Source organism: Antechinus flavipes, chromosome 5, assembly GCF_016432865.1.
Source record: "Antechinus flavipes isolate AdamAnt ecotype Samford, QLD, Australia chromosome 5, AdamAnt_v2, whole genome shotgun sequence".
Taxonomy (NCBI): Eukaryota; Metazoa; Chordata; class Mammalia; order Dasyuromorphia; family Dasyuridae; genus Antechinus; species Antechinus flavipes.
Window position 1 is genome coordinate 13,728,305 of NC_067402.1, and position 72,089 is coordinate 13,800,393.

Sequence of the window (72,089 nt, forward strand, 5' to 3'; positions counted from 1 at the left end):
CTGAAACTTCCTCTTTCAACTTTTCTTATATAAGAAGAGTATTCCATCACAACCATAGACCATTACATGTTAAGCAATTCCCCAGTTGATTGGGGATTTTTTCAGTTTTCATGACTCTGCAAAGGGACCTGCTATAAATACTTTTTGTACATACATATACTGTTCCTCTTTCTTTTTCTCTCTTTGGCATATGGATTTAGTAGTATTGTTTCTGGGTCAATGAATATGGATGAACCAGTAACTTTGGAGGCAGAGTTTTACATTGTTTTCCAGAATGGTTGAACCAGTCCACAGCTCTCTTATTTTTAAATGAGCAACTGAATTAAGTATATTCTATGATCACTAAGACTTCTTTCTTGGTTTGATGAATCCATAAATTTACTTCTCACAGAATCATAGAATGGGTCAAATGGAACACAGTGGAAAAAAAATTAGCAAAGAAAATCTATCCATTGGTGACTTGCTGACTTTTGAGTTACTTGATTGAGCACAATATTCAGAATGAAATTTGTAGGTAACTAATTAAGTGATAAGTGACTAGATTCTATTTTAATATGAAAACTCCCAAACCCTTGCTCCAGCAGGCAGCTAGGAAAGACTTTTAATCTTATATAAGAAGGGGAGAGAAAAGCAGCCCTTTTTTTGCCCCTTAGGAAGTTTTCATATAATTTTGTAAATTATATTTTAGACTAGATAAGTAAGTATTTGGTTGAGAAAGACAAATAAACAGAGTGCAAATCCAATTTTTTTTGTATATCCTCAATTATGATTTTGGAAAGTCAGCAAATATGTATCACTAGTGAAATATGACACAGATGTATAGACTTTTCATTTATTGTTCTGTGACAACATCCTTGCTTGGGCTTTCTTCCCAGAGTTCAGAGGATCATCACTGTGTACTTCACTTAGGTTGTCAGAGGTATATTTTCATGGAATCAAAGAATTTCTATATATTCACTACTTCTTGTTTTAGCCCTTGATTTAGTACAAATAATTTGTTACATTACAAAGATCTCTTCCATCTCTCTCTGTATCTGTGTGTGTGTGTTTCTCTCTCTCTCTCTCTCTCTCTCTCTCTCTTTTTCTGTTTCTCTCTCTCTTTTTTTCTGTTTCTCTCTCTCTCTCTTCTCTCTCTCTCTCTCTCTCTCTCTCTCTCTCTCTCTGTGTGTGTGTGTGTGTGTGTGTGTGTGTGTGTGTGTGTATGTGAGATCTCCTTCTCTCTCTATGTCTTTCTCTCTGTCTATATGTGTGGGTGTCTTCATCTCTCTCTGTCTCTCTCTTTTTCTCTCCCTCTTTCCTTATCCCTCAACATCAAAGAAAACTGCATCATAGCTCCACATAAATTTTCATTGTGAACAACAATATTCCAAAGGAAAAAATAACCTCGTAGCTGGCATTTTCTTTAAAATGTTTGCAATTGAGAACAAAGAAAGATGCTTGACAACCGTGCTTCCCTGTGGATTTGATTTATTTTCTTTAAAATAGAATATATGAACTTAGGACAGGTAGAGATTCAAAGAAAAGAGGGTGAGTTGTAAGACTTTTTCTACATTTTACTTAATTAAAAATTATATATATTAAATGAAAAGAAAGAATCTAGAGTTTATTGGAGTTCACTGTACATAAATTTGACCTGGATTTTTATCTTTTCTATTTCAAGTTTTCAGAAAAATCAGAGTACCCATATTTGAAGAAAATTTGAAGAACATTTCGTTACCATACTGCAAAAACAGGTCAACTGATTCCAGAATTAGTTCACTGCACAGGTTGGGCATTTTTAGGGACCTAAAATTACTTTATAGTAAAATCTTATTAATTTTCCTACCATTTTCTTGGAATTCATCATAATCCAGACATAATCAATATAATTTATTGAATAAAAAGTTTACAATTTTTCTTCAACAAATTTTTCCTTAGTAAAAAATGATTGAGTGAAAAAGAATAGTTCTTTCAAACTAAACATCCAAGAGATTAGGGATCTATGTACCATTTCTACAATAACTGGCTGTAGTAATTAATTCTTTCCATGTCATGTATTTATTCAGCCATTAAATCAAGTTTTTATTTGTTGATATTTCTCAAATTTTCATTTTTAAAAGTTATTTTATTGCACACACAAAATTGGTCACTGTAAATTAATCAACTATACTTTGCTTTAAAATTTAAAAAAATTAAAAATATGTAGTCCCTAATGAAACTTTTCATTTTTAGAGGAGCCTCTACATCTCACACTCTCCACCCCAGTCTTTGTGTGTGTGTGTGTGTGTGTGTGTGTGTGTGTGTGTGTGTGTGAACAAATGAAAGTGTCCATTATGAAGGCATCTGGTCATGATAGTTCCAGGAAAACATAGAGGTCTATGTAATTTTCTCTAGCCCCTAGAGATAGAAACATTGTGGTCTAAAATTTCTAATCATAACATAAAATACTCGGAGTTCCAATTCCACAGACAGAGAAAAACACACACCTTATTTCTTTAAAAATTTAGAAAAATATTCAGAAAGGAATCTTGGTTTTTTTGGTTTTATTTTTTGTTTTGCTTTGTTTTCTTCAATAAAATTTCATTATCTAATTCTGTCTGATCAACTATCAACTTTGTAAGAGTTTACTGCAACAACAATAGGGTAGACTCTGTAGTCATAATAAGCTATTTTTAAGTACAGGGAAACTTGACCTGGTACTCTCTCTAGGACACGTTCTCACTGAAGAGAGTAAATCTATTTTAATACTGATCAAACTCAATCCTTTCATTCTTCACTGAAAAAAGAAAGTAAGCTTGCCTGAAACTTCTGGTACTTGGGGACTGGTCACAGAGCTCAGTGAGAATGACTTCTCGCTTGATAAATATTTTTTCTTTCACAGGGGGAAACATATGACTTTGATATGTGGCACCCATGGAGTCTATGTTTCTTATTTCATGGTCTGCAAAGCCTGGTAATTTGCATTGTCTTCAACTTGGTAGAAATTAATGCACTTGCACTTGGGGGAGGGGGCAGATGCTTCAAAAGTGTTCGATTTAATCCACAGATTCTGCATAGATATGGATATAGCAGTACAAATTTTCCATAAGTAATTTCAGAACCATTGGGTAGATGTTAAAAGGCTTCAGGCATATACCCATGATGGAGACATAATGGGCACTGGGGCTGAGTGGCAGTCCATGAAGACTAGAATTCTCTTGCTGACAGGTGGAACCAAAGGGCTATTAAGAAAGGAATGGTTCATTCAACACATATTTGAATGACTACCGAGGTGCTGTCCTAGGCATAGTGGGGGAATACAGAGCTATAAACATCTGACACAAATTCATGTACTAGTATTTGTTAGGGGAGATGAGCCACATAGAAGGAAAATTATAATCCAAGGAAGAATGCAACTGTCCTCTGTGTAAAACTCAAAGGCAACAACAATAACTCCGAGCATTTGTTTGGTGCTTTGAGCTTCACAAAGTCCTCTCTTCACAAAAACCCAGTGAGGTAGTGTAAGTGCTGTTATCTCCATTTCAGAGATGAAGAAACTAAGCATTCGAGAGGTTAAATGACTTATCCATTGTCATTCAGTTAAGAAATATCAGACCTGAATTTTAAAGCCAAATCTTTCCTCATTCCGAACCACATTTCCATTTCCACAATACCTCAATCTCTATAATCCAAAAATTCATCTAAATATTTTTGAACTCTAACTTTATGAGGAATATCACTGTTAAAGTATTTCCAAATTATCTTTAAAAAAAAAATTCTTATTTGTTCAACTTGGGTTGTCATGTTTCCTAAGTTTAAGTTTTAAGTTCTAATACTAATGACCCATAAACTAGCACTACATTTTACTGGTTTCTAAAAGACATTTTTTTTGGGTCCAGACTCAAAGCATGCTTGTTCTCTAAATCTGCCATTCCATGATTGAGTGAACAAGTTCATACTCATTCCATATGTTTTCTTCAGGATTTTATAAACTTTAATCAGACCTCCTCTTGAAATTCTTTTAGTCTAGCCTCATGCAGATGTTTTAATTATCCTTCTCTGGACCTTCTTTACTTTGCAGTTGGTATTTTTTTTTTAATCTGCATGCAGTATTCCAGGTGTGGATGAACCAAAGCTTTTATATAAGACAAAGGTATATTTGTTTCAATCCAACTGCTCTGGGCGCTGAGGGCTAGCGGGACCAATACTCTGGGCTACTATTTGTAGGAAATAGCATACAGAGATGGTGAGACCGTTTTCCTAGAGAGGTGCTGTTCACTCAGGGAAGCATCCCTACAGGGCCATTTGGATGATTTTCCTTCTAGATGCAAGCCCATGTCCTTTTTTTTCATGGAGAAGTTCCTTTGCTGCTTTCTTGTTCTTTCTAGAAACAGAGTCATGCCAAATTATAGTTGTCCAAATGGAATTTCAGTTTTCTCTCTTAAAGAAGGCAGTATTTCAATGGATTCTTCAGTTCCCCAGTATGGGATTTTCTGGTGTATTTTGGCACCTTCCAATGATATGTAATTGACTCCATCCATTTAAACAGAAAACTTTAAGGGGCTTTAGAAAATTGTGTCTTTCCATAGTACTATATTAATAACATTTAAACATTGTCAATAGAGAGGGAGTGTACCTTAGTGAATAGAGAGTAGTAATCTTGGAGTCAGGAAGACTCAGTTTCAAATTCTCTCTTGGGACTTTTAAACAGGGCTTTTTCTGGGCAAGCTAATTGACTTCTCAAAATCTTTAAAATGACAACAATATTATTTGGAGTACCTGTTTCCCAGCTTGTTGGAAGTTTCCAATAACATAGTGTATGTAAAATGCTTTACAAACTTGAAAGCACTATCTGCACTTCAGTTATCATCATCATTATCATCATCATAACATCTTACTCAACTTACAGATGTCCATGTGGAGGTTGCTTCCAAACTTGCTTCAGTCGGCTGATCTTCATTTAAAATGGAAAGAATTCTCTCGTATCGGTTCAGACATTTTGTTTTTGAATGTTGTCTGGAGAAAATTCTGATAAAGCAAAGAATAAAATTCCTCTTGGGATAAGTTGGATTTTGCTATGATCAGAGCAGTTAGACAGGTATAGTCATTAGAGTTGGGCCTTCAAAGAATTGCACTTGTCCAATTAAGCTCGAGTCTTTTGCTTAACATCTCTGTAGTTTTAGTGAGGGCAGCCTGTGTCAGCAAGATTGTGTATGAATGAAATCTCAGGGGGCAGAGGTACATCCACAGATTTAGGAGGAATATACATGTAGTACAGGTTCTAAACCAGTTGCATGGCCATATGGTCCCCATGGACTGCTTTTATTTCTCTTTAAAAAAAAAAAAAAGTTGTGCCTTTTGTTTTTACATTGACTAAAATTTCCCCTGTGTCCCCCTCATTTTCTCTTCCTAGAATGTTTTTTGTCCCTTATAACGATTTTTAAAAGAAAAAAGAAGGAGGAAGAAGGGAATGTACATTGAAAAACAATCTGAAACCATATGCAACATTTTTCAATCATAGACCTCCCATGGGCTATTTTTTTTTTTTTTTAGTACATCTCATCAGCAGGATTGAACTTAATTTCCAAAGTGTGTTAATTAACCCTCAAACTGAATAGATATTATAGTCAAAGCAGAAGAAGCTCAGCTTTTCCAAAGAGCTTGTGAAAATTGAATGAGGTTTTGAGTTCCTTTATAATAGAAAATTTCCCTTGGGAATCTCTCACACAATGTACACCAAATATCCTTCTACTCTCACCCTTTGACTTCTCCAGTGTTTTAGAATGGGCACAGTTTTTAAAGTGTGAATTTAATCACTGCTGTTTAGAGAGTATTTCAGCTTCATCCCCTACTCCCATCCCCACTGGAAGCTTCTAGTAATTTATTTCAAAGACTTTATTCATAAATGGAATCCATTGACTTGAATGTTGTTTTCCAGTTAAACTATTAAAGCATGGAGTGAAATGTTGTGTCTATTTGGAAATAAGAAGCCTGAGGCAATTTTAGTTTCAGATCAACCCTGTTGCACTAGTTTGAGAACCATTACATAAAGCAGGTTTGCCATCAGGAGTATCGAGAGTCATATATCTAACAAATGTCTAGAAGTGAGTTGGATTTCAACTGTGAAGGGAGCCCTTCTGAAATGACAAGCTATGTCAATCCAGTGAGCTGGTTCAAATGTGTATATGCTGCTACTACTTTGAATCTAGTTACAATTTCAGGGCTCTCTTTAACAGAGAAGATACACATTGGAAATTTGTAAAATATAAATTAATTGCTTATGACCTTTTGGGTTGAATTTGTTGAAAATCACGTAAAAACAAGATACTTTTAGTGTTACATAGAAAGAAAATGATTCCTAAGGACTTAAGGAGGCTGCAAGGTACAAGTGGTCTGATTTAGGATTAGAATCTTGGGTCTGAAGTCTCCTTATCCCACTTCCTAGCTTCTCTTCTCAAAATACCCATTCCTCATTTGTAAAAGGTAGATGAATGAGGGCAGGGATGCTTAGCTCAACCCCCTGTTTTTCCCTATTCATGAACCTCTTTGGCAATTTGAAACCTTAAGGATTCCTTCTCGGTATGTTTTTAAATGTGTGGAATAAAATATGCCCAATTACATGTGAAACGAGTCGAGACTATTTTGAAAATTATCTAAGAAAGATTTTTTTTCATTCATGGATTTCAGGTAAAGAATCCTTGGACTAATGTGAGTATTGATCCTGAATCCTATGATCCTCCAAGTAATTAATTCTTTCCAATGTAGTTCTATAGATTTAGAGATTATAGGAGATTGGACTCAATCTGTATAGACCTCAGTATGTAGCCTCTGAAAGAATAAACCAATAATATATACAGGCATGGACTGTACTGAGGTTCCTTCTGCATGTATAAGGTGAGAGAACCACTGGTGTATTTGAGTTTGGGGGCAGAGTCCCTTCTCAGTGCCTCATTGTAGCATGAAAATAATCCTGGGTTCTTGAAAGCTATAGAGTTTAGGCTTTGGCAGGTCTCTACCAAGCTGGGAATATTTTGAGTTTTCTCCCAGAAGACAAAGTTGACCAAAGACTGATGCATTTCTCATAGATCACAACTCATGAAAATGTCCTGTGCTAAAAGTGTGAGCTCATATCGTGCACTGGGATAACTTCATCAATAGTCACAGAATTTTAAAAGTATTTAAATATCAAATAATGTCATTCATAGATAAAGGTCCTTATAAAAAATAATTCTTCCATAATATCAGATGCCATACATTTCAGGACTAAAATAGAAATATTTAGAAGTGTTTTGCTGATAAAATTTAAAAGAAAATCCACAGTAAACAAGTCACTTAAACATGTGGCTTCAAACTGCCAAAATCATTCAGATTTCTTTTAAAGTGTATTTTAAAATTTCAATTTATAAGCAGCTATTATTTCTGTTCCTCTTCTCAATTGATTAAAAAAAAATAAAGCTCTTAACACATAGAGATGCATAAGTGCAACAAAACAAATTTCCAGATTATTCATGTCTGAAACATGCTTCTTTCCCAATTTGAAAATCATCTCTTTGTCATCAATTTCGCCTTTCATTCTTTTGAACTCAAGGTTTGTTTTTGTACCGATCAGAGTTCTACAGCCTTTCAAAGTGATTTTTTTCTACAATCTTGTCGTTTAAACTGGTGTCCTGGTTCTGCTCATTTCAGCCTGTATCAATTCATAGAAACTTTCCCAGTTTCCTTTGAAAGTGTATAATTTCTTATGATAAGACAGTATTACATTACACTCATAAACCACAGTTTAGCCATTCCCCAATAGAAGAATACACCCTTAGTTTCCAATTTTGGCTGCCATGGATATATTGTCATATATCCAGGTTCTTTTCCTTTCTCTATTTATTTGGGGGTCTAAGCTTTGGTGGGGGCCAAACTGCTTTCCAGAATGGTTGCATCATTTGCAGCTCCACCAACAGTGTACTAGTGTCCTCTTTAGTTGTAGTTCCAGATTTATACCATAAGCTTATTTTTTTTTCACTACTCTCCCCCTAAAATGCCCTTACCAATAGATAGCTTAAAAAAATCAAAAGGAAACAGAAAAATCAGGAAATTTAGTTCCGCCCACAAACAGGAAATAGACAATGAAAATCTAAACTAGTTGTATAATCTATTAGGCTGAGTGAAATGATAATTTATAATGCTTCTCTCCACGTTTTCTTGGATATATACTCTGGGTCAGAGGTATATGTGGAAACATTTTACAAAGGTATGAAAATGTTCGATTTTATCCAAATAGAAACTTGTTTTAGTTTAATGAAGGAGAAGTCTGACGGAAAATTATCCGCCATTCAGTTTAAAGCACCAGATGGGCAACGCAGCCCGGTACTGTGGGAAGTCCCTGAAGTCAAGAGAGTCTATGCTTAAATCCCAATTCTGACACCGCTTGGGTGAGGCTGATCGAGGAACACACATTTATTAAGTACTTAGTGGATGTAGGGCCCTGGGGAGGAAGTTCTTAAGGTTATGTTCTATTGGGGGGCAGAACAAAACCAGTGCCCAAGCTGAACGAGGTACAAAGAGGGTGAGGGAGGCGATCTCCGCGGGCCGAGGGGCTGTCCGCCGGGAGCACAGCGCTCACCACTGCCCTGAGTCGGGGACACCTGGATTCGAATCCTGCCTCATCACTTAGCGGCTCCGCGCCTGGGCAATGGGCCAGGCGCCTTCTCCTTGGCGCTCTCATCCCTGGTCCCTTCCACCTCCACATCCCTGACCGCAGGCTCCCCACGTGTCCCAGCCTGACTCCCCACGGCCAATCCTCTGCAGGCTTGGACCCACCTTAAAAGCGCATGCCACGTGGTTCCCCGTCAGTCAGGAATTCTGAGGGGGAAGGTTTCTCTGGGGGTTGGAATGAGAGCTTTTCCGAAATGTACATGACCACATTATTAATTTCAACGGTATGAAATCATTGCTATTCCTCAATGTCTTCCCTCCAAAGGACGGCTTTCTGACCTTAATTATATCGAAGCAATTTTCCTCTAGTGTGTTTTCTTATGTTTGCTTCTGCCTCAAGGGCTTCCCACATTTATTACATGTGAAAGGTCTCCTTGAGGATGGAGTCCCTTCCCTTCCCAGGAAGTTCTCCCACGCGGACTCCCCGGGCCGGGGCCTGTCTCTCCCAGGAGTTTCCTGGGCCCTCCAGGACCTGGTCCCCAACAGGTGATTCTTGAAGGAATCCAGGAATTCTGACAGCAGGATGTTTGCAGGAGAGCATAGGGAGGACAAAGACAAACTGGGGTGCAACCACAGGGTGTGTGTAGGAAACCGCACTGGTGATGGGACCACAGGCCACATAGAGCGAGACAACCTATGAACAGAGGAAAGAAATGGGCTGTACCTAAAAAAGCAAAGTTCTCAATTCCAGCTGCCAGTCCCTGAGCCAACCAGTCTTTTATTGGGGCTGGGGGAGAACAGATGGGATGCCTGAGAAGTCCTAACTACGGTGACTCCTGCTAAGAGGTAAGAAATGGAGAGAAACAATCGCTGGAGAGCGAGGGAGGAGCCAAGGTGGGGCTGCCCTTGGTGCCCGCTGCTGATGGTCACTAGGCAGTTGGTGAAGCAGGACTGGAACTCTGGGAGCAAGGGCAGGGACTGATGGCTAAATCTCCACCTGCCCATGGAAGCCGAGGAGAACTCAGTGTGAAAATCAGGGAGGAAAAGGGCCCAGGACAGAGCTCTGGGAGCTAATCCCAGCTCCTCCATGACTCTGCTTCAGGGCAACTTCCACTTATATAAAGTTAGGCTCCTATGACTTCAGAAGAATCCGCCCCCACTGGTTTGGTTGGCTAAGAAAGCCAAAGCTTCAAAATACATTTGTCTTAAAAAAAAACAAAAAACAAAACTTTTCAGGTATGAAGATCACATAGGTCATTCTTAAGACCAATAATGTACCTTTGAAGAAAATTGGGGGAGGGAGGGGAGAAGCTAAAGTCACCTTAATAAAAGCACAAATTAGTATAAATAATTTATAAATATTAATAGCAATCCTGTAGTTTGCTATTAATTAGTATACTGGAATAGCACTAGAGAATAAAGGAAATTAAGAATTTTTCCTCAATTTTGTCTAAAGTAACAAAACTTTTTCAGTTGATTAGTACATAAGATTTAACACTTATGTAATTTTCCCAAATATTTAGAAAGGACAGATATTTCCAAATTTCTTTGGTATTCACTGATAGTATGGTATCAAGTCCAGAAGCCTCAAATAAAACAAAAACTGGAGGTTAAGGAAATTTCCATCTCCTAAAAAAATTCCACAATTAAATAAAACTATATAATACATATACTATTTGACCTACTATTGTACTAACCTTGGGATTCTTAAAGACTCTTGAGCTCCTTACTATTCAACATTTGACAAGTGAGTAAACCCAATATTCTAAAACCTTTTCACACCCCTCCCCCATGCAAAAATACCAAAACATCCGACTCCAATGATTACATAATTCTTTACAACTTTCTTGTGCCTGTTGTCTAGACAAGTTAAAAATGCTCATGCTTATCTGAACATCGTGGTAAGGCTGTTCACTTGTCAGTAAAATGTAAATTTTTTGAGAAGGGCCTGTTTTTTTTATATCCCAAGCATTCAGTCTAGTACACAGTATGCAGTAAGTAAATATTTAATGAGTGAACATCAGGGAGAATGCAACTGTTAAGTCCCTGAGATTCCCCCAAAAGAACTAATTTCCTCTTAACAAGTTTAAAATTTCTTACTCCAGGCACTTTTAAAATAATCTGACTTGTATATCTCTGCCTGAACTGCCCATCATATTTGAACATCTATTGGTAAAATAAAATGGTTAGCTTGGAAAGAATATTGCAATGTTTTAATTTCAAAAGCCTTTGGAAGGGATGACTTTCCTGCAGCTGCCCATCCCCAATTTTAAAGAAGAGGAAATAACAGGTCCATAGATCATGTGATGAGATCAAGGTCACAAAAGACAGCTCCAGGTAGAAGTGCTTAGCCACAGAACAAGAAGCAGAATATTTTCAGAGTAGAAAAAAGGTCAAAAGTTAACATTAGCTACAGTAGTAAATTCAGACTAAATGGAACATAATGAAGGGAGGGAAAGAGAATGAGATCTCTGCAATGCAGCCTTTTACTTCCAAAATTGTTCATTTGTGTATGAATAAAAAAGACAGCAGCATTTCAATGGAATTAACTTTTATTTGAAATGAGAGCAGACTTATGGTAAATTCCCCCCACACATATCACTTCAAAGGATTGTAAACTATATAACCTGCTTAACCCATTATCCCAATACCAAAATTTCTATGAACAGCAAATTATATAACTAAATTGCTATATTCAATAAATAAGGGTTGTCCTTCACTGATTAAGGGAACATTTAAACTGAATAAGGTTTTATTTTTTTTAAAAAAAGAAAAAAAACATAAAAACCACACTTTAATTAAATTTGCAAGGTTTAACAGATGTATTTCAAATGCAATATGTTGTGCAGGAGTCCACAAGCTTTTCATCTCTAAAACATAGACCTAATTTTTAGGGTTTAATTTTTATTTCCTTTCAAAAGAAATGATCAAGAATCATTTTTCTTCTACAACTTCAAACTTTCTACACTCAACTAATTTGACTGTTCCATGCCACCCCACATTTAAATTTGTCATTACTGAACAGTTTTAGATAGGTTACTATTTTTCTTAAAATAAACAAGCAAACAGTTAACCAAAAACAAACAAACAAAACAACACCCCCAAAACACCAAGTTATTTGTCAATGAAAATTTCTGTTATAATGTTGTGTACAATTCACACAGAACAAGCTTTTCAAAAACAACAATTTCTTTCCTCATTTGATTAAGATAGAATTTTTTTTTTGTAAAAACAAAAAAAAAAAAAGCATTTACAAAATGTATTAACACTGGGGTTTCTTTTAAGTTTTGTTTAAGATGTTTGACTACTCAAAACTACAACAATTACATCTTTCAGAGTATAATAAAGGGGTGAAAACAGCAATATATCAACTTAAAAAGTGTAGATTCTAAATAAACCAAAGATTTTTTTTAAGGGTTCTTGAGAGGTGGGGAAGATTAAAAGGTTGGAGAAATCCAGAAGAATTTTAAAAATCCAAGTCTTCAATAGCAACCGTTCAATTCGTCAATAGCGTCCTACAAAACAAAGAGAAAATATATTAAAGAACTGAAATTTTACCTTGACTTGGATAACATTCTGAACAGTGACAGTAACACGATGCAAAATTTTATTAACTTCTATTTTTTTTACATGTTAAGGACATTCAATAACAAGAATGACAAATACTGAACTTATATATGAGCTGCACATACTTGGGCTATAGGAACGGGATCTTGATCGTGATCTGTATCGACTGTAGTATGGAGAAGGTGATCTTCTTCTGTAAAAAAATCAAATGATCACTTAATGTATTTCCAAGCTTACAATAAATTATCACAAATCCATCCAAGCAGGAAGATAATTTTTCTCCCAAATCACTTTCCCAAAACACTGTTGCAAATTCAAAGTGGAACCAGAATATCAATTCATAAGAGATTCTAAAACAGTGGTTCTCAAAGTATGGTCTAGAGAATCCTGGGGATCTCTGAAACCCTTTTAGAGGGTCTACAAATTCAAAAAGAGTTTTTATTTCCAATATGATAAATGTCTATAAATATAATCCAGATAAACAAAAACGCTTTGGAGAGATCCTCAATAATTTTAAATAAAATAAAGATACTGAAAACAAAAGTTTGAAAACCACTGCTCTAAAACTTCAGCTCAGCTAAGAGTAGTATCTTGTTCACTTCTAGACTACACAAAATTTTCTATTGTCCTGATATATTTTAGGGGATTATCTATTAAAATGACTGAAATGCATTTGTAAATGCATTACAAAGTTAAATATTATTCATGAAAAGTCTTACCATGACATGTTATGGGAAAATTTGGTAAAACTTTTCAATTGAGTAAATGAAAGCTCTTCAGTATGAGAAAAAATCCAGTGTGAAACAAAATGGCATGGTATTTACTCAAAAGAGTACAGCAAGTGAATGACCAGTTAAGGCACATGAAGTCAAAAGTTAACTATTAAGCATTTAACTTTCAAAGAGTCAGTTAATATGGATTAAGTTAACAGGCATCAAATAGCAACTAAGTAATGTGCTCTTACATTTTCATATGTTGGTCTAACCTTGAAACAGTGACAAGACTAAAAGTTAAATACATGAATGTCAAAATATTGGTGACATTCAGCTCAAAAGTAAACTTTATTGTTGTTTGTCCTGAATCTTGACAGTGTTTCCCTCTGTGTAGCAAAGGCTCCCAAATGTGAAAAATTTGTTTAAAGGTTTAATTGTATGAAAATTTTATTAAGAAAAATCCATCCATCTATTAAATTTCCCCCTCTAAAGTAAGGCTCTTCCAGAGCCTGTGTTGGGCTTCTCCATTTAAACTCAAATCACCTTTCTACTTTTGGGGAGGAATAGTGTTCAGAAAAGCATTTAGCGGGTTTCTTCAACAACCCCTAAGACAAACTATTTTTGAGGGGAAAAAAAAAAAGAATCATGATTTCACTGTTATGTGCCAACTAAATATAAGAGGGCACATAGCTTAGAAAACTCCACAAGTATTTATAGAAAGCTTCTTGAAAAAAACTTCATTCTTAAATGTTAAAAATTTCCCCTTCAAACGTGTAGTATTCAACAAGCCTAAAAAACCCCACACATATATATTAAGTTACTCAACACAAACAAAAACTGTTACCTGTACCGGTAATCATATTCTTCATATCTGTCATATCCTCGATCATATCCTCGATCATAGTAAGAGTCACGACGTCTCCCTCCTCCTCCGCCACCTCCACCTCCTCCGCCACCTCCACCTCCTCCACTGCTATAAGGAGATAAAAACAAAGTTCATCCTCATGAATGTTTGCTTTCTCAGTCATTTCTGAGCACTGAAATGCTGGCTTGAAGAAGAAAAATCCAAAGTATATTAAAGTCTCACTTCTCCCTCCCTCTGGGGATTTTTTCAATGTTCTTTCTACCATTCTTGCTAACTGTTCAAGGATCCCAGACAACTTTTCTACACCAAATAAATGTTAATTGAATTTCTTAATTTCAAAATGCTTTCCCAGCAAGAACCAAGATAGGAACCTCCCTATACCTAAAGCCTTACAGCAACCACACCATCCCCAGGTCTTCCTTTCTCCCTGAGAGGATTCAGATCTGCACATACACAGGTGAATCTGAGGGGTTGGGGAGGAGTGGCAGTCAGGTTGTGGCTCACATTTAGGATTCCAGGTGCTTTCTGATCAGCACTTTGCCTACTACAACACTTCCTCTTTACTACCTGTTGTACATTAAAAAAAACTTGAAAACGAGTGACTTCTCCAATTCCCACCAAGTCATTCGCCCCACTCTATCCTCCTTCTCCTGCCCTGGAAGGGGAGAGGGGGGTGTCCACTTACTGCGTGGGCCTGCCCATGTAGATGCCCGGAGTGGGCGTATGCGCTCTCTTGGTGATAGAGTAATCCACGCGGATCCTCCTCCCGTCCAGCTCCATCCCGTTCGCCCTCTCCATGGCCTGCGGGACAACAAAGCTGGAGCTGGGGGCCACCTCGGGCTCAGCTCTTGGGACGACGGTGGGGGAAGGGGAAGAAAGGGAGGACCCCTTGGGTTACCCTGGTCAGGTGGGCCTGGCCAATATTCGGGCCTTGGACTGATCGGAAGCAGGGTTTGGTTCAACCTGGGCTCAAGGTCACTAAGACATTTATTTTAACCACGTAAAATCTAATTTTAAACACAACTGCCCCAGGACCCTCACCCACAAGAGTCGGAGTGAGCAGACCCCCGTCAATCACCTGCAACCCAGCCAATCGCCTCTGTTGGCGCGCTGACGGCCTCCCTCCTCTCCAGTCCACTGCCCCCTAGTGGCAATAAAAAGATCAAGGGCGGGGTTCCAGGAGGTGGTTGCCAGCTCCTAGGATCGGGGTCAGGGGTCGTGGCGGCTCCCCTGTTTCCACATTTATTACACACACCCCGCCAGATCACCGCACACGACCCGTGGTCCAAAGATCCGGGGCCGCCAGCGGCGGCGAACCACGCACGGCCAAGACATAACCTTTTGGCGCACCCTTAACTACGAACCATTTAAGAGTGATTTGTAACAAAATAAAGCACTTTAAAGGAGAACTCCGAGCTCCGGTTAGCCATGCTAGACTACGCCAGGCCCCAAGAGGCGACTAAACAATGTGGTGTATGTGTGTGTGTGTGTGTGTGGGGGGGAAGATGCTCTTCCCGCCGCCGCCATGTTAGGGGGCTCCAGCAGCCCAGCCCATCCTCCCTTGCTAGTTCCGCACATGGCGGCTGCCAGGACAAATTTTCTTTCCCGTGACAAGAGCGACACCTGGCTCCCGGGCCGCTCATAGCCGTGGAACAAGGCGGCCCTAGGTTGGGAAGAATGCCCACTAGTGGCTCCTAAGTGGTATTGCAAAGTGTCCAAAAAAAAAAAAAAAAAAACACAGCATGGCGACTAAGGTCGCCGCCATGATGACGCTCATGGCGCCTGGTTACGCACGGTCTTACGCACGCTTACGTACCTCCTAAACAGAGAAACGTAAGGAAGCACGCAATTGTGCGCATGGTGGCGCGTGGCGGGTACGTGCCCGTCTGCACGTAGCAAGTGCGTCAGCCACTGAACGCATGGCAGCAAAGAAACAACAAGGCGGCGCCTCTAGCAGCCGCCATGACACTGCAAACTCAGGGTGCCGGTCTATGCGTGTGGCACATTAACAGTAACTTCTCAAAGTCGTCCTTCACTGATCAAATAAGTGCATTTATAAATGTCATTTTATAAAAGCTGATGCAGAGGCGCGACCACTGCACTAGAATCGGATGGGGGCGGTCCCGGGGCTCTGCCTCAGCGCTGCCCCCTGATGGATGGACTTCCGGGCGGGACCCCGGCCTTGGGCCCTAGTTGGGATGTCAGGGCGGGGGAAGATGTGAACCCGTAAACACCTGTTATCTGTGTCTCGGGTCTTCAGTTTGCCAATTCAGAAGGACTGAAATCGCCACAATTAACCAATATATTAGTACACAGGGTTTATAGAAATATTATGTAAAACACAATCCTTTTTGTAAAAGTTGAGCAAAGAGTTTTCTGTGAGTTAAGCTTTGTTTAATAACTGTGCCACACTAAGTAAAACCCTGTAACAAATTTAAATTTTTTTTTTTTAAAAAGTGATTGTTTCATTAATTTATTAATTTTTTCTCCACATTAGCCTTGGCCATTTTGATTATATATTTTAAAAACCACTTACCATAAAACACAGAACTGTCATAAATATTTGCTTGTTAACAAGTCACTGATTTTTATCCAAACCATACTGACCAAAATTATGTCCCATCATTATCAGCCTACTCCCCATCCCACTGATTCTTTGTAAAAATGTTTCCCAATTTATTTTTTATATAAATTACAAAAAAAAAAAAAAATCCCCTTGCCTCATTCTCTTTAGGAAATAATCACAATTTTTCTGAAGCAATACAAATCAAAGATTTGTCAGTTGCACTCAATTTTAAATATACCAATGTAATTTAAACGAAATTTAGTTTTTTGGGGGTGGAAGAAGAGAGAAAGACAATCACTCACTTCAAGCAAGCATTATTTTGTCTTTCCATTGTAATGAAAACCTCAAGTATCCAAAATCAGAAAACAAAAATAGGACAAGGGGATAGGGCACCAGTGAGCAGCCAAAATGTACCTCAAGGTCCACTAAGTGTAACTTGTATGTAGCAACTACACTGCTATTAAGTGATGTTAAGTAACACCAAAGATATTTCAAACAAGCCTGGTAACACCCTTATTTACTTTCAGGGGTCAGCACTTCTTCAATGATAATTTGGAAAAAGAAATATCAGGAGTATATGCCATACTCCACTCTCAAATAAACAAACACTCAAGTTGACTGTCCCTTTTTCTATGAACTACAATAATAGGCTTCCTTGTTAACACAAATTTCATTGCAGCATTTATATTAATACTTGGTTCATTAAAATGGAATTGGACCTATAAAATATTTGCACATTTTAAAAAGTACTAGCCTAATAACAATATTATTAATACTTTGCAAACTCAAGACACACATACAAGTCATTACAATATTAAAGTCAACTAACTGCCCATTGAAAATAATGTTCTTATGGTACCGTCAAACAAACATTGTTTTTGTCTACTAATTTTTTTCATTTAAATTACCAATGAGAGGCTAGTTGTAAACCAAAAGAGAAAAATAGTATCATGATTTACTGGAAGTACTATATAAACATATCTCCTTCATTCACTGATAAATATTTAGCAACTATTTTAAATAACAAAATTAGAACTGATATTAAGCCAAAGTAATAGAGAAAAGGGATCCATATAGAATGCAAAGTTAACATAAAGGAGAAAAGAAAAATGTGTTACAAAATACTCAAAATGGAATTTATACCTGAAGATTATGTTAAATACTGTTGCAAAAATAAACTCATATGATTTTCAATAACTGAGGTAGATTAAAGCAGATAATTAAAACAGCAGTCAATCTGTCCCTTTGTCCATTTCCCTACCAGTCTCATTAAGTAATAACTCGAGCTCACTGCACAAGACCAGGTTTTCTGCAGGTTGCAATTCTACTGAACTGGACACAGAACTACTGAAAATGCTCTCAAAAGTCCTGCATTCTACAATTAAAAGATGAGCTAGGTCAGAAGAAAAAGGAACACCAATAACCAATTCAGGTTTTGCTGAATTCTTATAAAAATTGTTACCATTCCCTACATCTCTGCTGAAACAGAAGGCAAATGGTAATCCATAAAGTGAATGACTTGTTAGTTCTTTAAATATGCAGAAACATATCCAAAGCCCTATGTAGCTCAGAGGAAGAGACTTAATGTTAGGTCTACTTAACTAGTAGACTATACTAACTTAATTACTTAAATATGTTGCATTATATATTTCAGGTTGACAAATAACTTCATTACCTCCCAAAGTACATAAAGCTCAATTGTGTTTTTTAACTCAACTTGATCAACTTCTTATGAAAGACCAGCTTTCAAAAATCCATTATTTTATATTGGATTGCTTGCTATCTGGGAGTGGGGGCAATGGAGGGAGAAAAACTTAAAACACAGGGTTTTTGAAGGGTGAATATATTTCAAAAATAAAAAGCTATTAAAAATGAAAATTCAATGTATTCTGCATTCAGAAGAAATTTTTTTACATTTTAAAAAAGCATGGTAATAGTTTAAAAATAAAAAAATCAAATGAAACTGGCTTAAAACAAAGAATTTTAGTTTTTTTTTTTTAAAGACTATATTGGATTTACATATTTTTACCATGTTTAACAAAAATTGAGTTACCTGCCATATAGGAAGTGGTGGGAGTAAGGGGTGGAGTGGGGAATTGGAACACAAGGTTTTGCAAGGGTCAGTGTTATTCTTGCATATATTTTGAAAATAAAAAGCTTCAATTAAAAAAAAAGAGAGAAAGACCCCAACAATTAGCATATGACAGTGGGTTAAATAACCTAACCTAAACACTACTCGTGATAGGCCATTTGACTTGATTTGCTATGGTCTGTTCTTAAAAGATTATCCTAATTTAATTACAAATTCTCATTCTCACTATATATAGGAAAAACATCAAATATACCAAAAAATTATTATTACAATTACATTTCACCCAATAATCCATTGGGAATTTAATTCACTGGAGATAGTTCCTGGCTACTGTGTTCTCTTCAGAGATCAGGGAGGGGATCTACTTATGTTAGTACAACATTTTGATAAAAACTTTTATCAATCTGAATAGAGTGGCAGTTAAACTACTACACGATTATAGTTGCTTATATATTTGTCTACATATATATTTTACTTTTCATAACTAGTAATACCAGCCTCAGCACAAGATAGAAGAAATAATATTGCAATTATGTGTTGTACTGTTATTTGATAGTATCAAAGTGTACTATTGGAATGCTTTTAAAAATTGCAGATAATTGTATCAAACTGTGTTACTAATTTAGTTTGTAACTACTTAAATATGTTGCAATATATACTCCAGGTTGACAAAAGACTTTAAAAGTGCAATCATTCCACATTCTTTCTATTTTCCACAACTTTCAAGCTTTATAGGAAAGAACAAAGATCTTGCAATCCCCATGTACTACAGATGTTAAAGCATAAAAATAAAAAAACAACCTACCTCTTTTGAATCATCTATTCGCTCAAAATAAACAAAAGCAAATCCTCGGGATCGTCCAGTTCGCTGATCGTAAACCACATTGACACCACTCAAGGGTCCATAACGGGAAAATACTTCCCGAAGATCTCTCTCTGTTGTATACAAACTCAGACCAAATACTCCCAGACATGTGTTGGGGTCTGGATTAGCCTAACAAAAAAAAAAAAAAAAAAAAAAAAAGTCATTCAAAATGTCACAAAATACTCTCAAATTATATATAAATCACTTTGCCTAGAATTTACCATTCTTCCACAATTTAAATAGTATCACACTTTAACTTATACACATTAAACCTTGTCATACACAAGAAACCTCAAAACCTTCTTTCTGCAAACATAAGTTGAAGTGGAAGAAGAAAAATCTGGCACCCATTGAGATGGGTGAATTCCTAGTGAAGTATATCAATATATTTGTTCATTTCACAAATCTACTTTGTCTTAAAAAAAACAATTATGAAAAGAGGACATCAAGCATATTTATATTTTTAAGTCAAAAATAACTAGTAGGACTAATTATACTAAAATTGAGGGGTTTATGTGCATAGGAACATGGGAGAGAAAGAAAAGGAGAATGAAAGCTTTAACCCAGATTTTCCCAGAGTAATGAAGTACACATATAACCAAACATATATCCCTATAAATGTCACATTGTATTCATTTGTATCTTAACTTCTTCAGAGAACAAAGTCTCATTTACCCTTTCAGTCTACTCAGTACTTCCCACAATATCCGGAATGGCATACTACTATGTCAGCAGGAATGAAAATTATTTTCCTATGCTTGTAAAATTAATTTGTCTGTCTCCTAAATGAAGGGGAGGAGGGCCATGAGGTCCTATATACAAAATATAAAATGCAATGCCCTATTCTAACCAGAAAGAAAAGAGAAAGTTCATTACTTAGAGGCCCTCTGGTGGTGAAATGGAAATCTTTAGCAAATTTAAGAGATCTTTGAATTTATTTAAATTGTAATATTAAGGAAGAAAGGTACTTTCAACTACCTACTTAAAAGACCTCTGGTTTCAAGGTAAGCCATTGAAGCAGAAAGAAAAACATCACAGACCAAGTTAACAGGGGAACTAGGGGAAAAGTCTCAGAAATCTCAAGTCCTAGCCTAATGTAACCTCTCTTTCCATTATAAGCATAGGAATTCCTCAGGGATGGATCAAACCCCATAGCAATGGTCTCCTGGCAGGGTAATCCCCACCTCTAAAAACCTGCTAAGTGATTAAACAGAAGTTTCTGTTTCCCACCATTTCTCAGGCCTTAGTTTCCTAATCTCTAAACAAGAGAGGGAAACAGACAAGATCATCTTTAAGACCCTTCCAGCCCTAACTATCCCTATGGAGGAATCCAAATAATGCTCCTGCACCCTTCTCCCCTAACTCCCTCAACCCCACCCCCCCAAAGGGAAAATAAAGTAAAATGTGAACAATAAAAGTAGGGGGCTAATTTGAATCAAATGATTTTAAAATTACATACTCTGCTGCCTGTATGTCTTCTTCGGTTAGACATGGGAGAATGACTGCGACTCCGTCGACGACGATACTCTGGTGTGTATGACCTACTCCGTGATCGCCTCCTATGAGAATGAGAGTGGGACCTGGATCGAGTGTAGCGTCTATGAGAGTGTCTCCTTGACCTCGACCTTTAAAAGGAATAAGTTTAGTGAAAAAGAGCATAGAGTACCTGCTTCAATATGACCCTAAAGATTTCTTAAATGCAAAGTACAAAATAAAAACCAAACCAAATCTCTGCATTTATTTGAACTAGACATTAACTTAGAATTGTTATAATTTAATCAATTATGGAGATAAGTAATTTTGTGATACTGAACAAAAGATAACTGAGAAGCATCATTACTTCCAGTCTCACTGATGATAAAATAGTGCTGATGGAGAAGAAGAAATCAATTATTGTAATTTATTTACATATTTTAAGGAAAAAAAAGGAATATCCTTTAAGTACATTCTTTTGAAATTGCTGTCTCATGACAGAAATGACATGTGCTTTGCACATTCTTTGTCTCTTTTTTCCAAGTAGCACCATGTACTAACAGTAACCCCTGAGTTAGAGCCTGAGAGAAATTAGGCAACAATAAGGAATCTTAAGAAAAATGGAAAATTCACCCATAGCAACAGAACTCTACCTTCTATTGGGGCTGACTCTATTCTAACATATCATTATTATCATCACACTGGCATATGAGATCTAAAGTATCATTTTTTTGTTTTGAACCTAAATTAGAAGCCTATATTTAGGGATAAAGGATTTTAAGATAAAGGTGACTTGAGTTAAAGATGAGAAAAGAGAAACTTATTTCCCACTATTCTCCTATGGAGAGGAGAGGGGGGGAACCTGCAGCTTAAGATTCACAAACATGTCATGTTTTCTTCTAATACTCTCATTTTCATCTATCTAAATATCAACAACCATCCTCTAAAGTCAAATTCACATTTCATTTTGTTCAATGCCTTTCCTGAGTACACTACTGTCTTCTTTGATTTGCTCCTTGGAATCTTACAAAGCCTGATTTCTGCCTCACAGTATAGAACATATTGCCTTTCTGTGCAACAACCACTTCCTAAGCATGATTCTTCCCCAAACCTTAGGACAAATGTCCTGAGGACAGGGATCATTCCACATTCCCCCAGAGAAGCACCATGGCCTATATTAAGTGCCTAATGCTTAAAGAATTTTAACACTTTCCTTCTCTTTGCCCTTATGATCTGTTCCCCTTTCAATTTCTACAGATGAAGGGGGGAGCGGGGGGAGGGGGCTACCTGGGTGGCTTGTGTACAAGTTACTTAACTGCTCTGGACCTGCTTTTCCTCAATTGTAAAAGTAGAGAAGATGCTCTGTAAAATATAAAATCTCCCAAGGCTCTCCTCTCTTTTTAGAAATTCTCTATCTCCCTTTCCCCAAACCCTCTCTATGTTCTAGGAAAAATGTTCTCTGTAAGTTTCATTTGCCTCCTGAAATTGTTCTCCACCAATGTTTGTCACATTTCTAACTCATGAAATCTCCAGCTTCCTTAAAGACTCAAAATCAAGTGCTAGCTCTGGCCAAAAGGCCTTTTCTAAGAGCCCCAGATGCCAGGGCTCTATCCTACCAAAAATCACAATTTCAGTCCCAGAAAACACTTAATAAATGTGAAGATCTTCATCAATACAAAATAAAGACAGGAAGGTCCCCAGCAGCACTTTTTGTAATAGTAAAAAACTAGAAACAGAGGAGACACCTAATAATTGATACAAGTGTAGTGAAAGACAATTGTGATTGTCAGAAATTAGGAATATGGAAGTTCAAAGAAACATCATGGGATGACTTAATAAACTAGTGTAAAGTAGACTATGCAGAACCACCCACACAATTACAGCATAAAGATTGCAAACAATATTATGGAATGAACAACAAACAATAAACCAGTCTGTAAAAAAATTAATATGTTCTTGAAGAGACATTGAAGCTCTCTCTTTTCAATGAAAGGATAGAAATTATGAATGTGTAATACTCCATGTGCTCAGCTGATTTACTGGCTGATGTTGCTGAACTTCTTTTCTTTTTCTTCTGTTTTTATTTACTTATTTTTGATTACAAGGCACAGCTCACTGTGTAGGAGATTAGAAATGAAGATGAAATGAAAAAGTATGGAAAATGTTGTTCAAAAACAAAATGTTCTATGTACTGACATTTTAAGAAAGGAGAAAAATGCAAAGAGACAGGTTGAGAACATATAAATGTACAGAGACAAATCTGTGCTGAAGCAGTCCTACATGGCAAAGAGGAAAAAAGATGGACAATGAGCATCAAGCCCCCAGAAACTTGCACTATGTTCTATCTCCATCTTGTGGCCTTTTAGGATACTGTGATTGAAACTTGAATTATCAGCAGTATGGTATAATAGAAAGAATATCAGACATAAGGCAGGAGAGGTAGGATAAATTAGCTAAAGGAACAAGGTTAGGATGGATGATTTCTAGAGAATGATAGAAGACCCTTAACCTTTCACTAGAGTTAAATTGCCTTCCTGTCAAATTTAAAATTCACCTTCCAACTTGGTTTACAACTGCTTATTAAGAGATCAGACAAGCCACTGAAATTTGCTGGTCCTCTGAGTTTCAGACCAGAAAGAAGGTCTCATGAAACTAGAAAAGTCTACGATTCTGAGGACACAGTGAGCCCCTTCCATGTAATGCTCTGAATTATTACACTGCTCCATAAACTGAGAAGAATTTAGAAGAAGATAATTACATGGTTTCTACATTCAAGGATAATCTATAATCAAGATGGAAGAACAAAATCACATCAAACAACCGATGACAATATATAACTGATGGGATTATGTGTTAAAGACAAAATGCTCTGGGAGTAGAAGATTGGGGGGGAGGGGAGGGGAAAGGGAAGGCTAGACCCTAAAGAAATATGAAGATTCATTTCAGCTCTGACATTCTCTAATTTGATAAGCCAACATGGTATTTGAGGACTGCTTAATTAAAGCATATAATTATGGTAAATCTGAAACCTAGAAAGCTCCATTCCATAGCCAGTTAGGGACAAGTTGGTCATTCCTAGTCCAGTATTCTTTTCTATAAATCAAACTACCTCACATGGTCCTGAGAGTGATAGGAAAAGAAATGGGCTCTCCTAAATTAGTTCAAAGATCTCTTCCAATTGAATCCTGCAGTTTTATGACAACTCTGTGCAACAACTGCTAACTTGATATTCTAGGACCCAGAAAAAATTGGGGGGGGAGGGGGAAGAGGAGAAAGGGAGGGAGAACAAGAGGGAGCAATAACCTTGAGAAGTCAATAGCATAAATTCTTTTCCTTGGGTCCCTGGGCACTAATTACAATCTTAGTTAAATAACAGGAAAAACATCAGCTCCAACTTCATTTATGGGCTCCCTGTCTACTTTCCATTCTTACTTCAAAATTAAGGATAAAAAGAAAAGGGGGAGGGCGGGGGAAGGGAGGGAGTATATACATTAGATGCCTATGGAGAAGAGGGGACTAAACTAATATAACAGCTGTTTCCATCTTCTTTATCCCCTCTTTTATCTTTAGTCTTTCTTCTGTATAATTTCTTACTGGAGAAGTATTCCATCATGGACTTCTCTATTAAAAATGTTCTTTACTGCAAAATAAAGGGCTTCTTATCTAAACAATTACTACCTGATTTTTAAGGAATTCTTGGTTTTTTGTTTTTTTTTTAATTTTTTTGGACTTCTATCACATCTTTAAGGCAAAGAAATGGAATCACTATTACTTGTACTGACAGAAGCAGGCAGTGCTAAGTTGTTAATTCAAAACAGTTTTGGAAAATATATTTTTTATGAAAAATGTCTTGAATGAACCTTAAGTGTATTCATTCTCTAGATGGCTGTAATTTTAGTTTGCTTATAAGATGTAACTGTTCAAAAACTGTATCATGCACTTAGCCTGAGAAAAAGGAGAGAGAAGCCGGCAGAACAAATAATTGCCTAAGTGAGAATGTTAAAAAAGAAAGCCAATTAGAATGAATTTCCATAAAATGGGGTTATATTATAATTCATGTTTTCCTAATTTTAAAAGTTTCTTAATAATCATATCTCTTATTCAAATGATCATATGTGCCCTTTTCAGATCCCGGCTTCTTCTATTTCTGAAATATCAAGTCCCCATTATGCATTCTGATTATTAAGAACTACACTATGTTATTTAAAAGAAGCAACTTCTAAAAGTGAATGAACAACATTTCTCTGGATCCCTTTCCTCCATAGTCAGTATATATAAAGCATGGATATCACTATACTATACAATGATATGTCATTTTATTAGCACCAGTATTTTGACTTGCTTTGTTTCCAATCTGGAAAAGGTTCCCTTCTGCTTAGAAAAGCTAGTAGTCCTTTAGAATTGGGAGCTCACCATACTGACATTAAACTTATTAAGGTCCCCCAATCACCTCAGACCATTATAACTCAGAACCTCAGAGCTGAAAGCTACCAGCTTCAGACACCAAAGTAGCTGGAATTACCAGTGTGAGTCCCCTAATCACACTTTTCCTCTTAGATCTTACAGATATATAGCTTTAATCCTATGTCAATGTTCAACAGAAGCTGCAACTTTAGTTTGCTTATAAAATAAGAGATTCCAAATATAGGGGGGAAAAAAAATCTCATTTTCAAAAATTTAACACATTCAAATTAGTATTATACTTAACAAATGTGCTTTGTGTTTCAATTATTTATTTGATTTTAAAACAAAAATAAAAATAGCTCTTCCTTGGAGCTTTCATTTATTCCATTTTTCACACTGGCCAGTCTATCCTGAAGGCAACCAGGTGGGACCACCCTCCTCCCCCCCATACACACAGTAGCTATACATAATAAAATTAGTTTAGCTCAAAATTCAAAACTACCAAACTCAAGAGATCTGCCAGCATTAGCTTTCTCAAAAGCTGAGACCACAGACATGTGCTAAAACAAGCCAGGCAATTTTCTCTCTATAAAAAGTAGAAGCTTTCTAGATATTTGGTAAATGAACAAGAAATTTAAAATTGCATAAAATATGTAAGGAGTGCAGGTCAAGCATATTAAGGTTGATTAATTCTAGTGAATCATTCTGGCACTATTTTATAAAGATATAAATAACAATCATATGTCTACATTTGACTACAATCTATTATTAATCAGGCAAGGGCATTATCAAGGATATTATTTATATGCCAACTTTATATACTTTAGAAATTATCAATCTGACAAAACCCAACAATTTTAGGCATCTTCATGCAATGAATTAAAATTAGTCAAAAAACAACAACAAAGATCAAGTAAAATACCTTGAGTACAACTCAAGTACACTTACCTGGATTTTGATCTTGACCGAGAGTGGGATTCGGAATGTTTAGAAGCCCTTGATGGACTACGAGATCCTGACCTGCTCTCGGATTTTACACGAGCAGGACTTCCCGCTGGAGATTTTGACTGAGAGCGAGACTCCTAACAAAGAAGACAGTATTACAAATGGCAATGGTCATGCAGATGCCTAACACCTAACATTTAAGTACCGTAATTATATTATATTGATTGCTCCTGAAAGACAAATGGTTAGGCAACACCCTCCAGAAAAAAATTTCAGCTCATTAATAGCCCATTGTTAATACTGCATACTGTCCTCAAATAATTCCCTACTTGAACCAGATCACCAATCCGCTATTAACTAAGCAATCATGCAAATTCATCTACAACTTGATCATACAGACACTGGAACATAAACCATACATTTACTTAACCTAGGACCCATTCATTCTTCCAGATTCTTTTAATTCTACTTCACTCGTGCTTTCTACTTTTCTTCATTCTTCATTGAGTTTTTCCTTTTTCATACTTCGTGTATTCTTCCCCAATTCAAACAATTCATAATAGCCTTAAAAAAAATTCAAGTGCTTCTATCTGACCAATCTTCTGTTCAATTTTTTCCCCCATTCAATTTTAATTTTCTGATCTTTAATACTTTTCATTAGCCTTCTTTTATCTTGATTTATCTTCCACATTCTTGGAAAAAACTCTTCAATTTCTTCACGAACATTAACCTTAATGGAAAAAGAACATTTAGTATATTTAAGCACGTGGGGATTATAAAACTCTGCTGGAGTTCAGAATGTTATCTACCAAATGGAAAAGCCAGCAGGTAAAGTGCAAATAACTATTTTATAAAAACAATTTTTAAGTCTTTAAAATTGTTTAAGAATCTAAATTTTAACATCAGAATTTACTGAGAATTCTAAGTGCTTTTACCATATTCAAGTCACCCCTCCTCCCCTTTCAGATTTCATCCCTAACCTTTATCTGGAATTTCCCTGAACCTTAAAAGGTATATATACAGCAATACTACAGGCTAATTAGAATATGGAACTAATAAAAAGCAAATAGATTTTTGGTGTGTCCCTGACAGGTTTCTACGACTTCAATATCTCAGGAAACTTAATAACCTGTAAGTAAGCTTTCACTATACCCAGTTATAAGATCAAACGGCTTTGAAAGCAAAACATCCTAGTCAGAATCGTTTGCATGTGCCCCTCCAGATCCACACATAAGAGAGGAAAAAGCAGTCTTGCTACCAACCACTTGCACCAGATCTATCTAAAGCCATATCTTACTCAAACATGCAAAGATTCAAAGAGGTTCAAACTCTAACAAAATTTCTGGCTAACTCTAAAAGTCCCCAATTATCAATACTGTTAAAAACACTAAACTGGGTTAAAGACTAATTTTGAAAGCAAAATCAAAGCAAGTACTTCCCTATCCAGATCTAGATATTATAAAAGTAGTAATATTACTATCACTATTTGTACATACCCATGTGAACCCCCATTTTAGAAGATATACATATATGCAGATTCAAAGCAATCCAAAAACTAATTACTACCTTACCCATCAACTTCTAATTTTATTAAATACATTTAAATATTAAAAGCATCCAGTCTAAATAATAATTCAGTATGACATAATTTTGCTATAGCAAATAAGTAAACAGAAGGAAAAGACTGCTGAAAATTCCATTTTGAAATTGTCAAGTGATAAGTGTGTGCAGGTTATCTTCATATCACTCTCTCTTTACTGGCTTTGTTGCAGAATAGCCTTAATTCAGAAGCAGATGTGTATAAATCCAAACTCTGCAAAACTAAAGTGATTTAAATTGCTCGGGGAAGTTTATTTAAAATAATCCTATCGTATATTATCCCTTTGTAAAATGCAAAAACCCTTTTCAAAGGTATACAAGTCTTCTATTTAGGTTCAATTTTTAATGTTATTCAGAACATATATTTAGAATTAAGGGCATCTGGGTCCTTTTTGTTTAATTAGTCTCTGATCTCATATATGTAATTCTGAAATGAAATTCTTTTAAAAGAAAAAAATTAAAGTTAACTTGAATAGTTTTAGTCTCCTTATTTAGAGAACACATACTACAATGTACTTCTCAATTAATAAAATGATATAGAAGAGGAAGAATTTTATCATTAAATGGCAATTTGGTTTCTCTAGTCTATAAAAGGTTTGAAGATGAGTACTAATCATTCAAATGTAATAAAAATTCTATAGGCAGGATTTCATGTAAAGCATGGAATCTTCAATAGTATATTTCTACTATGTGACTCAAGTATGAAGTAGTCCTTTTATGAAGGTATATGTCTATTTTTTCTTTCAAGCTTCTCTTCTAATTTAACTTGAAAAATCATAGGGAAAATCAAGCAAAAGTCCATAATAAATTCAAGACAATGTAATTAGAGCCCTAAAATCCTGATTTTAATGTGATAAATTCATCAGCATCTATTAAAATTACCTAAAGATATTTGTCATATTCTCTGGAAGAAAATAAAACACCAAATTTAAATTTTCTACCCTGGCTTCTCACTTAATTACTTATTATAATAAATCTTCCACTTTGTTTCATAGCTGCTATTCTAGTTCTTGTAACCATGAAGCAAGCATGGATACAATTTTATTTCCCAAACTGGTAACATATCAAGCATTTCAAAAATTATGACTGACTTTGGAGCCACAGCATGGTATGATGGGCAGGAGGCTGGGTCTATGAGCCGGAAAGAGCCAAGGGGTTCAAGTCCTGACCAAAAGCAAGTAACAACTTTTCAATGTCGCCAATACTCTATAATTTACAGGTAAACTGACAATCAGCAGAGGGAGTTTGCACATCAGAATTCCCTATGTGAATGGATCTTCCTAATCTTTCCCCCCTCAAAACAGAATGGTTATAGTTTGTAAACATACCTCTTAAGACTATAAGTCTCAAAGACTGGTAGACTAGCTATGCTTGTGTAAATAAAAATCTCTCTTCTGAGATATATATATATATATATATATTTTAATAGCCAGATTTCTTGGCATAAAATTAACTGTAATGCTATTATTTTGTCCCACATTAAGGATATGTTTCAGGTATTAAAAAGGTGTGCCTTAAACTACCTTTTGTTTTGTGGTATATTCTAGTGGTTCTCAAAGTGTGGGTCCAGAGAACTGTGAAAGTTAAAACTATTTTTATCTCAATCTTAAGATATTTTAAGTTCCTATATGGTGAATATCAACAGATAACTAGGGGTGTGCTGGAGTCACTCCCTATTGATAGACTTTTAAATATTCAGTGTGAACATTTATTCCTTGGAAACTGGCAATAAGTCTTGATTTATTATTTTGTCCATTGTCTAGACATAGGTGGCAATATTAATAATGATTAAATTTTAAAGTGTGTGATATTTTTGGAAAGTCCTTAAACATTCTCAAACATAAAATTGGATATAACTCACATAAAAACAAAAGTTCTTGGGAGGAATGTTGGTTCTCAATATTGAAGACTATAAAAGGCCCCCTAACACTAAAAATTTTGAGAATCATTGCATCTCTGTGTCTGTCTCTCATGTAAACATGCACAATGATCCCAATTTTATACCACCACATACTTTCCTCTCTGGTCAATGGAAACCTTAAAGAAAACTTGATTACACCGTTCTGTATCGAATATATTGCAATACTTAAAATTAAACATTTGCTTGCATGAGGTTATTTTTTCCTCTTATAGAATAAAAATTTTAGTGACTGTTTTTGCATCTTGGCTAATTACTTGTATTCAGTACCTCATCTCATCATAGTTTCCATTTTAACAATGTTACTGAAGTTATTTACTAATTGGAAAAGTCTTTTTTTCACTAGGATTACTATGTTTAAGTCACTAATTGAACCAAACTATCACCTTAGTTTCACTTTTAAAAATTTAAAACCCTAATTTTCATATTAGTTCACAAGAAAAAAAGCAATACTTACTACTCAGCATTTTATCAGATAAAACTTTACATAAACATTTATGACATTTGGGGGCAGACACTCAAGTTTGATAGTTTTTTAAAAATCCTTTCATCAACTTGCTCAGCTACTTCATCTTCCAAAACTTCACATCCCAGCATGCCTTTTTCCCACCATTATGATTATTTCAGGTACATCAACTTTAGTGGCCATCTAATCATCATGTTCAGTTAATCAGTTACCATCTTAAATCCTATTGATTAGAAATGGCCTTCCCAAGGGCTGGGGTTCATTAAGCTTCCTTCTTTGATTGTTCTGAATACTTCTAGACTGATCATATGAAGACCTTACCTTCATCTTTCCCAGGTCCTACTTGGACTTCAAGCTTTCAGGACTGATCCCAGGGCACATATGGTAACTTTTTCATCTAGTTGTCTCTATGCCCTTTACTCACACAGAAACCATAAACTTCTGGAGAACAGAAAGTCTATGGAATTCTTTTCATATGGTACTATGGACAATAATATCTAAGTGCTATTGCAACAAATCTAGGAAAAAATACTAGCAAACTTATGAAAATAAAAAAGCTCCTGTGCCAAATGAAACATTATTTTGTCTGGGGCTTAGAAAAAGTTAACCAATAAATAGGTGCAGTAAGCATTTTTAGCTTAGTCAAAATTGAATTCAAAGAACTTTTGATGATATATCTAATTTTTTTTCTTCTGCACAAATTGCTATTGTTTAAGATAAATAAATGGGCTTAATTTAGTTAATGCTAGGTTAAGCTATTCTGAATAATGAAAAACTGTGAAGCTTTAGGTGCTATTTTCACTAAATATGAATCAACAACTGGATCACAGTAAGCCTTCTATAATAATTAGCTAGCAATAACCACTGATTTAAACTCAGCCTGCAGATGAAATGGTCTGAATTTGAAATCTTTTCCTGACACCATGTTTCAGAATATTAATATTTAATAAATAAAAATTGAATTAAAAAACTAAAAAGGCCTTCCTATCCCACGCTTCCAAATTAGATTAGCATTTAAAACCTACAACATAAACAGTTTTTGTTTGCTTTTAAAGAACTCCAATTACAGGAAGCTACCTTAATAAATACTTGATTGACATTGTCTAACAATATTAAATCATATGCTGCAGTTGAAATAGATGGCCCCAAATTAGATGGTCCAGTTGATGCTATTACTTTAAAAATAATTTTATATTGGGTGACCAAATATAGCAGTAAAATTAACTGGAATTCAGATCTATAGAAATATGTTACTTATAGCACATATACTAAAAAAGTTGACAACTAAACCACTTAGGAATGCAAAAAATTTAATTATGTATTTTAAAGGGGAAATCTAATAAGGCCCATCCAATAGCTCTCAAAAACAGAAATACTAGAGACACCTTAGAAATTTCCCTCTATGTTATTCAAATGCCTTTAACAGCCTAAAAAAAATAATCACTGAGCTTTTTTCCCAGTCAAGATAAGAGGATCTCTCTCCTCTTTGTTCTTCCTCAAAGTAAATATGTTCTTTTAAATCCTTTATCCTATATACTTAAAGTTCCTGGCTCCATAATTTTAGATCCCATAATTGCTTATTTCATTAAAGGTTTAAAAAAAGACAGGAAAAAAAAAAAAAAAAAAAGACAGAAACAGAACCTACTAGAAGAGAGCTCCAGCCAAAGAAAATCTCTGAAACTCTTTTGATTGAAAAGTACCATTTTTTTCCACTCAATTTTTGGAGAAGATACAGAATATGTTTAACAGTTTTATTATAACAAAAGATCCTCCAACTGACAACTGTATCTTTACTTACTTTACTAAAAAGAAAACTGAAATTTTTTGAGGGCTCAGGAAGGAAGTAAAAGGGCCACTTCACGAAGCCCACTGTTAGGAACTTTGTCCTAGGTCAGGTCACCCCTCCTCAGGTTGCCCAGCTCCCAGGTTTCCCACACTGGTGACACACTGAAATCACCCACTGACATACATAACCTACTGCAGACTAAAACTTCAGAGCTCAAGAAACCCAGGAACCCAAATATCTGATATTATAACCATCAAGTCCTAGCTTTTACTGGTCTTTAAAAGATTAGTTTCTCAACTTATGATTATGTAAATATGAATTTCCTTTCATTAAGCTTAGAACCATATTGCTACAGTTTATTTTAGGATGAATATTTCCTTATACTTCTAGAAACTATTTACATATTAAAAATGTGTATGTTAGTTTATATTCTGGAGTTAGAAAAAAGCAAGTTATGAAAACAATGGACATAGAATAATGATTGATGCCATAAAGGCAGTATCTTTTTTTTTTTCAAAGCAACAACTTTAGGATTGGCACTTGTAACATGAGTCAGTGTTACAACAATATAACAACTCTTAAAAGAGGCAATACTAGAGTTCTGCCCCTGGGGGAATATCTTGAGCATGCTTTCCAAACTCAAGCAGCTACTGCATCTTTTGTAGTTCTTAAAAGGTTAGTGGGGATGAAATAAATAGTCATAATTTTAAGGAAGATGAATAAACATTAGGAAGTAAGGGATAGGAATTTAATGTGCTTGCCCAAAGAATCCAGAACCTTTCTTATTTTCTCTTATACTTGTTCTTACTGTTAAGTCTCAGAACATTCTAAATTGTAAGGTCACTGAAACAGTTCCTACAGAGTCTGGGGGCAGAAAAAGATTCTTTTGCTAATTTCAATATTTGTTAAAACTGCAAACATTGGGGAAACTAAGTATCCTATAAACAAAACAAAGTCTATAATCAATAGAAGGGAAGAATCCCAAGCCCCATTTCACTGTGCCTCTTCTGACTTTCCTCTAGTGTTGCCCCATTCCAATTCCCATCTCATTGTTCCCACTCTTATCCTCTTTTTGGGTAGGCTTATTTTGTTAAATCTCAAAGAAGAAAATTAGTCCCAATGCACTTAACTTGAAGAGGTACTTGTTTAGGACCCATAGGATTCTCAAAAGGAAATGGGAGAGCAAATGTACTTAATACTGGGATACACTTGCACCAAAAAGTTTTTCACACTCCCAGGGGAACTTTGGGAAACTGCACAGAATCGATGGGGGAGGGGAATATAACCTGTCCTATAATAGGTAATTCATTTTATTTCATTTTAAAGACTAGTTCCCTTCCACCCACCATCTGAAGGCACCCATCCCTACTAGGTCATCTTTCCCAAGCTCCTACAATTTACCTTTTATTTAGTTACAAGTTAGAAAAAGTTCTGGCCAAAAACACATAAAAATAGTCTCTGACTAATAATGCAAAACCACAATCTACAATAACTTGGGTCTTGTGTCTGCTTCATTTGAGTTTCTTTATTTTACTACTATCCTCTCCAAAATCTGTTTTCTTAACAAAAAGAGATAAAACAAAAACCCCCCACTTACTTAGGGGGTAAAGATTTGGGCCTTTTATGTATTTCCAATCAGTGTATGTTAACAAAGAAATGGAAGCATGGAAAAAGAACATTAAAACACCCTGGTAGTCAAAAATGACATAAATAATGGCATGTACAATTTTGAAACTATAAGCAAACTGAGCATAAGCTCAAACAAGCTGATTTGCAGATTAGCAAATTAAGTTTTTCACAAATCATTTCTTTTTTTTTTTAAATAACTTTTTATTGATAGAACCCATGCCAGGGTAATTTTTTACAGCAAAATCATTTCTTAATCAAAGGAAAGGAAAAGGCATTTCCCAAAGCCAGTTTGAAAAGTTGTCGACTAAAAATGAAACTTTTCTCAAAGGTGAAAGGATTAAGGCAAGGTAAGCTTTTGTTCAAATTAAAAGCATAAGCCTTTAAAAAATTATTTTAAAATTACATTAGCAATTTATGATAAACATTGTAAAGTAGTTTAAAAGATGAATAGCTGGTACTTTTTTGTACCCTGGAAAGGGCTGAACATCACCCTATAACATATCAAACAACAAAGGAAAGAAAACAAAATACTACTCCATTGCTGGCTTTAGCTACAATTTACTCCTCCTACACCCCCCACACAATGTTTCATTCTCTGTCAAGTCTGTTCAAGAACTACAGAGTGAATTTAACTATTTTTGCTCACTTAATTGATCAATTTATTGCTGATCTGAACAAGGAATAAAAATTGGCAGTGGACAGGGGAAAAGATAACTTGTTCTTTGTAATTTATAATCTCCTAACTGGCATTCAAGTCTTTCCTGAGATTGGGTGCCCACCATTAATGCGTCAACATTTTATTTCACACACAATCCCTTTGTATGCATTGTTCCTTTGTGACTTTCTCCCACATGCCTTGAAATGGACTCTTCTGAAATCGTTCCCTTTGCTGAAATCCCTCCAAGATGCAATTTGGATATCATGAATTAGGTTTGTTCTATCTAGGGGCAGGAGACATTTGAGCAACTATTCACTTTTCTCTAGAGGTGACTGTCATGTAATCATTAATTCTTAATCAATAAGCATTCATTAGGCACCAATGAGCTAGAGTTGTGCCAAGCTTTGGGGATACAAAGACAAAAGTAAATAGTCAGATACAACACGACCTTAAATATATACAAAGTAAGTACAATGTAATTTTGCACTTATTACAATTTACAGCTAGAGGGATCAGGAAGGAAGCTTCAGGAACCAGTGGTATGAGAGTTGAACTTTGAAGTACCAGGGATTCCAAGAGGCAGGGGAGGGTTAAAAGGTGCAACTAAATTATTTCTCCTTGGAAATGATTATAATGTAATAAGAAATAAAAGGGATTAATAAAATGTAATCAACTTCTTTTAAAGTTAATTGTTAGAAGAAAATGTGTTGACTTAATTTCCCATTTACTTACTTTATTACTCATTCTAACTATTAGAAAAAGCTGGTAAAAGGAAAAATGGACCTGGATTATCTGTCCCTGAAAGTTATAACTCTAGTAAAATAAAGGATTTAAGTTTGGCTTACATTTCTCTTTAAACAAAATACCCCCAATTTTAAAAACCAGTCCATTTCCTAAGATTCATCAGAATATATATATATGTATAAAGATGAGAAGCTAAAATTGAATTCAAAATCTTAACTACTTCTTAATTAGTTTGCTAAACTAAAAACCTTTCAAGATTCTAGATTTTTTTCATTTTTTAAGGCCATAATAATTTTCCTATATTGATAGAAAGGTCTCTATTCTGTCAATTCCTTATTAAGTCACATTCTCCCTCACATCACTTCAATCTTGAATTTCTGTAATAGGCTCCGTCTTCCCTTTAATTTTTAATCCATCCTATAGACAATTTACTCCTCCTCCTCCTATTACTACCTACCATTCCTACTCTTAGTTACAATTACTTACTACTTCTACTAACCCTCCTACTCCTTCTCCTAGACTAATATTTGCTCCACTTTTTTCCCTTCTGCTAAATTCTTTTCACTCTTCTCAATTGCCTACTGAATCAAGTACAACTTCAGAGCCTGTCTGCCACTCAAAGCTCTCCATTATCTCACTCCATTTTGTGCAGACAACCTTGTCTGTGTTACCACTTCATTTCAATTATTGACACCTGACATTCTCCCTGACTTTCCAACTATCCAAATGCTATCCCGTACATAGAAGGCCCAGTTCAAATCCCATTTACTAAGCAAAGTCTTCCCCAACTACTTGTAGCTTTACTAAAATAGCAATATAGTATGGTGGAGTAAGAGCACTGAATACTTCAATGCCAATAAACCTGGATTCTGATTCCAACTATGCCACTAATTGGGTTTGTTTAGGTTGCATTTTTAAAAACTGCTTAAGCCAGGTCATAATCTCTATGAATCTCATCTTCCATAAAAATAAGACTGGACTATATATTAAGAATTGACAATTCATTTACATCTAGGAATCATCCCAAAAATTAAGAGTGGAACAAATTTTCCCCTTTCCTAAAAGAAAAACAAAAACAAAAACTGCAGCAGCCACACCTAATGAAAAACAAAGGCAAAAAAAGTCTCCTAAAATAGGGACAAACAAGCATCCCAAAAGAAGTTTTGGAAAGCTCTAAAGAAGGAGCTTCACACCCTGGACAAAAAAAGCTCTAATGCATCTAAATTCCTCATGTCCAGCAGCTCTCTGATTTTCAGTTCACCCAGAGCTTAGTTTGGGATATGTACTAGAACAGAAAACAGAAGATCCTTCAGGCAGGTCTCCAGAGAGACTACAATGGAGCTGTCCAGTGCTGATAACAAAAATTTGAACCCTCATTACTTGGGAAAAGTTATTTTTGTAGTTTCAACTAAGAAATGTGCAGGAAAAAAATCCTTCTCTATATAATCTGTTAGGATATTTTCATTTCCTGGATTCATCCGATTTACTATTTGATTCTAAAAATGTCCTGTTTCCTTAAGATTCTAATTTTTTTTTTTTGGTATCCACCGCAGCATCTTGCTAAGGAGGCAGCAGATGTGCAATTAATTTTAATCAATTGTCAACTGAATATTTCAAAGACTAAACATATAAAATAAAGTAGTTTGCAACAAATTCACCTAACCAGATTTCCCTTCCTAAAGGCTTTCTTTCATCTGGTCTTTCAAACTGAAAAGAACATTTTCACCAGCAATGGAAAAACTCCAGCTACTATATTCAACAAACAACATTAAAATACACTTAATGGTTTTGAGAAAACACAATGCATTCTACTTTGCTTTCCTTTTTTTTTTTTTAACTAATTTATCAATTAAAGGAAGAAAGCTCAATATCTTTTCCTTATCTCCAAAGGAAAAATACACACTTAACTCAAAAATAAAATATATATGTATATATTGCCAATGATTTCCACAATCATTTTTGTTATTATAAAAACACAATGCTTCTCCATTTTTTCCCTCAAAGATTTATTCCTTCAGATACCTAAAAGCTACAACTACCCTTTCACAAAACATTATCCTCTTGAAATAGTCAAGCTCAAACCAAAAGTAACAAACCTTATAACCTGCCAAATTGTAATCTGCTACTAAAAGACCCCTGTTGTAAAAGTTTGTGGACTTTACAGGAAGTGCTAATGAAAAGTAGTCTAATTAAACAGAAAAATAGCCAAGCCTGAAAAAGTTTTCTGGTTTGTTTCTATTTCACCTGTGATACCCCCAAGCTCCTTTAACTTTTATAGAAACCAGATTTCCATTTTAAAGCTATCCTTTAAAGAACTGGACTGGATTTCACTGGCCTAGAGAACTATAGGGAAACTCCATCTACCAAATGGTTTGGCTCCTCAGAAATTTAAGTCTTGAGAGTTGTCCTACAACAGAGAGAAGTGCAGTGACTTGCCCCAAATCTTGCTAGCTTCCAAGACAGCTCTCTGGCCATAAGAGCCCTGCTATCTCCCAGAAAACAGAACAAAAGACCACTGCCTAGCAGATCAACTATCCAAAACAATGCACTATAAATCTATAAAAGAACATGAGGAGAGTTCACATATATATGGCCCTTTATAGAGTGTGGAGTTTTTGCCAAGTACTTAGACATCATCTCACAACACTCTTGTGGAGAGATAGCACACAAATTCTAATAAAAATAATTTTCAGCTTCCTGTTGTCACATTAAAATAAGAGCAGTACACAACTTGAGTGACAAAAGAATTTTTTTCGTTGATTACAAACATGTAATAATGAAAATGGAGAAACCTCAAAAAAAAAATTTCCCCTTCATATTCAATTCAACTTTTCAATGAGTACTGATATTTTTAACTAAGCTTAAACAGGAAGGTACGCAGAGTATCTCATGTGCTTTCACAAAAATCTAGAAATTATACTCCAATTACCTTATTGAGAGGAAAATTTCTCTTCTCAATACAAAATTCTGAGATGAACTATTAAGGATCTTTGATTTTCAAACACAAAATGAAACATTTTGAATGTTTTGGGTTTTTTTTTTTTTTCCTTCATGACAAAGGTTGAAGAAGGGAGGTTGGGCACAAAAAAAAATTCCCAATTTTTTTTTTTTAACAAAAGGAAACTAATATACAGCCTAACTATAAATATATATGTATATACATATATGTGTGTGTACATATATATATTTTATTCTACAATGAGTAATCAAATCTGAAAAAAAGATTTAAAATGACTTAGTATAGAATAACAATTCAAATAAGCTATACAAAATTGGTTGTTGAATAAAATTTTAAATGAAAAGTTAAAAAGAAAAAATCATTTTCTGGGTTTGGATCGAATTTTTTTTTGTTCTGGGGGGTAGGGGGTGGAATTGTCACAATAACTTAAACAAGTTATTCTTATACCAGGCTCCTTTAAAATATTAGAACTGTTTTTGTCAAAAATAAGGTTACTAAAATACTTTTACAGAAAGTTTCTCAAAGGAGTCAATACACTAGTAAAATAAGCAGTCACATAAATTTTTATCTATGTAACAGGAATGGTCTGAACCAGTTAACTAGAAAAATGCTCTTTTAAACCTTCCTTTCTAAGAAAAACAAAACAAAAACCAAAACCCTGAACTGACCTTCTGGTGTGACTCTGGAGAAGGGTGGCCTGGTGTAATGGAAGGAGCCCTGGAAGCCTTGGCTCGGAATTCCGGCTGTCACCAGGGCCTGACCATGCCCAGAGAAATGACCGCGTCTAAGCCTCAGTTTCCTGTCCTAGCTCCCGGGCGCGGTGGGGGATCGGCACTGCCTAGAAGGAGCGGCTCTCTCCCCACGGCGGGCGCGTTACCTGGGGACCTTGGGCACCACCCCCCCAAGTTCTCCAGCCCAGCTAGGGACCCCCTGCGCTCTACTCGCGCGTCCCCCACTTCCTGAAACTTTCCTGCTACGGGGAAAGAGGGAAGAGCCCCTAACTCCGTCCTAACGGGCCGTCGGGGTTCCCTCCCCCCCAGTGAAGCCGCAACTCCCCGCCTGGGTCCGAGTCCACATGTGCATAACCCGCGGCTCGGCCCGGGTCCGGCCCCGGCCCCCCTCCGCGAGGTCACTGTTCCGATGACCTCTAAGGACCCTAGCAGCCTCTTCCCTCCTACCGTCCCTGGCAGCCTCAGCTCGGGGTCCTCGGGCCCCTCCGCGGGCCCCTGGAAGGCGGGCCCGGGGGGCCTCAGGGCCACAATCCCTCGTGTCCGCGGGCCGAGAGGCCCCTCTCCGGCCCCTGCATGCCCGCAGGCTCTCGCCCCCGCTGCCCCCCACGTCCCACGAGGGCAGCGGCCGTTTGGAGAGAAAGGGCCCGGGCGGGGCGCAGAGGCGAGAGCCACGGGCGGGAGGGGGGCGGGGAGGAAGGGGCGGAGGGACCCCCCCCAAGCCTTCCCCCCACCCCCATCCCACGAGACCTCCCCCTTCCCCCTCCCCCCCAGGCCCCGCCGGTCCCCGCGGGCCTCGGGCAGCCTGGGCCGAGCCTGAAGCTGGGCCTCCGCCGAGCCACGGCCCCCCCATAATCTCCCCACTCCAGCCCTGTCCCCCTCCCCCCCAGGCCCCGCCCCGCCCCCGGTCCGGGCCGCGGACGAGGCCGCGGCCTCCTCCGCCCGGGCGCCCGCCCGGCTCGCGCCGCTTTGTACTCACTCTGCCCTCGAAGTTGTTCTCCTCGACATCACTCATGTCGGCCGGGCTCTTCCCACCGGGGCTCCACGAGAGGCAGGGCTCGGCGCGGGGCCGCACCGGACCGGACCGAGGGCAGGGGGCGGCGGTAACGGCCGCTCCGCTCCCGCTGACTCCCAGGCTCGAGCAAAATGGCGACCGCCGCGCCGCCGCGGCCTCCTGCTCGCCTCACCGCGCGCGCCGAGGGGCGGGGCCGAGGGCGGACCCCGGGCGGGACATGCGTGCTGGGGGCGGGGCCCAGCGCTCGGCGTCTCGAGGCACCACCCAGTCACCGCCCTCCGCATCGAGCGCATGCGTACTTCAGACCCCCCGCCGGCGGCGGCATTGTGCGGCGGGCGGGGGAGGAGCGGATGGGGCGGGACCGGGAGAACGCTCGTCCGGCCCCGCCCCTCCCGCCCCTCCCGCCCCGCCCAGAGCCGCCCCCAGGGTGGACCGCAGGGGACCCAAGAAGGAGGAGCCCAGGCCTGCCCGGGCTCCGGCCTGACTTCGGGCTCTTGTTCCTTCCTTCAGTGGGGATGGGCCCTTTCCCTCCGTCCTAACACGGGCAGATCAGTGCAGTGACAGCCCGGCTCTCGACCGGCAGTCAGTGCCCGAGCATCCCGCGGCTCCGCCTGGGCTCCCCCCAAAGTGCCGCCCGTTCACTCGGTCTGCGGCGTGCCGGGCCCGTACCCGGGGCCCGCCAGCGCAGGGGCCATGGGTAGTCTTCCTCGTGTTGAGGCCTGTGCGGAGCCCGGGAGTGCAAAGACAGACTCTCCCGGTCAGCTCGTGCGTCCGCCTTGTTCTCAGAGATCGTGGCGGGCTCAGCCGTGCCTCCTCCGGCTCCTCTTACAGAGAAGGAAACTGAGGCAAACGGGACGAGATCTCTCCAGAGTCCCCCAGCTAGCAAGAGTGCGAGGCTGGAGCTGAGCTCAGAGCCACGAGTCTTCCCGATTGGGTGCCCTCCAGCCTGGCCAGAGGCCTAAGGCCAGAACTCGTTTGTCCCGCCGCTTTCCCCCCTCTCCCCCGCACGGACCCGGAGACCATCGTCCCCAACTTACAGAGGGGGAGACTGAGGCCTATAGATGCCGAAGCCATTCCCCCAAATGGGAGACTGGGAAGCTCTGTGGGCAGGTGGTTCTGGTGAGGCTCTGGAAGGACCTCAGCCCAGACCCCCGAGGACACGAGCGGAGAGGGGGTCGAGTGGTCTCCCGCAGGATTCGTCCGGTTTTAGATTAGACGGGCCTCCCAAGCAGTGCCGTGTGAGCCCGACTAGCCCGGAGCCCTACTATGCTGGGTCTCGGGGTTGAAGCGGGGCCGGGCTGAGGGAGCGCCGGGACAGAAGGAGGTTCCACCTAAAAGTGCGCTTTTGTTTTTGTCTTTGTGACCAAGGCCTCTCCTTCCTGCGGTGGAAGAAGCTTCGGGCTGACCATCCTAGCTCCTCAGATCCCCCTCCCAACGAGGGAGTAGCAGGAGTGGAAAGGCGATTTCCGAGGCCTCTGCGTGCTTGCGCAGGCACGACTGCCGACAAAGTCCCCTGAAGCGCTCCGGTATTGGGAAATGTCCCGGTGCCCGACCCGTTCATTGAGTGCTCTTGGGAAGTGAGGGAGTCTGAGTTTGGGGTCAAATCTGCCCTGAGCAGCTGGTGAAGCCAGTCCCTTCTCAGAGCGCCTTGCGCTCTAAAGCTAAATTAGACAATATTTTCTTTAGGCACCTCAGGGAATGGCTGGAAATGATGGTAAGCTACACTTTACAGCTGCTATACGGGAGATCTCATTAGTCCATAAAATCTCAAGGAATTTAGTTTTGATTTTTTTTTTAAATAGAAAGGTATTTGTTTTCCTTTAGAATTCAAAGCCGATTTCATTTTAGGAAATCAAAGAATTCACTGGTGTTCTTGTTGAAAATGTCAAGGCCACATAGGGCACAGAAACCCACGAGGGTAATCTCTCAAATGCCAGTGGATGACTGATGCCGTGAGGCAAAGGGAAAGGAGGGGAAGAAACAGCAGCAGCGACAACGGGGGGAAAGTTCATTTTCTCTTCTGGAGCACGTTAAGGTTTACATAAAGATTTTTTCACTAAAATTCTGTTTTACAGTTACACACTCCAATTCACAGAGATGCTGAGGGGAGATTTGTACAGAGCTCCTGATTCCAAATTCAGGGCCTTATCCACAACAATTCGGCCGCAGGATAAATTACTTGCCTAGGGTCTCACAACTCGTATCTGAGGCTGATTTTGAACTGGAGTCTCTTGATTCCAGAACCAGTGTTCTATTCAATGCCCTATCTAGCTGCCTTTTCTTTCTTTTGCTAATTTCTTTTCTTTCTATTTCTTTCCTTTTTTTCTGTTTCTCTTCTTCAAAAAGTCTCCCAAGACCGTCTCCTCACATGAAATTGTCTGTCAAAATGTCCTTTTAAAAACTCCAAAGCTTTTCCTAATCCTTCAATCAGGCTTCATGGATTTTTTGTTAATTAATATATACACACAATAATACGTGCACAATCCCCATATACATGTTATATTTATAGCATATACATGTTATATATGCATACGGATATAACATGTATGTATAACAATAAGGCAAAGATTAAGATAAAACGTAATCCAATTCCCTCGCCATTTGATGGAGCACTTAAGAGCCACAGCAGTGTGCAGCTAGCTGCTGGGGAGAAGAATAAGGAAAGATAACAAAGTTTAGGGGAAAAAAATCTGTACATATTTGCTTCGGGACCTGAGAGGACACTCACAAAAAGCAGGTTTCCTGATTAGTAGGAACGTGACTTCATATGTCTTGGATTCTAGAAATGAGACTTTCTAGCCAGAGAAGGGAGATTTATTGGGCAGTGCCTCCCTTGGTGTGTGAGTGTGTGGGAGCTAATCTTAAATTTGAGAGTCCTTGAATCTGAATTTCTAGCCAGAAAAAAAAAGAATATATATAGTTCTTAAAAATCTCTTTTCAAACCAGAAGCCAGTCTATCAGGAAGAGTATTGTTCACAAACTCCCCTGCCAGGTGCATGGATGTGGCCTTGTAGCTCCTATAAGCTGCTTGGCCAAGATAACCCAGCCTTTCTGAGGTGGCCACTGCCTGTCCTTGGAAGTCTTTATTCAGATCTCGAAAAGGTGCTTATTTAAAGAAAGAAAAGCAAGAGTGAGCCAAGAATATTTCTGCTTTGGCTATATAAGTAAACAAAGGCATCAGCCACGTGCTTTTGCCCCTAGGCAGTCATTTAAGGTTCCACCTGGCCTACCCGCTCCCTGAGCCAGAAGGATGAATAAATAAGCAGGCTGGTGGAAAGTCAATTGGCTCCTCTTAAATCCTCACTCCTGGGAGGGTAAACGAGGCTGGCTCTCCCTCAGTAATAGTCACAGGATTCAGCCAACAAAGATCTCCGAGTTGTAAACTCCAGCCTAGAGGGCCATTTGTCAGCAAGATTGAGGAGAAAATCCTTGCGCGGGAATAAGCAGGACTGGACTCAGTGCTGATATTCTGTCCGGTCTGTCCCCAGAAAAAGGTAAATGGCTCATGGGCAGGACTGGTTGGCCTTACTCAGTGCCTAGAACAGCATGAATTGAATGTTTAATTGAATGGAGTTGTGTGCCTTATGTGATTTGTGGATGAAGTTAGGGGTGAGGTCCACATGAATGATCTGGGGCTACAAGATGGAAGAACTGGGAAGGTTGTTAGCTTGTCAGAAACCAAGACTCTTAGCTCATTGAAATGTGTTCCAGTCTCCCTAGATTGCCTCTCCCTTGAAAGTGTTGGCTCCATTCTCTACACTTGTTACCCATAGCCCCCTTCTCAAGCCATTGCAGGTTGATTCATTTTTTAATTTGAAGACCATCAATTAAAAGTGGTGAATGCTTACCTCTTGTATTCATCTACAGACCTGCTTCCTAACTATTAGCAACATTCTGTTCAGTTTTAAGTTGACTCTCCCAGAATTGAGGGCATCACTGTGCCAAAGTAACAAGGAAATTTTTTTCTTGACTGAGTTACATCAAGGTGTCAATTGGCTGCTCAAGTTATAAATCTCTGAAGTGAAGATTGTTTTTTAGCTGGGTGCTAAGTACTTAGTAAGTACATTATAATAGTTTGTTGAATGGAACCGAATTAGTGATAACAGGCTTACAAACTTTGAATTAGTTGCAAGTCAATAAAGATAATATGGACCAAGTCTCGAAAGCTATACACTTCAGGGGAAGTGATTTCCTGAGATGTAGCAGCAACATTAACAAGACCAGGGCCAAACATCAAGACTTGGGCATCTTCCTTCCATATCTCTTACTCTCCTGGATTGGGGAGAGAGGCGGGGCATCCTCTATTTGCTCTTTTTATCCTTGATTTAGAAACTTTGAGTGCAAACTTGCTTCAAAGTTGTTTTCCAGAATGAGCGGTCTTTTCTAAAGCACAGTCACTTTATATTACTCAGGTCCAATAAAACTCTTCTAACAAAAACGATTCACCAAAATGGATATAGTAATTCACCAACTCCAACTTTCCTGCTTAGTTAAGTAAAGATCTTATTAATGTCCCCATCCATCTTTCCCTTCCAGCTCCTCAGACCTTTGACTTCTTTGCCTTCTCTTTCCCCTCATTCTAAACTCTCTCTCTCTCTCTCTCTCTCTCTCTCTCTCTCTCTCTCTCTCTCTCTCTCTCTCTCTCTCTCTCTCTCTGTGTGTGTGTGTGTGTGTGTGTGTGTGTGCGCGCGCGCGCGCGCTTTTTTTTGAAACAAATATCCTGGAATGGTTTGCCATTTTCTTCAGGTCATTCTACAGATGAAAAACTGAGGCAAACAGGATCAAATGACTTGGCCAAGATTACACAGCTGGTGCCCGAGATCGAAAGTAGCACTCTACTATTATTACCAGCTGCTCAGTTTAAATTTAGCAAACACCAAATAAAACAAATATCAGCATTGTAGATCAAAAGAAAAAGATAGGGGATTTCTGCTGTGAGAGTTTACTTAAATACATAATAAATTCATCATGGAACTTTCAAAGTTATTCTACTTGTCTGTGATTCTCTCTGACCTTTCAGTTCTCTTCTCATTTGGGTGGAGGCGGGAAGGGGGGAATAGGAAAGACTATTCCTATAATCTCTTCTATTTTTCGTCTTATTCCTCTCAATTGATAAAGGAAAAAGAATACTCATGTAACAAATATACAAAGACAAGCCAAACAAATTTCTTCATTGGTAGTATCTAAAATTGTGTGTCTCATCTATCACTTCTCTGGCAGGAAGTAAGTAGCTTGCTTCATCAATTATGGTTAGACATTCCACTGAGCAGTTTTTTAAGTCTTTCAATGTGGGGTTTCCCCCCATATTGTTATTAGATAAATTGTTCAGTTAATTGTACTCATTTAACTCTGAATCAGTCGGTGCAGGTATTTCAGGTTTCTGAAATCGTTTCTCTCATAAGTATTAGTTTTCCATTACATTTATATCTCATAATTCTTTCAAAAATACAGCAATTGATGGGAATTTCTTTAGTTTCCAGTTCTCTTTGACTACAAAAAGAGCTCTTACATTGTTGTGCACTTAGAGCTTTCTCGTTTTCTTTTATAATATATAGGACAATTTGCAGTATCTTAGGGTCCAAAGGTTTATGGTTTAGTGATTTGAGGGCATATATGGTTCTAAATAGCTTTCTGGAATGGTCTTCCTATTTTTAAAAAAACATAGTCATTTAATACATATTCTTCCCATGTCCAATAAAATTCACTCTTCTAAGGAAGAAAAATAATTCACCAAATTGGATTGTAGCACTGGTTGTTTCTGACAGAATACAATACATCTTTGACTATAGTCTCCAACTTTTCTCTCTAGACAAAATTCATTTTAACTGTTCTCTAGGACACCTCAAGTTTCATTACATTTAATATAAGACAAGCTGCCTGTTAGGGTTGTTTCTGTTTCTGTTGCTATAAAGCATCTTTCTCTTGGTTCAGATTTCTTCACTGTTAGTTCATGTAAATTTCCCCTTGCTTCATAGAATTTGTCATTCTCTACAGCACAGTAATTTCCGGTTACATTCACATACCACAATTTCTTCAAACAATCCTTGGGGAACAGTTTTGTTTTCAGTTTGTTGTGCTAACATAAAAAGTGTGGTATAAATATTTGAGTATCTATGGGACATTTCCATCTTTGAACTCTTTGAGGGGCATATTTCCAGTAGTAGGATTATAGTGAGGTAACAGTATAGTGAATTTTTTCTCTATATTCCTTTTCTGCTGGACTATCTGGAATCTTCATTGTCATTAACAAGTTTCCTTGATCTCTTCTTTTCAATCTTTTTATTTTCTGGAACTTTTGGAAACCTTGCTCTTCTCCAGACTGTATTTCATCCTCTTTAAGGCAAATTACGCCTTCTTTCACAAGGAGTTAAAGAATGGAGAGAACACACCCCTTCCTTCCCTCTCCTACACCCACTCATTTCAATTCAACAAAGATAAGAGAATATCTATTGCAAACTAACGCTCTTGGCTTAGACACCTATTTTCCTTCAAGGTTCACTCCATCTGTCTATATCATGTAGTGCAGATCTTTATGGTAGGGATCTATCTGGCTGACAAATCCATCCATTTCTTTCCAAAGGAGTTCAGGAGCTAACTTAAAATCTTCATTTTAACTCCGGTTCCAGACTGGTTTATTGAAAAACCCTCTTCAGTTTGTGTCCCTGCCTCAAGTACTTCTCGCCAATCCATCCTCCACACAGATGCCAAAGTGATTTTCTTGAAGCACAACTTTGACCATGTCACTCATACTGCAGGTGGTCCTTATTCCCTCTAGGTTACAACTGCAAACTCCTCTGTTCAGCATAAAAAGCCCTTCACAAGCTGGTTCCAACCCTTTTAAAAAAAAGTTTTATTTATATATGACACCCCCACCACCACCCATTCAACAGTTTTATCAAAATAACCTTTTTGATCTTCACACAAGTCATTTCCTCTCCTGCCTTTGTGTCTTTTCCATAGGCTTTCCCTCATACTGAAAGATATTCCTCATATTCTGCCTTCCTTCCTTCCCCTCCTACCCCCACCATGTTTTCTAGAGTCTCTAGTTTCCTTCAAAGCTCAGTTCAATTACCACTTCTCACATGAGAGCTTTTCTGATGCCTCAGCTGCCAGTGCTTCCCAAATAAGCCTTGTATTTATTTTGCCTCTACTTATCTGTGTGTTGACTCATCCCATAGAGTGTAATGTGCTGGAGAGTAAGGATGATTTGTTTTCATCTCTGTTCCCAATGCTGGCACAGAATAGGCACTAAATAAATGGTTGTTGATTCACTGAGGGGTATTTGGGTGTATCATTATCTAGGCTGATGACTAGCTGTTTGTGAACAGCATAAGGATGACAATTCGTTAGAGTTGAGAATGTTGTTCTTTGCTTTAGTTAGTGGCTATACTGGATCACCTCTGAGTTCCCTTTGAACTGTGAGTTTCTCTGTGTTTCAATCTGAAGAAGTGAATATTTTTCAGCCACAGCAACTTGAGAACCAATGTGCAAGGATGGATAAGGCTTCTGAATGGCATCAGTGTAGGGTGTGTCCTTGCTCCTAGATCTGTTGAGATAAAGAGGATTGAATTTGAGGTTTTCATTAACATTGTGTTTGTAAGGCACTTTGCCATTTTTCAGAGCATTAAAGATAATTGAAATCATAGAAGATAAAATGGTCTCAAGGTATCGAGAGATGAAAAGAGAGCTGAGGATGAACTTATCAGATGCTCATCTATTGGGATTTGGAGGAGGAAAAGATAGTGGGGTTAATTTGTCAATAACCATCTATTAAGCACCCACTATGTGCCAGATCTATACTAAGCACTAGGAATACAAAAATAGTCAAAAGACAGTCTCTGAACTCAAGAAGCTCAAAATCTATTGGAGGAGATAAAACACAAACACATGGACAAAAAAGCTATTTTTAGGATAAATGGGAAATTAACAAACGAAAAGATATTAAAGAATTGGGAATAGTTTCTTGTAGAAGGTGGGAATTTAGTTGAGAGTTGAAGGAAGCTAGGAGGTAGATATGAAGAAGAGCATTCTAGGCAGAGGAAATGAGACTGAGTGTCATATTCGAAGATCAGTAAGGATCCCAATGTTACTGGATCAAAGAGTACTCCATTGGGGTATAAGACTGGAAAAATAGGAGATTTGAAAGACTTTGAATGCTCCAGGCAGAGAATTTCATATTTGATCCTGGAGGTGATAACTACTGGAGCTTTTCAAGTAGAGGAATGATATGGTCTGACTTTACTTTAAGGAAAATCACTTTGTCAGCTGGTTAGAGGGTAGAACTGGGGAGGGCTCTGGCAGATAGACCCCTCCCACAGCTGCAATAGTCCTGGAATGAAGTGATGAAGATCTGAACCCGAACAGGGGTAACATCGGAAGAGAGAAGAGGGTCATATTCGAGAGATATTGCAAAGGTGAAATCTAGAGGCCTTCTCTTTAGATTGGATAGGGAGGGAAAAAAGAGAAAGACAGAGACAGAAAGAAAGGCATAGAGACAGAAGAGGCAGGGAGAGAGAAAGGAAGAGAGACAGAAACAGAGAGAAAAAGAATGAGAGTGCAAAAATTCAAGGATGACATCTAAATTGTAAACCTGAGAGGCAGATTTTGCTCTCTAAAGTAATATGGAAGATAGGGTGGAAGGGTGTAGGGAGAGAGATAACGAGTTTGTTTTTGGACTTCTTGAGTTTAAGATATCTATTGGATATTTAGTTTAAGATGTCTATAAAGCAGAGATTCAAAATTGAAAGCCAAGCCGAGGTTGGGACAGGCAAGGTAGATTTTGAAAATTGTCAGCATAGAGATAGTAATTAAATCCACAGCAGTTTATCAGACCACCAAATGAAGTAATAGTGCAGTGGTGTCAAACAAAAATGATCACTATACTGAACATAAGAATCCCATTGACTATATGTTGACTTAATTTTAAAATCTAACATTACCTATGTTTTATTGTATTTTTACTTATACTGTTAATTTTTTTTGAAACAATAGTTGGACAAGTAGAGAAAAAAGGTCCGAGAGATGGATAGAATATTTAATATTTTGGGTAAAGAGCACAATGGACTTCATATATTTATCTTAGCATATTTGTTTAATAACTTTTAATATATTTATACTTCACTAACGTTATCAACTTCTTAATTCAACCATTCAGTGCCTCTCCCATCCTGCCTCTAGTCTTTTCCCCTTTCAAATCAATTTCTTATGATCAACAAATTAATCTTCCTAAATCATAGGAACATTTGATCTCCCTGCTCAAAAACTTCCTATGGCTCCCTAGTAGAGTCTCTAGAACATACAATATAAATTCTTCAACTTGGCATCCAAAACCCTCCACAATTAGATTTAAACCAAACTCTCCAGTTTTATCTTCAGTTCTTTCCATTTTCATACTATATTTCATCCATCTTCTTGCCTGTTTCCTGAACTGCATATCATGTGTTACCTCCATTCACCTTTTTAGTCTAGTCCTTCATGTCTGAGGTGCCCTCTTCCCTTGAATTCACTTTTCAGGATCTTTAACAATTATTGCTCTTCAATTTGGAACTATGCCTAAAAGGCTATCAGACTGTTCATATCCCTTGATTTAGCAGTGTTTCTACTGGGTCTGTATCCCAAAGAGATTTTAAAGAAGAGAAAGGGACCACATGTGCAAAAATGTTTGTGGCTGTCTTTTTTGTAGTGTCCAGAAACTAAAAACTGAGTAGATGCCCATCAGTTGGAGAATGGCTGAACAAGTTATGGTATATAAATGCTAAAAGGGAATATTATTGCTCTATAAGAAACAATCAGCAAGAAGTAATTAGAGGGGCCTGGAGAGACTTACATGAACTGATGCGAAGTGAAATGAGTAGGATCAGGTGATGATTGTATATGGCAACAGCAAGATCATGTAATAATCAATTCTGATGGACGTGGCTCTTTTCAACAATGAGATTATTCCAACCAGTTCCAATGGTCCAGACTGTGGATCACAATATAGTATTTTCACTTTTTTTGTTATTGTTTGTTTGCTTTTTATTTTCTTATTTTTTTCCTTTTTTGATTTGATTTTTCTCCTGCAGCATGATTGTGGAAATATCTATAGAAGAATTGCACATTTTTAACCTATATTGGATTACTTGCCATCTAGGGAACAGGGTGGAGGGAAGGGAGGAAAAAATCTGGAACACAAGGCTTTGTAACAGTGAATGTTGAAAATTATGCCTATGTTTTGAAAATAAAAAGTAATAAAACATTTAGAAAATAATAAGAAAAAAATAATCATCACTCCTGGCACTTGTTTTTAACATTTGCTCAATCAAGCTCTTCTTTTTAGTTCATTTAATAAACCTAGAGAGAGAGAGAGCTAATTTCTGGAGTCAGGAATTAAATTTCCCATTTGGCACTTATCAGCTGTGGCATCCTGGGCAAGTCACTTCACTTCTGACGGAGAACTCTTAAGATTTAATTTTCAGAGATGGTACCAGCTTGCATTGGTAAGGGAGTTTCTTTATCTGAGAGTTTCCTATACTAATGAAAAAAAAAAAGATCCAATGCTTTCTAACCCTAAAAGCTAGATAGTTCAACTGTTATCTCCATTTTACACCTGGGAAACAGACTTATAGAGGCTACAGCACCACATGACCAGTTAAGTGTGGAAGGAGAATTTGAAACCAGATTCTCTGGCTCCAAGTTCAGAGCTTTCTCCCCAACTCCTTCCTTCACTTGAGACTGATTGCTTAAAGCAGGGGTCCTAAAACTTTTTAAATAGGGGGACAGTTCACTGTCCCTCATACTGTTATACCGGACTATAGTAAAAACAAAAACTTTGTTTTATGGGCTTTTAAATAAAGAAACTTCATAGTCCTGGATGAGGGAGATAATCATCCTCAGCTGCCGCATCTGGCCCGCGGGCCATAGTTTGAGGACCCCTGGACAGTAGCCACAGCCCAATTAAGCTGTCTCAGCAGACGGGCTAATTCAGGTTGAGAGTAGTTGGGGGGGGGGGTATTTACTCCAAGCACATGAACATTTCTCCTATCAGAATGGGCAGATGACAATTTGTTCCAAAGGCCATGGAGATGACTGAAGCAGATGTGTGGGCCACTTACAGCCTGGTGAGATAATGAAAATGCCAGAGTCATCTGGCTGGGCTTCAGATGGATCTGGAAGAGAGAGCGAGGCTGATGACTTTGTAAAACTCTTCCTCAGATCCAATTCACTAGAAAGTCATCATGCCTCATTTGTGATATTTTTGATCCTCTTCAAAAATGGAGGCCCAACAACAACATAGTAGCTTAAGTGCCTAATCAATGTCTTCAGATAAAGCTTGTTCCCAACCTCTTTCAATTTTTAAAGAACACTTTGGATTTTTTCTTTGCTCTTTTCACTCTTGATCTAGTATCATGCCATGAGTAACTGTTTTATTTCCCTGGCAGAGAGAGGCTTCCTGCAAAAATTGGGATTTAATCACTATTGATTAAAGAAATGCAAATTTAGACAACTCTGAGGGAAAGGAAACTACATATGCAACAATGTTTGTGGCAGCCCTTTTTATAGTGGCAAAAAACTGGAAACAGTGAATACTCATCAACTGGAAAATGGTTGAACAATTTATGGTATGTGAATGCTATAGAATATGATTATTCTGTAAGAAATAATCAGCAGGATGATTTCCGAGAGACCTGAAGAGACTTAACATGGAATGATGCTGAGTGAAGTGAGTAGAACATTGTACACAGCAGCAAGGAGATTATGTGATGATCAACTGGGATGGACATAGCTCTCTTCAACAATGAGGTGACGCAGGGCAATTCCAATAGATTTGTGATGGATGGAGTCATCTACAGTCAGAGAGTCCTTTGACTGGGGACTGAATGTGGATCACAACATAGTATTTTCACCTTTTTTGTTATTGCTGTTTGCTTGCTTGTTTCTCTCTCTCTCTCTCTCTCTCTCTCTCTCTCTCTCTCTCTCTCTCTCTCTCTCTCTCTGATGTTTCTTGTGCACCATGATAAATGTGGAAATATGTTTAGAAGAATTGCACATGTTTAACCTAGATTGGGTTACTTGCTGCCTGGGGAAAGGAGAGTAGAAGGGAGAAAAATATGAAACACAAGGTTTTACTAGGGCGGATGTTAAAAAACTATCTTTGCATGTATTTTTTAAAATAAACTATTATATAAAAAAACGGGGATTTAAGTTGAAGGAAGACATTCTGGAGGCAGATATGAGGGGGGAAGAATAAAAACAAACATACCAAAAGGACGCTACCTGAATAACTTCATGTGAGTCGTTTTCCTTCTCTGTACCTATCTACTCCTGGAGGGCAGGGACAATTATAAGGATAGGCCTTATCCTGGAAGGGATCTTAGAGATAATATGGTCCAATCCTTTCATCACTCAGATAAAGGACGAGGGAGACTAAATTGTTTATTCAAAGCCACGTACCTAGATAGAGCGGAGCTTTGAATCCACGTCTTGGTGGCTCCAAATGCTTTGCTTTTCCTACTGCAAAATCTGGTTCTGTTATGTTTATTTTGTGCCCAATGTTTAGCCCACCGTCCTTCTTTTAATATAAGCTAGCTAATTATATCTTGAATTCTAAAGCTGAATTAACATTTTTTTCAAAGCTGATAATCATCGAAGGATATATTCAAAATAAAATAACAACACCTAAGATTTTCACAGCACTTGAGGGTTTGCAAAAAAAAGCTTACCAATATCTCATTTCATCCTCACAGCAACCCTGGGAAGTATAGGCTATCTACTGCTATGCTCAATTTTTTCAGATAAGGAAATTGAAGTATGGACATACTGCTAATAAGGTATCTGAGGTTATGTTCAAACCCAGGTCTTTCTGACTGCAGGTCCAGCACTTGATGCAGGTCTTAGTGCTACTTAGTGGTCTTCATTTTAAAAATATCTACTCAAGATGGTCCCTAAGAGCTTTGAGAAAGAAGGGGAAAAAAGGAAGAGAGGGAGGGAGGAAAGGAGGAAGAAAAGAGGGAAGGAGGGAAAGAAGAAAAAAGGAAAAAAGAAAGGAAAGAAGGAAGGAAGGAAGGAAAGAAGGGAGGGAGGAAGAGAAAAATGGAAAGAAAAAGAAAAGAGAGGAAGGAAGAATAAAAAGTGCTTTTTATTAAATACTCGTATGTGTCTCAAATTCTGTGTACACCAGTGGTGTAATTATAACAAAACAAACATGATTCATTGCAAAATACATATTGTCCTGAAACCTGTCTGCCTCGGTTTTCTCATTTGTTAAAGGGGCATAATAGTTGCTATTCACTAGGATTATTGTGAAAATAAAATGAGATATATTTATAAAGCATTTTGTAAAACTTAAAACATTATAGAGATGTTAGCAATTATAGCTGCTAATATAAATACTTGTTGGATCTCTTAAAACCGCTAATAATCACAGGCATTCCACAATTCTTTAAAAGTATTCAAAGCACTTTATAGACATCTCACTTGAATTTGTTAAAGTTTACCAATTAAGATTTTTATTTGGAAAAAAGCAATCAGCCTTACACCTTAAACAACTGCTTCCGCCCCCACCAAACCCTGCTCCATATTATCAAAAATAGGACTAGAATGAGAACATTTAAAGCTGAAGAGGTCTCAAAGATTCTATTAATTTTTTTTAATCTAACCCTCTCAATTGATAGCTCTTAGCAGTTAGTGATGTTGACTTCCTGGGTCTAGTAAAGAGACTGGGCTAGTATTTTATTTGAAATTTCTGAGCTGTTCTTTCTCTACTTAAGCTATCCTAATTTTCGTTTTTCTTCACAAATGATTGTTAATCCCATTTCAAAGGGACAAAAGGCTGCATAATAAGCCTAATTAGGCTTTGGGTTTTGACATCCCAGGTCTCTATCATTCTTTCCAGGCTACCTGGTATTATTGTTCTTAAGATTTAATGCTGGTAGGGACTTTAAAAAAAAAAATCTTTTGGTCTAACCATTGGTCTAACCACCAACCAGAAGCCCAGAGAGTTTGTGGGTCGTAGATTCATGCATAGATATAGGCTTAAAAGGGCCTTCAGAAACCATTCTAGCTCAGCATTTCATTTACAGAAACTGAGGCCGACTAAGGGAAAAGAGCCCTCTCCAGGATCTTAGAGCAAATAGCTGGATGAGGCTGGATTTGAACTCTTTTGGATCTTGCAGGCACTCTGGCGCCATCTAGCTGCAAGTCGCTTAATCTCTCCATCTCTGTTTCCTCATCTATGACCTGTATAATTAACACCTGTCTCACAGTGGTTATTGTGCAACTCCAAAGGAGATCTTGGCTGTAAAGAGCTTTGACAAATGGCTAAAAAACAATTCTTTTAAAAATGTTTTATTGATGGTCTTTTTTTCTTTATTTCTATCTTTCTCCACTCTTCTTTGTCTCCTTTCTCTCCCTCCCTATCTCCCACTCCCAGCCCTGAAAGCAGTTCTTGTGAAAATGGAATGGTTTAGAAGGATGCAAGCTGCATATGAATCAGCATTGTGTTGTAGCTGCCAAAGAAGCAATTTGATCTTGGATTGCACTAATGGATGTATAATATCCATATCGAGGGAAGTCAAGTCTTCCATGTTTATTTTTACATAAGAAAAATCTAGCATCAAGTTTTTGCTAAAGAAACCCAAGGTTTAATTTCAAGGGAGCTCATCTCTGTGAACTACTAATATTGGACAATTTCCTAAAGTCGTGTAAAAGTGACAAAGATTCAGAAGACATAGATTTATGTGGTTTTTATAATCACTTAGAAACATTTATAAAATTACCATTAGTTGTCCTATGGTTTAGTGGAAAGAGCACAGCTCTGTAATCAGAAAGTCTGCCTGCCTATCTTACTTTAGACACTTAGCTATGTGACTCATGTAGGAACTCAGTTTCTTCATCTGTCAAATGCTCATAACATTTTTTGAGAGATGTGTTTTTTTAATGAGAGATGTGTCAAAATTATGAATTATTTTAATTATTATGAGTTTTGTTTGTAGGCTATGAGATTTACAGAGTAGAAACCATCTACTTTCCACTTCGTCAAATTAGGTACTAGTTTGGAAAGGCTACATAAACTTTATATTGATATTTACAATCACAAAACAGAGTTTATAATGAGAATGAATTGTATCGTGGGTAGAATAGTAGACCTAGATTAAATCAATTACTCAACAAGCATTTGTTAAGCACTCATTACTATTCAAGGCACATCCTTGATTAAGCATTGGGGATTCAAGAAAATCAAAAGAGAACAAGAGAGCCAGAAAGCATGGCATGATGATGAATTTGGAGTCATGGAGACTTGCCTTAAACACTTACTAGCTCTGTGATCCTGGGCAAGTCATTTAATCCCCTTATGTCTTAGCTTCCCAATTTATAAAATGAAGCAATTGGGATACATGATCTCTAACGTCCCATTCAGCTCTAAATCTATGACCAGATGAAAACTACTCCTTATTTTCAAAGAGCTAACATTCTAAAAATGATAAGACAACATACAGATAGATTGGTACAGCCAGTACAAGATACATTCAATGAAGATGGAAGACAGGAAAATCACTAGCAGCTGGGGGGAGGCAGGGATCTAGAGGAGTTTTTTTCGGAAGCATTTGAGCTGAATCTTAAAAGAAGCCCGGGATCACATGAGATAGAGATTAAGAGGGAAAGCAGAAAAAGACCTGCTTTTGAGTCCTGTTTCAGACAGCTATCAGGCAAGACATTTAATTTCACTGAGTCTCATTTTACTCATCTGCAAAATAAGGGAGATGGAATAGATGGAATTTTACGATTTTTTCCAAATCTGAATTTGTGATTCTACAATCATAAATTGTAGAATTATGAGAAAACATTTTCTACCATGAAAGTCAGCACTTGGCCAGGGCATCATACTCAGTATATGTCAGGGGTGGGGCTAGGAACCAAGGTATATGTACCTGGGTTCCTTGGATTCTTTAAAGCCACTAGATGGCACAATCAATAGAATGTTGGACTAGAAGCCAGGAAAACCTGAGTTCAAATGCAACCTCAGATTCTTTGTTGTATGGTCCTAGACCATATCTATTGGACAAAAGAAATGGTACCGAAGAAGAAGATGCCAGACTTTAAATCAAGTCCCAAAAGTCTCAGGTCTAGTATATCTCCTTTAGGTCTGGGACTTTTTTTCTGGATATGTTAAAGAAAGGAAAGGATAAGGATTGAAGAATCTATAGGTGCCACAAGCGAATGAGTATTATTTTTTCATTGATTGAATCCACGGCCAAATACTAGAAATGTGTCAGATGTAACTGGGAGAGGAGGAAGCTGAACAGGGAAAGTCAGAAAGGAAAGAGATACCACCAGAAAAGGCTTTTTTTCTTTTATAATAATTCTGATGCTTTCTCTGAAGTGTTGTGCAGATGTTTTTTGCTTTGGAGAGGTCCAAGACTCTATTGTGCCAAATGGCCAACTTCTCTCTTTTTTAAAAATTTAATTTAATTTATTTTTAAAAATAACTTTTTATTGACAGAACTCATGCCAGGGTAATTTTTTACAACATTATCCCTTGCACTCATTTCTGTTCCGATTTTTCCCCTCCTTCCCTCCACCCCCTCCCCCAGATAGCAAGCAGTCCTTTACATGTTAAATAGATTACAGTATATCCTAGATACAATATACATGTGCAGAACCGAACAGTTTTCTTGTTGCACAGGGAGAATTGGATTCAGAAGGTATAAATAACCTGGGAAGAAAAACCAAAATGCAAGCAGTTTATATTCATTTCCCAGTGTTCTTTCTTTGGGTGTCACTGCTTCTGTCCACTCTTGATCAATTGAAATTGAATTAGCTCTCTTTATTGAAGAGATCCACTTCCATCAGAATACATCCTCAAACAGTATCATTGTTGAGGTATATAATGATCTCCTGGTTCTGCTCATTTCACTCAGCATCAGTTCATATAAGTCTCGCCAGTCCTCTCTGTATTCATCCTGCTGGTCATTCCTTACAGAACAATAATATTCCATAACATTCATATACCACAATTTACTCAACCATTTTCCAATTGATGGGCATCCATTCAATTTCCAGCTTCAATGGCTAACTTCTCAATAACAATCTGTAACTCTCTAAGTTGCAGACTCATAGAAAAATCCTAAAATTGCCAAAAAATCAATATGATTCTAGGTCTAAAATTAAAAACAATTTCAGCCTTTCAGGATACAAAATGGCAAGAAAAGAATCATGGTGTAGTGAAGAATAAGTTACACTATGCCCAAAGGGCTATCAAACTGTGAATACCTTTTGATCCAACAGTATCTCTACTGGGCCTGTATCCCAAAGAGATCATTAAAAAAAAAAAAAAAGGAAAAGGAGCTACATGTACAAAAATGTTTGTAGCAGCGCTTTTTGTAAAATGGCAAAGAACTGGAAACTGAGTGGATGCCCATCAGTTGGCGAATGGCTGAATAGGTTATGGTATGTGAACATAATGGAATATTATTGTTGTGTAAGAAATGATCAGCAGGGTGATTTCAGAGAGACCTGGAAAGACTTACAGGAATTGATGCTGAGTGAAGTGAGCAGAACAAAGAGAACATTGTACACAGCAACAAGATTATTCAATAATCAACTGTGATGGACATGCTCTTTTCAACAATGAGGTGATTCAAACCAGTTCCAATAGACTTGTGATGGAGAGAGCCATCTACATCCAGAGAGAGGATTGTGGGGACTGAATGTGGATCACAACATAGTTTTTTCACCTTTTTTGTTGTTTGCTTGCTTTTTGTTTTCTTTCTCATTTTTTCCCTTTTTGATCTAATTTTTCTTGAGCTGCGTAATGATTGTGGAAATATATATATACAAAAATTGTACTTGTTTAACATAAAGCAAATGCAAGAATAATAATTACCATTTATTAGGCATTTGAAGGTGTGCAAAGTAGTTTGCAAATAGCCATTTTATCCTCACATCATTACCCAATAGGTGCTATTACGAACTCCATTTTACAGATGAGGAAACAGAGGCAAATAGAAGTTACATGGCTAGTCCAGGACCATACACCAAGTATCTGAGGTTGTATTTGAACTCAGGTCTTCCTGACATTTGCTCCAAGACTCTATTCCAACATTTACTGTGCCACCTAGTGGCTTTAAAGTAGAGCACTATCTTTGAATCCAAGGAACCCAGATACACAAACCTTTGATTCCTAGCTTCACTCCTGACATATACTGGCTATGTTGTCCTGTCCAAGTGCTGACTTTCATGGTAGAAAATGTTTTCTCATTTGGAATTTTCTAGATCAATGAAATCACAGGTCTTGATAATCCCTATTCCATTTATGGAAGGACAAATTCAAAACTATTCTGTAGTTTTTATGTTCTTATAGTGAGTGCTTTAGGGACTAAACACAGAACTCTAATAAGAATTGTAGAAGTTATCAGGAACTATTAAAATCATATGCAATGAATTAAAATCCTAAACTCTTAAAAAAACTCCTAGATTATTAATATTACTAGATTAAAATTTCTTTTAAAAATAGAACATCTAAAATGGGAAAGCTGATTTAAAATGTTACTATTATTAACCAATCCAGGGCAGTTAGGAACAGGTAGATTTGATAATTATAGAGGATGAGACAATGAAATGTAGTTTTCAAAGAGAGAGGGAATGGTTTATTCATTAGAATCCTTTGTTCTGCTCAGGAGAAGATTTTCATGAAGTCTCTGCAATAATCGTTAAAATAGCACCTTCTAAGGCTTTTAGCTCTAGGATTGGAAGATACTTTACAGGTGATTTGGTCCAATACTGTCATTTTACAGATGAGGAACTAGAGGTGCAGGGCAGTCCAGTGATTTGCCATAGCTAGTTAAGTGAAGAAACTAGAGTTGGATGGAACTCAGGTCCTGTGATTGCCATTTTTGGAAGTACATAACTTCTCTGTATCCCTCATTCCATTTTGATTTCTCTCCCTTCATCATAGGGTTAGTTCTAACAGGAGTGCCACATTTCTATTAAATGATATTGTATTCAGAGTAAAGACACTTGGATTTTAGTTTTGACCCTGTTACTAACTAAATTGATAATTATCATACAAAATGCAGTGACTTTTACCCAGACATTTATATTTCTAGTTCTTTAGCTGTGTCTGACTCTTCATAACTCCATTTGGAGTTTTTCTTATAAAGATACTGGGTGGTTTGCCATATTCTTCTCCAGCTCATTTTACAAATGAGGAAACTAAGGCAAACAGGGTGAAAATCACACAGTTGGTAAGTGTTTGAGGGCAGTTTTGAACTCAGAAAGATGAGTCTTCTTGACTCCAGTTCCCCCACTCTCTCTCTCTCTATATATATATGTGCCACCTAGCTGCCCTTTACTAAATGATAAAGCAAAAGAATAATTTTAAGAGTTACTCAATAGAATGCATCTCTCTCTCTCTCTCTCTCTCTCTCTCTCTCTCTCTCTCTCTCTCTCTCTCTCTCTCTCTCTTTCATACACAGAAACCTAGTAGGGAGTCACCGACATAGGGAAATTCATATTTCTGGAGAACTCCCTTTAAAAAAAATCTTCACTAGAGCTTACCCCTCTCAAGATACTTCCTTTTATCAATCAAACTTCTTCAAAACAATTTTCTATGCTTAATTTCTCAATTCTCCACACTTTGCAAATTGCTTTTTTGCCCCCTCTGATAGGCAATTGGGGTTAAGTAGTGACTTGCTCAGGGTCACACAGCTAGGAAGTGTTTTTTACCTTTGGTAAATCTGATTAGAAAAAGGAGAGAGGGAAATCAAATTGGCAGTCTTAAAAATGAAAAGGGAGAACTTACCACTGATGAAGAGGAAATTAAAGAAATAATAAGGGGTTACTTTGCCCAACTTTATGCCAATAAATTTGATAACCTAAGCGAAATGGATGACTACCTCCAAAAATATAGGCTTCCCAGATTATCAGAGGAGGAAGTAAATTGCTTAAATAGTCCCATTTCAGAAAAAGAAATAGAACAAGCTATTAATCAACTCCCCCCCCCCAAAAAAAAAAAATCCCCGGGACCAGATGGATTTACATGTGAATTCTACCAAACATTCAAAGAACAATTAGCCCCAATGCTTTATAAACTATTTGAAAAAATAGGGAATGAAGGAGTCCTACCAAACTCCTTTTATGACACAGACATGGTACTGATACCTAAACCAGGTAGGTTGAAAACAGAGAAAGAAAATTATAGGCCAATCTCCCTAATGAATATTGATGCTAAAATCTTAAATAAGATATTAACAAAAAGACTACAGAAAATCAGAGGATGACAGAGGATGAGGCAGGACTGGACTTGGAAGTCAGGAAGGGCAAGTCAGTCAATCTTTTTTTTTTTTTTTTTTTGGCTGAGGCAATTGGGGTTAAGTGATTTGCCCAGAGTCACACAGCCAGGAAGTCTTAAGTGTCTGAGATGAGATTTGAACTCAAGTCCTCCTGACTTCAGGGCTGGTGCTCTACCCACTGAGCCACCTAGCTGTCCCTGCAAATTGCTTTCCTACCTCATCATTGCCAGTCATTTTGCTTTCTGTCTTCTCATTAGACTCTGGTGACTTGAGAAGAAAGTGGGGCAGATGACTTTGTACGACTCTGGCTCACTCAAATGCAATTCACGCCTAAGCCAAGACATTAACCTCATTGGTGATATTTGAGAATGAAGGACAGACAACAAACGATTTTCAACTGAGAGTTTTTTTTTTCCCCAAGGTATCAGTGATATCTCAATCTTTAAACCCTCTGTCTTTTCTTAGTCTCATCGTTCTTGGTCTCTCTCCTACATTTGACACTGCTGCCCACCTTTTCTCTTGTATGTTTTCTGTGTTTTCTTGACATTATTTCTGATTTGCCTCTCACCAGTGGGACTGTTCTTTATCTCTTTTACTAGCTTATTTTTTATATCATACCCCTTAATAGTGGGTGTTCCCCAAAGTTTGCTTCTGGACCTTTCTTTTACTTTCATTTGTACTGTTGGAAACCTCATCAAGTTTAATGATCATCTTTGCAGACATTTTCTACATTAAATTCCAGTATTCTTGAGCTTCAGTCCCAAGTTATCAATTGCCTATGAGACACTTCAAACCATATCCTGTAGTCTACAGTCTGAAATTCACTCTACCCCTAAACCCTTTCCTTTTCCAATTTCTGTTGAAGTCACCAGCATTGTTTCAGGGTCCTGGATGGATAATTCTTGACTCTCACATGTCCAATCAGTTGACAAATATTATGTTTCCATCTTTATAATACTTCTTAATTCCAACTTTTTTTATCCACTCACAATCTCTTTGTGCAGGTTCTTATCACCTTCTCCTTAGACTATTGCAATAGCCTTCCAATTGAGGCAGGGAGAGACTCTCTAATCCATTCTCCAGAGTTATGAAAGTGATATTTCTTAAGCATGGATCTCTTCAAGTCATTGCCCTACTCAATCAATTCTAAGGACTTCCTCTTGTCTCCAGGATGAACTATAAACACGTTTGCTTTATAATTATAACCTGGCTCCTTGCTTTCTTTTCAGTCTCATTGTTCATTACTTTTTTCCCCCCTGAATTCTGCAATTTGAACTATTCCTCACACATATGCCTCGTCCTGGCTTTTCCCTGTTGCCTTATCTTCACTTTATACAATCTTATGTTGAGCTATTTTGGATATGTCTAATAATTCACTTTATATTTATGTAGTATATATTTTCCTATGTACTCACTCTCTCTCATCAGAATATAAATTTATTGTAGTGGGGATTGCTTTACTTTTTGCATTTGTATTTCTAGCCCTACAACATTGACTGACAAATAACGAACACTTAAGACATCCTTGTGGATCAATTGGATGATTGATTAGGGCTCTCTCACTGCCTTCTCCAACTCTCTGTGCATTTGGTAACTCCTTTTGTTCAGGAGATTAGGTCTAGTAACTTTGTCCACTCTAGAGAATCACATCAAATAGTCAAATTGAGAATTGTAGTAGCTTAAAAGCATCTTTATCCCTGATTGGTGCCATCTCTTGGACAACAATGTCTTCCTCTCTTGAAGTCATTTAATTGTATTCTCTAAGGCTGCTCCTTCAGAGTCTGAACAAGTTTCCTCTGGGATAAGCTATCTTTACACTTTTGAAATTATTCTCCACTCTTCTGGATTTAGATACATTTTTCTCAACTAGACCTCTTAAAGATCTATAGATAGGCTTCTTTTTATGACTCCTAATTCCAGGTTAAGTCAACTATACATGTAAGATCCAATCAAATTATTCTCTAAAGCAGAATTCGATCATTTTCAAAGAGGTGTCAAGAAGTCTATAAGTACGTAGATCAGGATACTTGGGGCTGTTTACATCTGTTAGGGAGATTTAATCAAAGCCTAAAGGGAGATGTCAGACTTTAACTTAAATCCACTTTCAATTCAACAAACATTTTAAAGTACCTCCTACTTTTGATAGGCAGCTTGAAAGGGAAAGGAAAGGAAAAAGAAAGTATATAGCACCTACTTTGTCCCAGGCATTTGCTAAGTGATTGACAAACTTTCATTCATTTGATCTTCCCAACAAAACTTTTGGGTGTTACTCAAAACCCTATTTTCTAGTTGAGGAACCCGAGGCAAAATGAGATAAGTGTCTTGCCCGGGGTCACACACAGCCAATAAGTATCTAAAGCTGGATGGAGGTCTAGCCCTCTCCACATTGGGCCACTTACCGCAGTGTAAGTGTAATTGGATTCAGGAAGACCTGTATATAGAATCATAGATTTAGTGCCATAGAGTTCAACCCTCCCATTTTACATGAGGAAATGACTGCATAGAGAGCTTGGATGATTTACCCAGAGTTACACAGCTAATAAGTGTGGATGGTTGGAATTTGAACCCAGAGATTCCTAACTCTGAATCTAGCTCCTTGGTGACTCACCTCGCTATCTCAACCTTCTGGCTGAAGTCACTTATCCTCTGCTCTTGTCAACTGTCTGGGCTTATACATTTCTTTTATTGATAGAAAAAAGTGTTTTCACCTGAGAGTTCCCTGATCAGTGAAATAAATCATAGGCCCAGTTCCTATCCCTAAGATGAATACCTTTTGTTTTTGTATCACATCATTTTTATATTTTTAAATTATAAGTTTAACAACCACGAATAAAAAAACAATAAAAAACACTTCAAATATTTATAAGATCAGTTTTATATCTGAAATGATAAACTTCTACTATTTGTTTTTCAAAGATATCTAAATTACTTTTGAACACTTTACAGAGTTTATAATTTATTTTTTTTTGGCAAATTTATAATTATCAGATATCCAAAGAGAGATTTACTATATCTTTATCAGAAGGACCACAAATGGTCATCACAATCTCCCCACTAAAATAATTTTAATAAAGTAATAACAAGAGTAATTTGGTTTGTTTCTTTGTTCCTTTCTGAATTTTTTTTTTTTTTAGCTTTTCTTGAAACATTTCCTGATTTTGCTGCTGTCGTCCTTGTTTACACAGTTAAAATGAGTGTGGACATTTCTTTTTTATATCTACTTTCTTAATTTTGAATTGCTCCAGAAAAATCGAAAAATGTCCCAAATTTCTTTGTATTGATTATGCTATTCATTTCTTATGGTGCACTAATAATCCATCACAACCACATATGACTATTTGTTTTGCCTTTTTTCAGTTGATGGTCACAAGCATTGTTTCTTTGTTATTAAAAATAAGGTATATTTTTATGCAAATAGACCTTCTTTTCCAGTGAAGAGTATCCTCAGAAGGTTTGGAGAAAGGGCAAGTAGTCCATAGTTAGGATCCCTGAACTAAGACTAAAGCTCTCTAGCAAAGGTGAGGATAGGGGGATTGGAGCTCTCAAGATTTAAACTTCAAAGACAGAGGAGGAAAAAATCCGAAGGGACCGTTAGGACTACATAAGGAACTCATTCAATTTAAAAGAAAGAATGAATACAAAAGTGTGATACACACAATACGAATGACTCCAAATACACATTAGCAGTGGTAGGAAAGAACTAAAGGAGCCAGAGTGAGTGAAAAACTGCAGGGTGAGGGCTGGGATAGTTTGATTTGGGATTTTTAGTTATTTTGAGGGAAAGAGTCACTATATGGGATTGGGATTCAGAAGGGAGTGTCATAGACAGTGGACAGCAGGGAAAAGACAGAACCCCTCAAGCCGTCCTTTTGCTCCTGTTGCCTCTGCCGCAGACTGTAGTCTAAACAAAGTTGGAAGCCGCCAGGTGTCTGCTTTGGAGCTCAACTGCACCCATTCATCTGGGCAGCTAGATGGCGCCATAGTGCATAGAGCCCTGGGAATTAGGAAGTCCTGAGTTCAAACTTGGTCCCAGACACTTACCAGCTGTGTGACTCTGGGCAAGTCACTTCACTCTGTCTGCCTCAGTTTCCTCATCTGTAAAATGAACTGGAGGAGAAAATGGCCATCACTCTATCTTTGTAAAGGAAACCCCAAATGGGATCATAAAGAATTGGACATAATTGATATGAATATTTAAAACAAAAACCAACTTCCCAAAGACAAGATGGGATATGTGACTAGGCAGTATTTTACAGGAAAGAAAGACCTGGCAATTTCTGCTTATGAGCCCCATAAGGGCTTCAATTTTGCCTTCCATGTTTTCAGAAAGACATTGGTGACCTAAAAATACTCACAGAACCAGCTGGCTGCCAAATGGCCTTGAGATCACGTCACCAAGTGACCTTTTGGTGGTTGTACACAAGGAAAAGGTGATTGGGAAATGATAGCCATCTTTAAATACCCCTTTGGAAAAGGTTTAGTCCAAAATTGGGTCAGGATGAGGATCAGGAGAAGATCGAGACCTGTCTGAGTGTGATATGATTCCTTCAAAAGAGTCTGCCTTCTTTAGTATTTGAATGGCTTTTGGGGGGAAAGGGCATGGGGACAGGACAATTATTTGTGTATCTAATTATTTAAATAATTGAATTTTCTGATTAATATGAGATTTCTTTGAATTTTCATCCATGTTAAATTATTTCTAAAATGTCAGGATATTTTCTTGCCTTAATAAATAGTGGAAATAATTTAATTTTGCTCTAATGATATTTTTTAAAAGCCTGTAATTACAACTGAACAATATATATGTATAGTGTTCAGCAAAGACTAGTGCCCTCTAGTGGGAGGGCTGCTGAGTTCGTTTCAGGGCTGCTCTTCTACCTTTGGTTTCCCCATGGCACTCAACTCTCACCTGTAGCTCCAAGAAATTATAGCTTATGCAGCGGCCACAGTCCAGTAAAGCCATCTTAACAAGTGGGCTTACAGCAGGTTGAAGGTAGCAGGCAAGCCTAAAACCCATTGGTGACTGAGGAGGATACCTATTCCAAGAATGTGAAGTCTTGCCTTAGTGGAATGGACAGATGAGAACAGTTTGTTACAATGGCTTTGAAGGTGGTCCTTAGAGCTTGGTCAAAGATGCTAAAGTCATTCACTGAAGGCTGAGCTGCCTTGACGTTGTCCTGACACTGGACTTGGATGACTCAAGAAGAACTCTCCATGATGCCATTTGGGGTTTTCTTGGCAAAAATACTGGAATGGTTTGCCATTTCTTTCTCCAGATCATTTTATAAATGGGGAACCTGAAGCAAACTGTGTAAAGTGATTAGCTCAGGATCAATAGAAATAAATAAATATCTTTTTCTGATTTTAAAAACAGATTAAACAATACAGAGATTACTCTTTGAACATTTGATAGAATTCAATAGTGATTTTACTCTTTTTCTTGTTAAATAATAGCCTTTTATTTTCAAAATACATGCAAAGAGTTTTCAACATTCATCTTTGCAAAACCTTGTGTTCCAATTTTTTTCTCCTTCCCTTTTCCCCATCCTCTCCCCTAGACAGCAAGTAATCCAATCTAGGTTAAGCATGTGCAATTCTTGTAAACATATTTCCAACATTTATCAAGCTGCACAAGAAAAATCAGACCAAAAAGGGGGAAAAAAGAGAGAGAGAAAACCCAAGCAAACAACAACAATAAAAAAGGTGAAAATGCTACATTGTGATCCACATTCAGTGCCCATAGTTCTCTCTCTGGATGCAGATGGCTCTCTTCATTACAACACCACTGGAACTGTCCTGAATCACCTCATTATTGAAAAGAGCCACGTCCATCAGAGTTGATCATCACATAATCATGTCACAGTGTAACATGTATACAGTGTACAATGTTCTTTTGGTTCTCATTTCACTCAGCATCAGTCCATGTCAGTCTCTCCAGACCTTTCTGAAATCATCCTTCTAATCATTTCTTATAGAACAATAATATTCTATAACATTCATATACCACAACCTGTAAATTTACTCTTTACCCCCTGTAGATTGGAAATTACTTTACAAATATTTACTTTTCCATTAGAGATTGGAAATTAACTTTGCAAAACTTAATTTTTCTATTCCAGAAATACTAAGAATTACAGGAGGTAAGAGAGATGTACTATACTATATTAAAATTCGAAATTGTTGGCATGGTGAATCAACAAATTGCAAAGACATAAATCAAACAGTCCCAGCTCTTAAGAAGCTTAGTTTCTGTAGAAGATAACATATTCATACAAAATAAAATGCAAACTAAATAGAAGATAGTTTAGGGAAGATCATTAGTAATCAGAAGAAAACCTTCAAGTGGGAAGCAAAATTGTGAGCAAATCTTGAAGCAAGACTTCAAGGTGGAAGTGAGGAGTAAGAGCATTGAAGATATGGAGGAAACCCAATTCAAAGATACAGAGATGGGAGATGGATTACCATGTGTGTGGAACAACCAGAAGGAATAGAGAATTCGTGAAAGGGACTGTTGTGTAATGAGATTGATGGCAAATTGTAAAGGAGCTTTGAAACAAACAGAGGAGCTTATGTTTTATCCTAGAGGCAATAGGGATTCACTGGAGTTTGCTGAACAGTAGAACTAAGGATTCAAAGAAGAAGTAAAGGAGGAGGACATTTCAAGAATGGATGACAGTTTGTGCAAATAAACAAAGCTAGACGAAAGAACTCTGGGAGATGACTTTGAACCACTACATAGAATTCCCAATCCCTCTATTTTTGTCTGCCTGCATTTTAGATTTCCTTCACAGGCTAGTAGTATACTATTTCAAAGTCCGATTGTTTTTGTACAGCAAAATAACTGTTTGGACATGTATACATATATTGTATTTAACTTATACTTTAACATGTATTGGTCAACCTGCCATCTGGGGGGAGGGGATATGAGGGAAGGAGGGGAAAAGTTGGATCAAAGGTTTTGCAATTGTCAATGTTGAAAAATTACCCATGCATATATCTTGTAAATAAAAAGCTATAATAATAAAAAAAGAAAGAATGCTAGAAAATGGATTGTTGTTTTGTTAGGAAAAGCAAACTGGTTGCCCTCAAAAGAATAGGGATGTTAGACATGAGTGGCAAGTTTGGGAAGGAAGAGACTAAGCTCAGTTTGAGAATGTCTTTGAATTCTTGATTTCTTTAGCTTCAAATATTTACTTTCAAAGCTCAGCTCAGGTATCACCTTCTACATGAAACCATTCCTTATGAGTTTGGTTCTTAGGTTCCTCTCCACTACCTTGGATGTATTTATTTTGTCCATGATTTTCTTTCTCTGTTTTTGCTCTTCCTAGTTTGGGTATCAGCAACACATTTGTTTCATAAAAGGAGTTTGGTAGGACTCCTTCTTTAACTACTATTTCAGATAATTTATTTAATATTGGACTTATTGCTATTGAAATGTTTGGCAGAATTCATTTGTAAATCTGTTTCTGATACTTTTTCTTAGGAAGTTCATTTATGGCCTGTTCAGTTTCCTTTTCTATAATAGGTTCATTTAGATATTCTATTTCCTCTTCTGCTAATTTAGGCAGTTTGTTTTTATAAGTATTTTTCCATTCCACTTAAATTGGTTAAGCAAAATAACTCCTAATAATTGCTTGATTTCATCTTCATTAGCAATGTATTCAACCTTTTCATTTTGATTGGCTGTCTTCTCTTTTTAAAAAAATTATGTAAACGAATGATTTGTCTCATTGGTTGTTTTTTTAAAGGAAACTCCCAGTTCTGTTTTTATTACATTCAATTTCATTAATTTCACCTTTAATTTTTAGATTTTCCAATTTGGTGTTTAATTGGGGATTTAAAATTTGTTTTTTCTAGTTTTTTTCATTGTATACCCAATTCCTTGCTCCGGCTCTCTCCTTCCCTCCCTCCCTCCTTCCTCCCCCTAATCTCTCTCTCTCTGTTCCCATTTAGAAATACACATTTTCTTCTACTGCTTTTGCTGGCTTTGGTATCTTGTTTCATTATTATCATTCTCATTAAAAAATTACTTTTTGTTTCTATGTCTAGTTCCTTGCATGTATTTTTCTACGCGCATGCTGGTTCCCCTCCTTTGCAATGTAAGGGCAGGAGCCAAACCCCAAACAGGGGTTCTTTCCCCATTGGATCTCTGTGCTTTGCATATAGTAAGCACTTAATAAATGCCTGTTGGAGGAAGAAACAAATGGACGTCTCTGAGCTCCGCACAATCTGTCGGGGGCGCTGTCCTTCAAGACTCTAGTGCAAAGTGAAAGGAGAGAATGTCTTTTGTCACAATTCTATTCATTAGAATATTGACCCTGTACCACCATGTACCTAGCACCTAGTACTAATATCTAGCAGACCGCTAGGGGGCGCCATAGTGCACACCGTGTCAGGCTTGGAGTTAAGAGTAGAAATCCAGCTCCAGACGCTTCCTAGAGACCTTGGGTGAGCCACTTTACCCTGCTTGTCTCAGTTTCCTCATCTGTAAAATGAGCTGGAGGAGGAAATGGTCAACCTCGCCGGCGTCTTTGCCGAGAAAGCCCCAAATGGGGTCCAGGAAGACTCAGACGAGATTGACAACGAGAACCAAAACTAAGTCTCGGGGACTGGGCTGGATCGCTGAGAGGTTAAGTCGTTTGCCCAGCGTGTCCAGCCATATTGTGGCCAGAGTGAAGGCATGGAGGAGGCTCAGTCCGCCACCACTTCCACGGCCGCCATCACTGGCAACATTGTAGCAACGCCAGGGATACATTGTTTCCTGGCACCGAGGCTGAAGTCCTGTGATTTCACAGACGAGGCTCCGGTTCGAGGACAGGTGATCGATCAATAAGGACTGGGCCTGAATGGTTCCTGTTTTGACCAGGCTGACCTCTAAACGGAGGCAGACACAGGTTAAGTGAGTTGCCTAGGGTCTCACAGTCAACAAGGGTCTGGGGTAGGATTTGAACTCGGGGCTTCCTGACTCCGAGTTCAGCGTTTCTACCTCACGACTTCTGTGGCTTTCAGTTTCCTCGTTTGCGAAATGCAGGGCCTAGGCTCGATGACCTCTAAGGGGAAACTCCCAGTTCTGAATTTAGGATACAGTCCTAAAGTTTCATGCCCGCGATCCCTTCTCCACTTAGATCGCATCTCACCCGGCTAGGGCTGGAACGCGGAGAACTAGTCTGCCAGCGCACATGCGCACAACTATCTGCCGTGAAAGGGCGCCCAGGGGCGGCGGAGGCCCCCGGTTGCTTCGCAACAGTGTTTCCGGGGGTGGGGTAGTGGGAGGAAGAGGCGGGGGAAAGAGGTAGGTCGGTGGGCGGGGCCTATTGAAAGCAAGGGGAGGGAGCGGAGTATCAGTAGGCGGAGATTCCAGGGACTCCTCCCAGAAGCCGAGGCGCCTCTTTAACTCCGCCAAACTGCATTCTCCACAATGCAGCGCGAGGGGGCGGAGCGGAAGCCGGGTGAGCCGGGGGCGGCCTGAGTGCAACGCCTTGGAGCCAGAGAAGAAGCTCCCGCCTCCGCGCCGGTGCCGGTGCCCGTGCCCGTGTCCGTGCCGCCGACGGTGTCCGCGTCTCGGCTCCGGCCTGGACTGACGAACAAACGGACGGACGGACGAGGTAATCCCGGGGGCGGCCCGCGCTGCTCTGTGCTTCCCCTGTCCTGCCGGGCCCGGCTGGGCCTCCCTCCGCGCCCCTGGGGACCCGGGACTTGGAACCCGGCGCCCGGACCTGGAGCGCGAGGCGCCGGCGGGAACTTATCTCGGACCTGGGCCAGCCCCGCCCCTACCTCTGTCCTCTGGGTCCGGCGCTCCTCTGCGGGGCAGTCTCTCCAGCAGTGCAGATCGCAGCCCGTCCCCGGGCAGTGGAGCGGGGGGAGGGGCAGGGCTAGAATTTTGACCTTGACCTCCTCCCTCCGCCGGTGCCCCGGCGGCTCCAGCTGTCTAGAAGGCTGGAGAGGTGCCCAGCTCTGCCTCCGGGGTCCCTCCCTCACGCCCCCTGGGCCGGGCCTCCACTTTCCCATCTGCAAAGTGGGCATGGCCGGGGCTACTTCCGGGCCGGGAATCGATACTGACTAGTGCTCCTTCATGTGCCGCCTCCTCCCTGACCCTGACAGCATTTGAACCCAGGGCTTTGCGGCTCCAGGTGCTCCTCGGAGAGAATTCCGAGTCCCAACAATAACGCAGGCCACAGTCAGGATCCCAACAACCGCTGGCTGGGGAGGAGAGGGCAGCAAGGGTTCCAAGATTGCCGAATGTTAACGGGGGGAGGAGAGACGCAGGCTCCACGGGGAGAGAGTAGCAGAGTTGGACGGACCCCGGGCCCCAGGGAAGGGTACCTTGCAGCATTCGTAGTGGTCTCTTCCTGTCCAGCTTTTTGGCTTCTGACTTGGGGAAGAGCCAGCCAGAATGCCTTCTAAAAAGCCCTCCTTTCTCTTAGCAAGTGTCGTGGAATACGGTCTGGAGGGAGCTTGAGATGCTTCAGGGACCACGGGGAGGGTCTTCAGGGATCACGGGGAGGGTCTTCAGGGACCATTAGGAGACTTCAGGGATCACGGGGAGGGTCTTCAGGGATCCTTCAGAGACCACAGGGGAGTTTTAGGGACCTTTGGGGCTTCAGAGACCTTTAGGGGGCTAGATGGTCGTCCTTTTTCAGATAAAGGTGGTGAGGGGGCTGCCAGTAATGGGGTAGCTTGCCTAATCTTAAATAGCTAAGAGAGGGTCAAGGCAGAACTTTCCTCCAGGGCTGGCAAGTGTTCTTTCCTCCATACTTTCCCCAACCCAGGAAACTCCTGTTGTGTTGGCAGAGGGCAGATGAGAATCCCCATGTGGTTTTTTAATGTTGAACCTTTGTGGCCTGCGACCAGGACCAGAATTTCTGGATTTCTGGAGTTCAATTGTTCTAAGCCTCCCAGAATTCTTTGTCCCTGACCACAGCCTCCACCCTAAATCCTGGGCTCTTTCCACCCACTTCTTTTCTACCTTATCCTAAAGTCAGACTTTTCTGCCTCCTTGGGGTGGTCACAGTGAGAGAGGGCACGATCTGGCTTCTGGAGGGATCAGCTTTGCATTTGTAGCCGGCCTTTAGGGATTGCAGGCTGTCCTGCAGGCACTTTGCTGGATCTGAAGTGCAGCAAAGGCTTGTGCAGTTCCAGCTCCATTTACTTTTGTAAACCCTTTTCTCAAGAACTCTCCCCAGACCTCATTGGTTCTGTCCCATCTCTTAGATTTTGTGTTTCCAAGAGTAGTTTTCGGTTGCTGAGGAACAGCTAAATAAAGATAATCCTCTCTGTATTAGCTGGGATATCAGATGTTCTGTCTATAGTTTCACCATCATTTCATCTGCATTTGGGATGATGGGCTTTCATTTTTTTTCTATTATATATTATTGAGCTTAGTAGGGAATTTCCTTTTTTTTTTTCCCCCCAGAAAAGGATATGTCTATGACCCTTAATGTAGTTGAGTTTTAATTAAAATAGCCATTCTTTTGTATTTTATGGACACAAAATATTAGAACCATCCTAACCCTGAGATTTTTATTTTCCGAATGTTCATAAAAAAAAAAAAAGAAAATAGCATGTGGCACCCAAGGACTTACTTGATTGGTGACAATGATTTTAACTTAAAAAAAATTTAAACATTGATTTTTTAAAAATAAAAGCTTTTTATTTTCCAAACACATTCACCCTGGCAAAACCTCGAATTCCAAATTTTTTTCCCTTCTTCCCCACCAGACAGCAAACAGTCTACTATAGGCTAAACATTATCATCCATTTTTTAAATGTTGAGTTCCAGATTTTCTCCCTGCCTCCAGCTCTTCTCCCTCCCGTTGAGAAAACAAGCAAAATATACCCATTAGACATGTAAAGTCATGCAAAACATTTCGGGATTAACCATGTTGCAAAAAGCAAATGAACTCGCCCTCACATATAATGTAGCCTCCATTTTTCAGCCATCACTTTCCCGAGCTGCCCAGGGCAGGGGTGTGGCTCATCCTTCCACCATCCCCAGCAAATGGTTGTCTTAGGTCAAAGGATGTGTCTTTGCATGAGGGTCTGCCCTCTTCCAAGCCACAGGTGGGCAACAGGCTACTTTTGCCAGCAGAGAGCCTGCTGGGGGCACCTGTGGGCATGGCTCAGCCCCACCGGTATTCCTCAGGACCACAGTGTGCTACCCCCTCTATTGTGCCATTGAAGGAAATAGCCCATGCTGGAGGTTTTTGCGACTTCTGATCGTGGC

General features: G+C 38.4%; 2 protein-coding genes and 1 long non-coding RNA gene across 3 annotated transcripts in view; 1 reads left to right on the forward strand and 2 right to left on the reverse strand.

Annotated features, from left to right (window-relative positions):
- Positions 1 to 11,138: 11,138 nt before the first annotated feature.
- TRA2A (transformer 2 alpha homolog) lies at positions 11,139 to 39,753 on the reverse strand. The gene is made up of 8 exons (XM_051963481.1): positions 39,561 to 39,753; positions 26,098 to 26,231; positions 20,732 to 20,897; positions 19,213 to 19,401; positions 14,435 to 14,550; positions 13,729 to 13,857; positions 12,297 to 12,364; positions 11,139 to 12,119 (listed from the first exon to the last, which is right to left on the reverse strand). The coding sequence occupies exons 1-8, from the start codon at positions 39,594 to 39,596 to the stop codon at positions 12,109 to 12,111; spliced, it is 849 nt and encodes a 282-aa protein (XP_051819441.1). The 5' UTR covers positions 39,597 to 39,753; the 3' UTR covers positions 11,139 to 12,108.
- On the reverse strand, positions 26,581 to 39,281 carry LOC127539326 (uncharacterized). Its single transcript, XR_007947904.1, has 2 exons — positions 38,522 to 39,281; positions 26,581 to 26,824 (listed from the first exon to the last, which is right to left on the reverse strand). It is a non-coding gene; the product is annotated as an uncharacterized LOC127539326 (long non-coding RNA).
- A 29,453-nt stretch (positions 39,754 to 69,206) lies between the features above and the next one.
- Positions 69,207 to 72,089, forward strand: part of CCDC126 (coiled-coil domain containing 126) — a 21,826-nt gene continuing 18,943 nt past the window's right edge. Inside the window, exon 1 of the mRNA XM_052001038.1 lies at positions 69,207 to 69,471. The gene's annotated coding sequence lies outside the window, so the exon portion shown is untranslated. The remainder of the gene's footprint in view (positions 69,472 to 72,089) is intronic.

What these genes read in the sequence shown, in the direction of transcription:
- TRA2A (XM_051963481.1), bottom strand. Translation starts at nt 39,596, where the DNA reads ATGAGTGATGTCGAGGAGAACAACTTCGAGGGCAGA. An exon ending in AGAACAACTTCGAGGGCAGA is followed by an intron (nt 26,232 to 39,560) that starts GTGAGTACAAAG and finishes CTTCTTTGTTAG; the next exon opens with GAGTCTCGCTCTCAGTCAAA. An exon ending in TACATGGGCAGGCCCACGCA is followed by an intron (nt 13,858 to 14,434) that starts GTAAGTGGACAC and finishes ATCTCCTTATAG; the next exon opens with CAGTGGAGGAGGTGGAGGTG.